General features: G+C 31.2%; 4 protein-coding genes and 3 long non-coding RNA genes across 9 annotated transcripts; 3 read left to right on the top strand and 4 right to left on the bottom strand.

The window, feature by feature from the left end:
• Nucleotides 1-18,844: 18,844 nt before the first annotated feature.
• Nucleotides 18,845-23,451, bottom strand: LOC148566463 (uncharacterized; the record flags this gene model as incomplete). The annotated part of the gene is made up of 1 exon (XM_088483672.1): nt 18,845-23,451. A coding segment is annotated over one exon (954 nt), but the record flags the coding sequence as incomplete, so codon positions are not given.
• Nucleotides 19,653-22,142, top strand: LOC107635786 (uncharacterized). Its single transcript, XM_016339352.1, has 2 exons — nt 19,653-20,180; nt 20,304-22,142. Exons 1-2 carry the CDS (start codon nt 19,653-19,655, stop codon nt 22,140-22,142), a joined length of 2,367 nt encoding a protein of 788 aa, XP_016194838.1.
• LOC148566462 (serine/threonine-protein phosphatase 7 long form homolog) lies at nt 23,315-24,752 on the bottom strand. Its single transcript, XM_088483504.1, has 3 exons — nt 23,976-24,752; nt 23,803-23,890; nt 23,315-23,718 (listed from the first exon to the last, which is right to left on the bottom strand). The coding sequence occupies exons 1-3, from the start codon at nt 24,530-24,532 to the stop codon at nt 23,452-23,454; spliced, it is 912 nt and encodes a 303-aa protein (XP_088339630.1). The 5' UTR covers nt 24,533-24,752; the 3' UTR covers nt 23,315-23,451.
• Nucleotides 24,753-24,879: 127 nt separating this feature from the next.
• Nucleotides 24,880-27,037, top strand: LOC148566461 (uncharacterized). Its single transcript, XR_015880772.1, has 2 exons — nt 24,880-25,328; nt 26,782-27,037. It is a non-coding gene; the product is annotated as an uncharacterized LOC148566461 (long non-coding RNA).
• Nucleotides 27,038-35,671: 8,634 nt separating this feature from the next.
• On the bottom strand, nt 35,672-38,944 carry LOC148566460 (uncharacterized). 2 transcript variants are annotated; one of them, XR_015880771.1, is made up of 3 exons: nt 38,340-38,944; nt 38,136-38,259; nt 35,672-38,055 (listed from the first exon to the last, which is right to left on the bottom strand). It is a non-coding gene; the product is annotated as an uncharacterized LOC148566460 (long non-coding RNA). The 2 variants fall into 2 exon arrangements; XR_015880770.1 differs by having other exon boundaries at nt 35,672-38,259; nt 38,340-38,921.
• A 7,082-nt stretch (nt 38,945-46,026) lies between these two features.
• On the top strand, nt 46,027-49,127 carry LOC107635787 (uncharacterized). Of its 2 annotated transcripts, XM_088483502.1 has the most exons (9): nt 46,027-46,476; nt 46,893-47,079; nt 47,250-47,383; nt 47,516-47,628; nt 47,718-47,970; nt 48,059-48,214; nt 48,310-48,389; nt 48,511-48,560; nt 48,641-49,127. In XM_088483502.1, exons 1-9 carry the CDS (start codon nt 46,105-46,107, stop codon nt 48,769-48,771), a joined length of 1,476 nt encoding a protein of 491 aa, XP_088339628.1. In that variant the 5' UTR covers nt 46,027-46,104; the 3' UTR covers nt 48,772-49,127. The 2 variants fall into 2 exon arrangements, with proteins under 2 accessions (XP_088339628.1, XP_088339629.1); XM_088483503.1 differs by lacking the exon at nt 48,310-48,389 and having other exon boundaries at nt 48,641-48,842.
• Nucleotides 49,128-49,522: 395 nt separating this feature from the next.
• Nucleotides 49,523-51,256, bottom strand: LOC107637487 (uncharacterized). Its single transcript, XR_015880773.1, has 3 exons — nt 50,778-51,256; nt 50,317-50,396; nt 49,523-49,951 (listed from the first exon to the last, which is right to left on the bottom strand). It is a non-coding gene; the product is annotated as an uncharacterized LOC107637487 (long non-coding RNA).
• Between the last annotated feature and the right edge of the window lie 15,863 nt (nt 51,257-67,119).

Below are 67,119 nucleotides of genomic sequence, written 5' to 3'. Positions count from 1 at the left end.
GACTCTAGTTCATTGAATATTTTCATAGCCACTTCTTTTTCTTCTGTCACTGGCATTGGTTTAGTGGTCAGTTCCCTTTGCATTCATCTCTTAACATTTTTTTACGGTTTCACCAATCGGATTTTTTTCCTCTTCTTTTGGTTTATAATTTGAATTTGTTAAAGAATATCAAATAAATATAATCCTAACTGAACCATCTGATATTTTTTTCGGGATTAGTTATGAAAATATTTCAACGCCAAACCCAGTTACACCCCGCCATGGCATGGAACTGGAAGCGATTACTAATTCATTGCCAACTGTTTCTATTGAATCGACTAACCTTTGGTTTCATATAATGACAGATAGGAATAGCAAGTGCCTTAGATACCTTTTGTGGCCAATCATAAGGAGCAGGACAGCATCACATGTTAGGCATACACACTCAGAAAGCCATGCTTGTTCTTATCATCTTATGCGTACCCATCTCTATTATTTGGGCAAACAAAAAATTCATTTTGATTTTATTTGGCCAAGATCACGAAATCTCCACAGAAGCAGAAAGATATGCTCAGTTAATCCTTCCATACCTTTTTGCCTCTAGTGTTCTTCAGTGTCAGACTAGATTTCTATAGACACAGTACATTGGAGTTCCAATAATGCTCAACTCTGGAGTAGCTACTGCACTAGATACTGCTTTGTGTTGGGCGTTATGTATAAATATATGGTAACGTGCTTCTTAATTCACTTTTTTTTTTGTAATTATCAGTGTTAAAATAATTGAAATCAAACTAATAAGATATAAATTACTAATAATAGTAATATTTTATTTTTTCTTTTTATTTTTTTTATTTCAGTTGTCACAAATCTTTCATTTTTATTAGTATTCGAAAACCTATTTTTTTATTATGCAATTTCAATCTAAATGTTGTGATTTTAATTTAATATTATATTTAAAATAAATTATTATTGATATTTATAGACACTAAACACATAAAACTCCAGAATTTCAAACTCCACACAAAAAAATTTAATAAAATACTAAATAAAACTATTTCTACAAATATAATTGGACCAAAAGAATAAAAAATTTAAATTTTATAAAATTCAATAATTACAGAAAATTCTATATTTAACAATAATAAAAAAAACATACAAGTGAAATTCAAATTTTAAAACACTATATTTTGTATAATTTTGATTTAATTCGATAATATTTGAAATTTTATTAAATTTTAATGATTGTTTTTAATTATGTCAACGAGTGAATTTTGAAAATTTTTTATTTCAAACGTTTTCTTAACAAAATATTTTTATTTTTATGTTCTCCCTTTCCCTCGTTAATTTTTTTCATTTTTTTCCTCCTGCATTGTAAATTTGGTTATTTATTTTCAATTATTAAATTGGTTATTTTCTATCATTGGATAAAAAAAATTACAAGACCGTTACTTCTTGATTTTTACTTTTTTTTTAATATGTTAGTGTTGCGTTTTTCAAAGCTCAGCAACTTTTTTTTGGTATTTACTTTTCCATTATATTCTCACGGTCAACTATTTCACCAATTTCCTTCTCCGCGCTAAGAAAGTCTCCTTTGTTTTAAAATAAATTAAAGGTATACTAAATATAAGATGTGTAAATAGAAGACTCTAATATTAATATAATTAGTTCAATAGAAATTATTCATATATTTATAATTAGTAACAAAAGAAAGAGAAAGAGAAACTATTCATAGAGAATAAAGAGAGATGTTTTTAGTAATATAAAGGAAGAGAGAGGATTTTATTATTACTGTGTATATTTCCTTTGCCTCAAGTACATGTATTTATAGGCACATAAAGTTTACGTTCAAACTTCTTCATTCTAAGAATTTATTTCCTTCAGCATAGGGAAAAAGTGCTTCTCATAAATGGTCATCCATCATCCTTATCTATCCATGTCACAACACTCCCCCTTGGATGACCATTTAGGATTATTGTCTCGTTAAAACCTTACTAAAGAAAAACCCAGTGGAAAAAAAACCTTAGTGAAGGAAAAAGAGTACAATATCCTTTAGTGATGGGGACTGCCTCATTAAAAACCTTGTCAAGAAAAACCCAATGGAAAAAAAACCTGACCAAGGGAAAAAGAGTACAGTCTCCCCCTCTTGTCGACATCATTTGATGTCTCAAAATCAGCGCATCCCAATCTCATGTACCAATCTTTCAAATGAGGATTTTGGGAGTGACTTTGTTAATAAATCTACCAGATTGTCACTTGAACGGATCTGTTGGATATCAATTGTCCCTTGATTTTGAAGATCATGAGTGAAGAAGAATTTGGGAGAAATATGTTTGTTCTATCGCCTTTGATGTATCCACCTTTAAGTTGAGCAATGCATGCTGTATTATCTTCAAACAGGACAGTTGGAGCTATCTTATGATCATCAGTCCACATGATGACAGAATATATTGGATCAAACTCCTGAGCCAAAAACACTCGCGACTTGCTTCATGAATCGCTAGTATTTCGGCATGATTAGAAGATGTTGCAGCAATCGTCTGTTTCGTGGACCTCCAAGAATAGTCGTTCCACCATATGTGAACAGGTATCCTGTTTGAGATCTCCCTTTATGTGGATCAGACAAGTATCCAACATCTGCATAGCCAACTAATTGTGACTTGGATCCAAAGGGATAAAACAATCCCATCAACCGTTCCATTAAGATATCGAAAAATTTGTTTGATTCCACTCCAATGTCTTCTGGTTGGAAAGGAACTATATCTTGCTAGTAAATTCACCGCAAATGATATGTCAGGTCGTGTATTATTAGCAAGATACATTAGCGCTCCAATGTCACTAAGATATGGTACTTCAGGACCAAGGATATCTTCATTCTCTTCTTTAGGACGGAATTAATCCTTTTCCACATCCAAAGATCTTACAATCATTGGGGTACTTAATGGATGTGACTTATCCATATAAAATCTTTTCAAAATCTTCTCTGTGTATGTTGTTTGATGAATAAAGATCCCTTTTTTATATGCTCGATCTGCAGGCCGAGACAAAATTTAGTCCTTCCAAGATCTTTCATCTCAAACTCTTCTTTTAGAGTTTTTATAATTGTTGGAATCTCTTCAGGAGTCCCAATGATATTTAAATCATCAACATACACAGCAATTATAATGAATCCAAATGCAGTTTTCTTTATGAAAACACACGGACATATATCATCATTCTTGAATCCATTTTTGGCCAAATATTCAGTAAGACGATTATACCACATTCGTCCAGATTGCTTTAGACCATATAAAGATCTTTGCAATTTGACTGAGTATAACCCTTGCGAATATTCATTGGATGGTTTAGATATCTTTAGTTCTTCAGGGACTTTCATATAGATATCCCGATCTAATGAGCCGTATAAATAGGCTGTTACCACATCCATTAAATGCATATGCAGTTTATGATATGCAGATAAACTGACCAAATAACGCAATGTTATCGCATCCACTACAGAGAAATACGTTTCTTCATAATCTATACCGGGCCTTTGTGAAAAACCTTGTGCTACAAGTCGGGCTTTATAGCGCACAACTTCATTTTTCTCATTTCGTTTTCTCACAAATACCCACTTGTATCCAACAGGTTTTACATCTTCTGGTGTACAGACTATAGGTCCAAAGACTTCACGTTTTGCAAGTGAGTCTAACTCAGCCTTCATGGCTTCTTTTCATTTTGGCCAATCATTCCTTTGTCGACATTCTTTGACTGATCTTGGCTCAAGATCCTTACATTCATGCATGATATTCAATGCCACATTATATGCAAATATTTCATTGACAATTATCTTATTTCGGTCCCATTTCTCTCCTTTAAAGACATAATTTATCGAGATCTCGTCATTTTCACAATTTTCAGGTACCTGAACTTCTTCTGGCGTTAACATTATATCAGAATTTTGGACAACTGCAGGTGTCTCTACTATGTCTTTTTCAACAGAAATTGTATTTACCTCTTTTCTTTTTCGAGGATTTTTATCTTTGGAACTGACAGGCCTACCACGCTTCTGGCGTGAATTTGCTTCAGTGGCTACTTGTCCTATTGGGACATCAATTCGAATTGGGGCATTTTCTGCCTTGCCACGCTTCTGGCGTGAATTTGCTTCAGTGGCTACTTGTCCTACTGGGACATCAATTCGAATTGGGGGCATTTTCCACTGGTATATAAGATTTGGTTATCCTCTTTGTATCGGAAAATACATCAGGCAATTCATTTGCTATTCTTTGCAAATGTATAATCTTTTGAACTTCTAGTTCACATTGCCCTGATCGAGGATCTAAATGCATCAACAATGATGCATTCCAGTTAAGTTCCTTTTCAGGAAGCTTATTCTCTCCCCCCCCTAATGTTGGAAATTTTGATTCATCAAAATGACAATCCGCAAACCGGGCTTTAAATACATCTCCAATTTGTATCTCAAGATACCTCACTATAGAGGGAGAATCATATCCAACATATATCCCCAATTTTCTTTGGGGTCCCATTTTGGTGCGATTAGGTGGTGCAATGGGAACATATATCGCACACCTAAATATTCTTAAATGGAAAATATTTGGCTGCTGGCCAAATGCTAATTGCATATGAGAGAACTGATGATAACTCGTTGGCCTCAAACTCATGTAAAATAGCATGCCCCAAACAGAGGTTGGGAGATTTGTTCTCATAAGTAAGGGTCTAGCAATTAATTGGAGGCGTTTAATAAGTGATTCTGCTAACCCATTTTGTGTGTGAACATAAGCTACTGGATGTTCAACACTTATTTCATTAGCCATACAATAAGCATCAAAAGCTTGGGAAGTAAATTCACCAGCATTATCAAGACGAATTGCTTTGATTGGATTTTCTGGAAATTGTGCTTTTAATCGAATAATTTGAGCCAGTAATCTTGCAAACGCCAGGTTGCGAGAAGATAATAAGCAACATGTGACCATCTCGAAGATGCGTCTATCAGGACCATAAAATATCTAAAAGATACACATGGTGGATGAATAGGTCCACATATATCACCTTGAATCCTTTCTAGGAATTCAGGGGACTCAAATCCAATCTTTACTGGTGATGGCCTTAAAATTAACTTTCCTTGAGAACATGCAGCACAACAAAATTCACTAGATTTAAGAATCTTCTGATTCTTTAGTGAATGTCCATGAGAGTTTTCAATAATTCTCCTCATCATGGTGGTTCCCGGATGACCCAATCTATCATGCCAAGTTATGAATTCATTTGGGCTAGTAAACTTTTGGTTTACAATTGCATGTGATTCAATTGTACTAATGTTGGTATAATACAATCCAGATAAAAGTGAGGGTAACTTTTCTAATATAACCTTCTTATTTGAATAATGAGTTGTGATACACAAATACTCATGATTTCCCTCATTCATTGTCTCAACATAATATCCATTTCGGCGAATATCTTTGAAACTCAACAAGTTCCTCAGGGACTTGGTAGATAATAGTGCATTATTTATTATAAATTTTGTTCCTCCAGGAAACAAAATTATAGCTCTTCCGGAGTGTTCTATCACATTGCTCGAGCCAATAATAGTATTAACATATTCATCTTTTGGCACAAGATGGGTAAAATATATATTACTTTTAAGAATAGTGTGTGAACTCGCACTATCAGCAAGGCAAATATCTTCAAAATATGTCCTTGCCATTTTTTTTCAAAAACAAATGATAATAATAATAATAATAAAATGAGTAGAAGTACATGCACAGTAAAATTATTCACATGAATACTTAACAAACACATACATATATCAAACTATTCCATCATTGATCAAATAGCCAATATTTCCTTCAGGATCCTCAAAGAAATTAGATACATTTTAATGAATGATGGAATTTTCATAATTTGAAACAAAATTTGTTTCCTTTCCTTTGTCATCTTTTTTCAAGGATACTTGATAAAGATCAACTAGGTGCCTTAGGGTACGACAGGTACGTGACCAATGGCCCTTTCCACCACAACGGAAGCATTTATCTTCAATTGATTTACTTTGCCCATTGTTTATTTCTTTATCCCACTTCTGGTGAGATCCTTTCTTATGAACATAATTTCTTTTCCTTTCATAACTTTTCTTGTTATCAAAATCTTGCCATTTACCTCTTTTGGGGTTATAATTTGCCGCATTTGCTTTAGGAAATGGGGCGGCGCCAGCTGGGCACGCTTCATGATTTCTTAAGAGTAACTCATTGTTGCGTTCAGCAACAAGAAAGCAAGAAATTAGCTCAAACAAAAATTTTAAATCCTTTTTCTCGATTGCTACTGCAAGAGCACATTCGAGGCATGGAAGGTTGATAAAGTTTTCTCTAACATATCGGGCTTGAGGAGGTATCACCGTCTTTTGATGATTGTACCTTTCTTCAAGGTCTTTCCAAATATCTGCAGGATCTTTTAATGTGGGATATTCATTTTTCAATCATACGTCAAGATGACGACGAAAGAAAATTATGGCTTTGGCTATATTCTTCTTTTAGTTATTGACTTTATTTTTTCATTTTATAATTTTGTATATACGCTCAAATTATGTGACTTATTTTTTAAAATAAAGATGGTTCTATTTGACAAATATTATTTTAAATAATTTTATTGAAGTTAAAAATTAAAAGAAAGATAATAAAAAAATTATATTATAATTTGATTATTTTTTATTTGTACTTAATTTTTTAATTATTTTTTATTAATTTTAATGAATTTTATTTTTCAAAAAAAAAAGAGTCAAGCGGACTTGGCCCACCAATCCGCCATAAATCAGGACGAGCTAGCATTTTAAATTCACTTTAGTTGGCGGAGCGGGCCGGCCCGCCCCGTTTATGATGTGGACCGGCCCGCTTTGCCACCCCTAATAAAACTCACCAAAATATAAACTTAACCTATTGTGTTACACCACACTCTTCATAAGCTCTATCATCTGAGACTGACTGTTCTTCCTTATAAATTTTTTAACTCCACAACTTATGTAAGAACATATAAATTAGTCCATGGAAGGAGAATATCATAATAATACCCGAGTCTCTGTTGAGCCTCATGTATCCAAGAAAAATAAGTCAAGTTCAGTGATTAAAGAAGTGAGAAAGCAAATATGTCTGACAGGACCTTTAATTATGGTAAATCTTCTTAATTTTGCCATTGAACTTATCTCCATAATGTTTGTGGGTCATGTCAGCAAGTTGTCTCTTTCCAGTGTTTTCATGGCCACTTCTTTTTTTTCTCTCACTGGCATTGGTTTAGTGGTCAGTTCCCTTTGTATTCATCTCTTAACATTTTTTTACGGTTTCACCAATCGAATTTTTCTCCTCTTCTTTTGGTTTATAATTTGAATTTGTTAAAGAATATCAAATAAATATAATCCGAACTGAACCATCCGATATTTTATTCGGGGTTAGTTATGAAAATATTTCAACACCAAACCCAGTTACACCCCGCCATGGCATGAAACTGGAAGCGATTACTAATTCATTGCCAACTGTTTCTATTGAATCGACTAACCTTTGGTTTCATATAATGACTGGTGGGAATAGCAAGTGCCTTAGATACCTTTTGTGGCCAATCATATGGAGCAGGATAGCATCGCATGTTAAGCATACACACTCAGAGAGCCATGCTTGTTCTTATCATCTTATGCATACCCATCTCTATTATTTGGGCAAACACAAAATCTATTTTGATTTTATTTGGCCAAGATCACGAAATCTCCACAGAAGCAGGAAGATATGCTCAATTAATCATTCCATACCTTTTTGCCTCTAGTGTTCTTCAGTGCTAGACTAGATTTCTACACACAGAACATTGGAGTTCCAATGATGCTCAGCTCTTGGATAGCTACTGCACTGCATGCTGCTTTGTGTTGGGCGTTAGTGTTAAAATATGACTTAGGGCGTAAAGGAGCTACCATATCAAATTGTATATTGTATTGGGTGAATGTGTTGATAATTGCGTTATACATCAAGTTTTTTCCAAAATGTTCAAAAACTTGGACTGGGTTTTCAGTGGAGGCATTCCATAACATTCCTTCTTTTTCAAAAACTTGCGTTAGTTGTTGCTTGTGTTTATTCCTTCTGCTGTTATGGTTTGATAAGTTTCTACTAACTGTTACTTTTTTCACCGTTATGCTGTTCGAGATCCTCTACTAATGAGTTTTTGTTTGGTTCTCATTGTGCTAAATAGCTTGGAACTGTGGTCGTTTGAATTGATGGTTCTCCTATCTGATCGTCTTCCAAATCCAGAGTTGCAAACCTCAGTGCTTATTAAATAAAGAAATTGCCAGAATAATGTAGAGGAAATGAAGAAAGACTACATGCTACAACATGGCGAGGAGAGAATTGCCAGATTAATGTAGCCTATTAAATGTCGATGCAAATGCCAAAGATTATTATATTTGTTGTTATACTGATGCATAGTGCATTAGAACCATTGCTGCGTTTGTAATTTTTTTTAAAAAAAAAATTGTATTCAGTTAGAACAAGAATAAAAGAACTTCCAAAATAAGTTTTGATGATTGTTGAAGGAATTAAAGTCAAGAATTGAGGTTATTTGAGGGAAAATAGATAAATGGAATGTTATTCGTGTTGGTTCTTTTATTTAAAGGTTTCCAAATTCTTTTATGACACTCCATGACTTGAATAATCCAAACAGAGTTATTATCTCATCCATTAACTTAAATAAATATGCTTTCTTGTTTTCCATGTTTTTATGTTAACCGCATCTTAAACTAGTAATCACCTTTGGCTTGTTTTCCATGTTTTTGTGTTAACAAAAATGTTCTTTTCCATGGTTATTTTTTCTTTCATTTTGAATTGTATATTGGTGTTCAGAAAGTAATGGGTCAGAAATTTTCATATGACAAGATTAATAGTGACCATAAATCATATGATCGGTATGAACAGGATGAAGAAAAATAGAAAGAAGTTAACAGGAAGTATATGAATGAGGACGACACCTTGGTGCATACTTGTGAATGTGACAAATAGTGTCAAAGCCAACTCCAAAAGTTGCAAAAGGTGTTGGTTAAAATCGGCTAATGAAGAAAATTGGCTAATGAAGAAAAAAAGTTAAGGGACTGTAAATACTAAACTAAAATCCTGTAAAGATTAGGTTGATATGGTAGCCACTATTTTATACTTGCTAATTTTGACCTGTAAATGATATAAATTTTTTAAGAGTATCCTTCCCTCTTGCTTATCTTATTTTTTTAATAATTATTCTTTTGTCTCTTAATTCTTATGTTATTTCAAGGCTTAATAAATTAGACCCAAACATGATTTACTGAAAATTTGTCACCTATGATAAAAATTTTTAAAACTTAGTTGCACACTGATTTAAAATGAACCATCAAGCATATAAATATATTTTCTTTTTTTTTTAAGTAACTGATTATGTATTGAAAATTTCTTAACATGTTTGTTCTCAAGTGCACTCTTATTTTCTCAAAATTATCACTCTCATACCTGTGGATAAACTTCATGGATCTTAGTTAAAAAAAAAAGAGGTCTTATATTACATCTCTAGAATATGAACTATTTTAATATAGTTAATCTTTCTTTTCTTTTTAGATAATTCGATCAAAGTTCAATACATGTAATCATATAAAGTTACAAAGTACAACATCAATCATAAAATAAAGTAAAACAATTATTACACTAGGATATTACTCCAGTTTTTAAGAATCAATATGAACCTTCTCCTACTACTTCAATGCCTAGAGTATTTTCTAATCACTTTCAATTTTAGACAACTAACATAGTAAAAGCCATCCTGTATTAGTTTCAAATTCATAAAGCAATTATGAATAAACTTATTTTCCAAGACCAATTTACTTGAATACTCTAGAGATTTATATTTAGAATATAATTATCTAGAGTAAATGTTCATTCCGGTTCCTAACCATTTGCTCGATGGACTTCCCACCACCTAAAAAATCTAAACACCCAAATCGGTCCCTATCTACTTTGATATATATACGTTTCAGTCCCTATCTACTTTGAGTAAATGCCCTTTTCGGTCCCTAACCAGGGACTGGAACGTACATATATCAAAGTAGATAGGGACCAATTTGGGTGTTTAGATTTCTTATGGGATGAGAAGTTCATCGGGCAAATGGTTAGGGACCGAAAAGGGCATTTACTCAATTATCTATTGTTGGTTCAATAATCACTCTTGCTTTCATCTTGCACTATAAAGATGCAAAACTTCTTTCCTGCAAACAAAAGAACAAACAAAGGAGGGTAAGATGAAGTCCAATGCAGTAAAGTAATATTTAGCTCATTCACTAGATAAATGAATTCAAAATGAGAAAGCACTAACGGATAAATAAATTTAGTTATATAATTCAGATTGTGAGACTATTCTTATTACACCGTGAATCACTTTTTTTGCTTCAGTACTTTAAAACCAAAAAATCCTAAAAATCACAGCATGTCACAAATGAAGTCACAAATGAAGCACAAAAAGAAAATAATCATGGAAAAAATCAGAAGTACAAGTTCCGAAATACAAACAAGAAACAAAGTGCTATTCAGTACTTTCTTACAATTAGAGAATATAGGAATTGCAACCTAGCTTCTTCATGCACTTCATCATAATAGACACAAGTTTATAACAAGGAACACCATCTTACACCATATTGAAGGTAAAATATTAACATCATTCTCGTTTTACTAACATCTAAATTTTGACAAATTTTACAAACAACTTAGGTCTCTTGCTACAATTCACACCTCATTTTTAAGATTTTTTTCAAACCAGTATTCCTAGAACATTTGTATTATATCAAATACTACCAAACATTATCGAAACTTTAGACGCCAGTTAAAATGTTGCATGATAAATTTCATGTTCCGGATATAAGGGTGGATGCTTCACAGACTAAGTGAAAGCCATGAAATGCATTCCTCATAAATGCTTACCATCTTATGCTATTGTTAACTAAAGAGAAACAATTTTAAATAGTTCATCAATTTTTACTGGTCAGAAACATTTGTTCATGGCTACTAAAAAATTATTGCAAAATCCATTGAAGAATTTCACTTTTGTTACGGTTAACTGGACAAGCATTGTCTATTTACATAGATCATTGCATAGATAAAAATACTGAGTTAGGTACAAATTATACTTGCATCGAGTCTCAAATTTATCATGAAATTCTACTAGAACAAGAGCATCCAAATTCACATGATTTTCATAGAAAAGACAATAAAATAAAATAAAACCTTACAAGAGTAGTTCGCAAAGGCAGAGGTGCGAGAGAAGGACTGAGACCAGAGTTAGTAGTGAGGAAGAAGAACAAAACGGTAATATATAAAAAGAGAACGGGGGGAGGAGGAATGCTAAAAATGATTGTCTCATCTGGGGAAGGGTGAAGAATGAATGATAAACCCTAGCAGAGGTAACTGATTCATCTCTTAGAAATTTTGATTAAACGACAAAGAAAATGTGTAAAAAATAAAAAATATAGAGGCAAATTTTAATTATTGGTTTTCCAAAAACAAAAAAGGGGTCTAATTTATAAATATTTTTATGTTAGTTAACCTTACTCCTACATAAAAGTGGGAGTAACAAATCTGTGGCCTATTTTAAGGCTTAGTTTGGTAAAATTTTTACTTTTTAAAAGTAGCTTGTAGAAGTTAATTTTTAAAAGATTGCTTTTTAAAAGTTGTAACATTTATGTTTGGTAAATCAAATTAAAAATAGTTTTTAATAAATACAAGTAACAACAATTACATTTGATAAAATAGCTTTTAAAATTTAAAAATACTATAATAGACATAAATGCAAGCGTTAAATTTAAAAATTAGCTAACATATGAGGTTATATTAGACTTTTAAATTTTGAAAAACACAAGTAAACTTTGAAAAGTTCTATCTTATAACTTAATTTGGTAAAGTTTTTACTTTTTAGAAATAGCTTATAAAAGTTAATTTTTAAAAAATAGTTTTTTAAAAGTTGTAGTTTGGTAAAGCTTTTACTTTTCAAAAGTAGCTTATAAAAGTTAACTTTTAAAAGATGGCTTTTTACTTAGGACAGTGCTACGGTGATGAAAGAAAAAATTTTCCTTTCATGCTGAAGCAACGTGGAGTACATGGTTGTTGGACGTGTGTAAAGTTGTTCCCCAAGAAACAACAAGTCTGACCGAAGCAGAGATAGCAGGCTTTAACGTGTAAAACTGATTAATAAGATAAGTACTACATTACGTTAATTAATGTGGTTAAATGTTTGGGCTATTTTTATTTCAAGCCCAATAAAATTTTTTGAAGCTGGGTTATTCATTCAACAAGAATAAATTGGGATGCTGTATCCCTCTCTGGGCTTAGTCCCAATAATAATAATAATAATAATAATAATAATAATATTAATAAGTGAAAGAAGTGTTGGAGCCTTGGAAGAACTAGGATAACCCAGACGCCGTAAAGAAGTGGGTCTTGTGTTGTGCGTTACATTTTGGTTAATCAAATGCATATCCTAAGAGATTTTTTTTATTTATAAAAAAAAGTATTATTTTTTTTAACATGATTTCCGAACTTTAATTCTCCAAATACGATTTTTTTTTTTTGGCATTTAAGTAAGTTCGCCGAACCCCCGGCAAACTCTATAAAAATTGGCAAATTCGCCTAATCTGCGGCAAACTCTATAAATTTTATATAGTTCGCCTAATTCCGCGGCGAACTCTGTTTTAAGTTTTTTTAATTCCGTTTTTTAATCCATTATCACCATCTCCAGATAATATATACATCTACAAACAGTATATAAGAATACACAAAAATATACGGACAACAAGCATGACTTCTTCAAGGATTTTTTTAATTATAAATTAAAAAAATAACTCATACTTAACAATGGCAACTATTGTTATCGTCTCTAAAAATACGTAGATACTTTTTCATCATTCCTAATTGGTTTAATAAACATCTACTTACATTTTAATTGAAACAATTCTTTCTTTAAATCAAAGTTATGATTTTCTAATTCTTTTAAATTCTTAAATCTTATCAATTTTCAAATTATCAAAATTACACATTCTAAATTCTATTTATAATTTTCCTGACTAAGTTTTTTTTGTTATATATTTTCTTTTCTTTTCTTTTTTTTGGAATTGGGTTATATATTTTTCTTCCTAAGTTACCAATTACTAGCGACTACCATTGTATTTTTGTTTTCTACTTTTATAATTATCAATCTTTTTCACCAAAAATTTTTTTCTCTATCCAACTCACAAAAACTTTAACTCATAATTTTAATGACCGAAAAACCTAACCAAAAAGCTCATCCCACATCATAACAAAACTCATATACTGGGCTTACACCAAAAACCCCAACATCATAATCATCATCATTAGGGATGAATAACTCTAACCAAATAAATTTCCTTCTCTAACACGGCTGCATATTCTCTGACTCTACACAGCTTATGTCTCCATTTCAGAAACAACGTTACACGTTTCGCAAATATAGCTCATTCACGTCGTTTCAACAGCCGAAGAAAAATAACCTCTTCATCATGGTAGCATTGGCCTCATGCTATTGCTATGGCTAAAAAAGGCCAATGTGAATTGTGGTGCTTTCTGGTGTCACCAGCAATATTTTTACTTAATGTTATCCATTTAGAGTCTATTAATATTAATTCATTTCTTCCGTTGATGTAGCAAGTCTCTAGGCGTGTTATGTCTAACCATTTTCACTTTCTTTAGTAATCAGAAAATACGGTAAGGATGTATATATCTCATTAGAATGGCTTCTTACAAGAGGAAAGGAGAACTATTTTCGGAATCTACTTCTGAGTCAACTCTTGTAAAACTGGGCTAGGGTTACCAGTGATATTTGGTGTTGCCCTTTTTATTGATGAGGGGGTTGTCTACCCCTTTGATTGCTGCTGTGGGAATAGCAGGTCGGTACTCATGCAGAAACTTTAGATCAGTATTCTGCTGCAGTGATGTCATCCACTTGGATATGACAAGACTTTATTGAAAAAGCACCGGGAAGGTTTTTTCTATTGTCAGCCCTTCGATTGAATAGTTTTAGCAGTTGTGTGAATTGTGGACCCCTTGAGTGTGCTGACTGCCTCTTAGTTGCTGTTGTTCTCGGTTGGGTTTCTGAGTTCTGGACCCCTTGTTAATAGTTGCGTGGTAAGTTCTTTCTTTTCGCCGGCATGCTGTTTATAAAATTGAAAAAGGAACGGTAAACTTAACATTCATATATAGAGAACTCATCTATTTAGACTCATGATTCATCCGAAGTGGGGAGTAATTGGGTTTGGTGTTGAAATATTTTCATACTAACACCGAACAAAATATTGGGTTTGGTGTTGAAATATTTTCATACTAACACCGAACAAAATATTGGATGGCTCAGTTCGGATTATATTTATTTGATATTTTTTAATAAATTCAAATTATAAAGGAAAAGAAGAGGAGAAAAATTCGATTAAGAGATATAAAAAGAATTGACTACTAAACCAATGCCACTGACACAAGAAAAGGAGGTGGCCATGCAAACGCCAAAGAGAGCTAACTCTTACATGACCCACAAACATTATGGAAATAAGTTCAATGGCGAAATTAAGAAGATTCACCATAATTAAAGGTCCTGCCAGACATATTTGTTTTCGCACTTCTTTAACCATTGATTTTAACTTATTTTGCTTGGATACATTAGGCTCAACAGAGACACGGGTATTATTCTTGTATTCTCCCTCCATGGACTAATTTATATATTCTTACGTAAGTTGTGGAATTAAGAAGTTTATAAGAAAGAACAAGTTAGTCTCAGATGATAGAACTTATGAAGAATGTGTTGTAACACAATAGATTAGGTTTATATTTAGTTGAGTTTTATGGAGACATAAAAAATGGTGGCTAAGGATGACATTAGGTTAATCCCGTGTTTAAAATAAAAATTTTTTCAAAATCTATTCTTTTTTTTTATCAAACATAGAATTGAGACTCGAATTAAATTAAATAAATTATATATACATATTGTGTTTTAAAATTTGAATTTCATTTGGATGCTTTTTTTATTGTTAAATAAAATTTTTTTTGTAATTATTGAATTTTATAATATTTAAAAAATTTTATTCTTTTGACCCAATTATATTTGTAGAAATATTTTTATTTAGTATTTTGTTGAATTTTTTGTGCAAAATTTAAAGTTCGAGAGTTTTATGTGTTTTAGTGCCTATAAAGGTATAAATGTCAATAATAGTCTATTTTAAATATAATATTGAAATAAAATCACAATATTTAGATTGAAATTGCATAATAAAAAAGAAAATTAGTTTTTAAGAATACTAATAAAGTGAAAGAGTTGTGACAAATAAAATTTAAAAAAAAAGATATAAATAGAAAAAATAATGTATTATTATTATTGGCAAATTTTCTCTTATTAATTTGATTTCAATTATTTTTACACTGATAATTACAAAAAAAAAAAACGAATTAAAAAACACGTTAGCATATATTTAAACATAATACATTAATTTTCAGTCTCGGTAATTTTAATTTTATGTAATTTTTTTTAAAGAAATAAACAAACCAAAATGAAATAAATGACAATTCAATTATTTTAAAAAAGCATTAATTAAATTTTATTAATTAAAAATTTGACTATTAAATATAAAAACGGTGATCAAATTCAGAATCTTAAAACCGGTTTTGATGAGTTACTCACAAAAGTTAAGCACATTTTGCATCTTCTCACATTGCGAAATATTTTTACAATTTGCACCTATAAAGTTAAAATAATTTGTATTTTTATGTGCATGTTTTAGTGTTTGTAAGATCATATCATGCAATATTTTTTAACACATTCTCATTTTTTTAATAATATTAAATATATATATATATATATATATATAATAAAAAATACTTAATTTTAATATGTTTTTTACAAATATGATTCAAAAAATCACATTTTATACTTAAAATTTAGTGATTACATCAAATAATTTTTTTTTACAATCTTTTTGTTAATAAAAAATATTTTAAAAAAATAAAAAATTATTGAGATTGAATTTTGGTTTAATTTTTTAATATATTTTTTAAATAATTATCTAATTATTTTTGTTGAGCTTTTTAAAAATTAAGGACAATTTTAGTAGTTTATTTTAATATTTTTAATTAGAAAAAAAAGTTATGTATCCAATAAAAATCATCTACTAAATTAATTATCAATGTTTGCGTAACTCATTTTCAATTTATATCCTGTATGCAAAGAGGATGGGATTGCGCATCCATGAAGTGTAGGGTGAAATTTGCATATCCAATTTCTAATTCAATTTCAATTGAAGGCGTAGAAAAGGCCATCATAGAATAAAAATAAGAGTTTGAAACAGCCATCGGATAGGGATAAGTTAGTGAGTGAAGTCATACGGTCAAATATGATTAGATTAGATATTTAGATGAGATGACACTTGAGAAAAGAGGCATTTTCCTGTTTTGTCTGATGTATTTATTTTTAAAAAAATGTGAAATAAATGAAAAAAAATGACGGTAAAATTTTTATTATACTAAAATTGTCGCTAAAAGCACAATCAGCAATCCTAGATAATAAATTGGCCAGTTGATAAGCAAAGTTAGAACAATTTCAAATTTTCAATACAATCTATAACATGATATAAACTGACATCTTGAATCATCTCAAGACATGTCTTATACCCATACAAAAAAAAGTGAATTCAAGCATTTAATTGACATTTGTTTGATCTCAAAGCCAAATAAATACTTAGTTGTGATGAACCAAGTACAGAAAATTGTCAACAACACAAAAAGATCATTTATAAATAAATTACACAATACTACATATAAGTGATACAATAATATAAAAAGAGAAGGTGGTGAAGAGTTAAACGATTGAAGGCAATAGGTTTGACCGTTTGAGTGAGAGATTATTAAAAGAAAGTAAATTCTATCATGTAGAGTATGATTTTTTTTTTATATGTGTAAAATAATGTTGGCACTACTAAAAATTAATAAGTGTCTCTTTCAAGAGATTATTTTTGTCAAAAACAATAAAAATGACAGCTTGTGCAGGTGTTGTTCAACTTTCATCACCTGAAAAAATTGAGATTAACAATAGATAATTATCATAATGACACTGAGTAAAATTAAAGTTAACGATGGAATGTTATCGGGTGTTGAACTTAGTTATTGATGAGCCTTGGATGTTTTTGCAAGAAGGCTTTAAAAACAATAGAAAAAGAATTTTTGAAAATTTATTGTGTGGGCTTAGTATTTAGTTTTGAAATTTTTGAAAGTAAGATTAAAGTTGCAATAGAGTTTAGGTCTCAAATTACATATTAGAGGCCATAAACCCTATTGCAACTTTAATCTTAATGCCCCCACAATAAAATTCTGAAAAGCCTCTTTCTATTGTCTTCAAAGCTTTCTTGCAAAAATATCCAAGACCCATTAATGACTAAGTCCAACATCCAATAATAGTCCATCATTAAATTTAATCTCACTCAGTGTTATTATGATAATTATCCATTATTAATCTCAATTCATTCACGTGATGAAAATTGAACAATGCCCAGTACAAATTGTTATTTCTACTGTTTTTGACAGAAATAATCTCTTAAAAGAGACACTTATCAATTTTTAGTAATACTAACATAATTCTACACATATAAAAAAAATCACGCTCAATAGAATTCACCTTAAAAGAAAATATTGGAAAATGCAGCGAAAAATTCCAATGGACAAACAATGCTTGCTTTCTATTACTCTTCAAGAAAACAAAAAAGGAAACTTTTTCTAAATGTTTTCTCTTTCCGCTTTATGAAAAACCTATATAATAATAATTATATTATTTCTATTAAGTAATTGTTCCTGAAAAAAAAAAAGGAAAGTGCCAGATATAATATAAGTACTAAAATAATATTGCAAAGTATTTTTTTAGTAAAAAATAAAGATTATTGTTTATAATGGGTTTACCTAATGATAAAGATGTAATTGTCGTTAGATAAAATGGATAGTTTAGAATCGTTAAATAATTTGATAAATTTAATTAAATTATGATCTAATAATTTTTAATTATTAATTTCACATCAAAACAACTATATGAATTTTTACTTTAATTAACTATTCATATCGTGGTCCAATAAATAAAGTTAGGCTCAACAAGACAAAAGATTTACTAGGAAGAAAAATCTTGATAGACTTCCAAGATAAAAGGAATAATTATCTATAAAAAAAAATAGAATTACTCTAACAAAGGTGGTTAATAGCTCTATTATAAATACACTGAACCCAGGTATAACTCACGTCTACTCTACTAAAAATCTGCTTAAAATCCTTACTAATTTAAGCATCTGAATCTCTTGCTCACGTTCAGATCCAAATCAATGTTTCAGGTAACCCTCGAAACACTAACATATGTCTTAAATACTTTAATTTAATTTAATAATTATTAGTAAAAGAATTTTAAATACTTTAATTTAATGATTATAAAATAAATACATTAAAAATTTAAATTAGTATATTTTTAATAAAAATTTTAATTTATAAATTTAACATGTTTAAAAATATATGTTAATTAAAATCTATAATAAAAAATAAATAAAAACATGATATGTAATAGAGAAAAATAAAAAATTGCTATTTTTGCCATTTTTTATCATTATCATTTTTAAATTACATCATTAATTCTTATCTCACATCTTTAATAGTATAAAAAAATAATCTACAAAAAAAATAGATAAATAATTTCTAATCATTAAGTCAATTATAAATAGTTGTAATTAATAATTATTAATTTTATATTTTAAAAAAATAAAATATAAATAATTATTAATTAATAATAATTTAAAAAATTAAGAGTAATTACCCAATTCAGTTCCTAAAAATTTTAAAAGCGGACATTTTAGTCCCCAAGAAAAATTAATACACAGATTAATCCCATCATTTTCTTCCGTTAGACATATCAGTCCCCAGTCTATTTTCCAGCGTGACTCATCAATGAAAATTGCTGACTTGGCACGTTAACTCGCGCACGTAGCCGTTAAGTGTTCACGTGTGCAAAGAGGACAGAACAGTCCCTGGGCTTGTTACGCCCAATTCTCACCCCTTCTTTCCCTCTATTACTCCATATGTCTTTATCCTCTCTAAAAGACATGAAACCCCATAATTCACTCTCGATTTTACATAAAAATTCAGGCAATTTACTTATTTAAATAAAATGGCAGAATCCTTTACCTAAATGTACAAAACGGATTGTTGTTACCTGCATGTGCAAAAACTCATTTTTATGTAATCCGTGGCAACCCACCACGGTTTCCAAACGTGCATAAACCGTGGCAGGTCCCAACGGTTTAGGGGCAAAAACTATTGAGTGTAAACCGTGGTAAGTCACCACGGTTTATGAGAAAAATGTGCTGGTCATAAACCCTTGTGGGTTACAACGGTTTATGTAGGATAAATAATGGTCAGAAAACCTTGTAGGTTCCCACGGTTTACAATTACGGGAACTCTATATATATGTGGGTGATTCAAGATCCATAAGAGATCATTCTCATAATGGCTAGTGAGGAAGAGAGTTTTCTTGCCTTAGTGCATTGCTCTGGGAAAATAAAAAAAAGCAAAAGCCATGGTGTGAAGTTTACCGACAGAGAACCACTGAGTATTTTTATCCGTTCGTCGATGAGTTTGTCAGATTTGAAGAACAGCATCTTGGAGAAGCTTGGCGTGTTGGGTAGCAAGTGGGTGAAGAAACTATTCTACAAGATTCCCATGGCGGTTGTCTCGACCGGTGTTCATTTTGAAACCTTTGCGGTTAAGGCTGATGAAGATATTAGGGTTTTGTTCTACTGTGTAAGGAGTTTTCTGGAGATCAAAATTCATGAGTTGTTCGCGAAGTTGGAGGTTGGTGTCGACAGTTCTGGGGCATCCGCTCCAGTTCCTAGCCCAACTGCCGCGGGTGGTGCATCTAGTTCGATGCATGCGGTCAGACCGTATCTTCCGCCGGTTCAATCACCTTCGTTTGCAGCTGATTTAAACCGAACGGAGGTTGTTGGTTCTGTACCTTTGGAGAATGCAGCAGTCATTGAGCCTCCCCACGTTGTGGGCACCGGTGGTGGCCTGGTACCTTATATCGAAGACTTTGGTGGACCTGATCAAGTAGAGAATGCAATGCGTGACGATGAGTCTGACCAGGAGCCTGTTGATATCGTAGGTGACAGCAACGATGACACAGGTGGCGATCCACATGCGCAGCATCGGCCTTCAAGTTCTGGTTCTCATTAATACCCTCCACACTTCTCCACACTAAACTTGGATGCTCTTGGTCAACAGGAAGACGGTGGTAACACAGTAGGGGGATCTTCTACAGAATTTCAGATTGGGCAATCATTTCAGAGTAAAGATGAAGCTGTGCTGAGTGTCAAGGACTATAGCATCCGGCGAGGTGTTGAGTACAGAGTCATCGAATCAGATCATTTGAAGTATCATGGAAAATGCAAGGAATTCGGCAAGGGTTGTAGTTGGTTGATTCGTGTAGCGCTTCGTGCACGAAAGGGCACTTGGGAGGTTAGGAGGTACAACGGGCCACACACATGCCTCGCAACTTCTATTTCAAGTGATCACCGTCAGCTGGATTACCACGTTATCTGTTCGAGGATTCTTCCTATGGTTAGGGCAGATGCTGCGGTTACGGTAAAGGTACTTCAACAAGCGACAGAAGCCGATTACGGTTTCAGGCCTAGTTACAGGAAGGTTTGGATGGCTAAGCAGAAGGCAGTGGCACAAATATATGGAGATTGGGAGGAGTCTTACGCGGAGTTGCCACGTTGGATGCTAGGGGTCCAGGCGACAATGCCGGGAACAATCACGGTGCTGAAGACGTCTCCTGTTCGGATTGGTGGTGGGGTTGATGAGTCGACGGTGTACTTTCACCGGCTTTTCTGGACATTTCCACTCTGTATCGAGGCATTCCGGCATTGCAAGCCCCTCGTCAGTATTGATGGTACCCACTTGTATGGGAAGTATGGAGGGACGCTGCTGTTGGCGATAGCTCAGGACAGGAACTCAAACATCCTCCCGATAGCATTTGCCCTTGTGGAGGGCGAAAATGCAGAGTCGTGGTCATTCTTCTTGTCCAATCTCCGAGAGCATGTGACTCCTCAGGAGGGTATCCTTGTTATCTCTGACAGGCATAATGGGATCAAGGCAGTGCTTGAGGCACCTGAGACTGGGTGGCTGCCTCCTCGGGCTTTCCGGGCCTACTGTATTCGGCATGTGGCTGCGAATTTTGCCCTAACGTTCAAAGGTAAGGACTCAAGGAGGATGTTGGTGAATGCTGCGTACGCAAAGACTGAGGCTGAGTTTTACTACTGGTTTGACATCATGCGGACTGAGAATCCAGCAATGTGTGACTGGGCCAACTGGATGGAGTATGACAAATGGACCCAACATGAGGATGCTGGTCGACGGTTCGGGCACATGACCACAAACATCAATGAATGTGTGAACTCCGTGCTAAAGGGGACTCGCAACCTGCCGGTTACATCGTTGGTTAAGTCAACCTATGGGAGGCTTGCTCAACTCTTTGTGCTACGGGGACAGACAGCAGAGGCACAACTTGGATCTGGGCATGAATTCTGTCAGGCATTGGTCAAGGCTATTGATCGGAACCTAAGAGACTCTAGGTGCTTCACTGTGACATTATACGACAGGCATCAGTCCGAGTACACCGTCGCGGAGACAACACCAACCGGGAGCTTCTCGCTGGGTAGCTATAGAGTTTCCCTTAAAGATCACCGATGCGACTGTGGCCACTTTCAGGCGCTGCATTATCCTTGTTGCCACGCCATTGCGTGTTGCGCCTACTTCCGGCTTAACTGGGCGTCATATGTTCACGAGGTGTATCGTATGAGTGAGGTGTTCAACGTTTACAAGCAGGGGTTTCTCCCACCTATCCCTGAAGGACTATGGCCTCCATATGCTGGGCCTACCATCATTCCTGACCCCAATATGCGGCGTGCAAAGGAAGGTCGTCCAAAGGCTACCAGGATCCGTGGAAGTATGGATCAGTCTCAGTCGAACCAGCCGAAGCGTTGTGGGCTATGTCGTCAGCCTGGGCATACGCGGAGGAACTGTCACCAGCGAAGACAAAGTGGTGGAGGGGATGCGTAGATCTCATGTCGTGTAAAATGCCGTCTATGCTGTTTTAGTTGTTTCAGGGTCTAGATAATCTTAGTAACGTATGGTTGGTTAAGTCTGTGACTGTCAACATGTTTCTTTAATGCAAAAATTTCTTATGAATAAATTCCTGCTATTTTACCTGTTTGATTAAACCACTTTGGTATCGTTCATATTGTGCATTATAAAATAAACCGTAGAACTACATATAAAAGAAGCTGAAACCGGTTAAACTGCTTGGTCAAAAGAAAATTAACATTTAACATAAGTCTGAAAGCCATAAGTACATACTAGCATGCTAAATACATGAACTAACAAAGGTCCTACCGGACGGGAACATATAACAAAACTAATCAGAATCCTCAATGGTGTCACTGTCATCATCGTCGAACTGGCCAAGCAGGTGACCTCCGGTGCCACACAAAGGAGGACGCCTCACCCGCCTCGGTCTGTGATCTGCCGCTGCTGCTGAGGGCTGTGCGGGAACCGCGCTGAAAGCAGAGGCATGTGTCCCTCCTAACGCAAACCATGGGTCAGACGGAGATACTGCAGGCTCGTTGAGGTCAACTGGCAACTGAGCCTGAACATCGTCACTCGGTGGCTGCTGATCAGCAAACTGGACATGCTCCTCAGGCATCTGTGGCCTATAATGGGTATCATCATCATCCCTAAGCATGTCTGCTATGTCCCTGTAGAACTCGGACTCAGTAACGGGATCATCAATGTCCATCCCGACAGCCGCGGTAGTAAACTCAGCGAAAGCATGTGGGGTCACGTTCCCAAACAGCTGAGAGCTAGTACCCACGTCGAACGTCGGCTGATCCATAGCTGATGCTGATCCAATTACCTCCTCAACGGGCACGTGATGAGTGCCGTCACCCTGCTCGGATGGTCCTCCGTCACGCGCACCTCGACGGTTAGGCCGCGCAGGTGGCCGTCTGCCTCTACGTCGAGGAACACGGTAGTCCACTGCATCCCCAGGCTCAGCTGCAGGAACGTCCTCCTCCAAACGGTCGGCAAACTCCCTCCACTCGCGATCGGTGGTCCGGGTCCCTACACGGCGACGCCGATCGACTCGTCTGTTATCTGGTCTGTCATAAACGTGCTCTCTAGGAGGTGCCTGGGACGACCCTCTGTGACGCGCCTCCTCAGTCAAGACAATCGGCCTCGGATCCTGAAATGCTACATCTGGGGATAGGAACCTGTGCGCCACATGGCACCACCACTCCAGGTACTCTGCTGATGGTCCGGGGTCGAGGACTCGATCGACCCATATGAATGACTGAAGCCTGTTCTCCCAATGCTAGTGCCACTCCTGATAATACGTGGGAAACCACCGGTCCCCACCCCTATCATCCTTCGCATGTAGCCAATCTATGTTCAGAACTAGCTGTGGGAGATGCTGAACACCGCTGAACTGGGGTAGAACCCTATCGACCTGGTGCCACTCGATCACAGCAAAATATATCAGGCTAGTGACGGCCGTCCATAGCCTTCGGTGCTCGTCAGCTAGTATCTCCGGATGAATAACAGCAGCAACATCAACAGAAGAATAAGGCTCCCACACAAACTGTATCAAAACAGTAAGAGTTTCATGAGACAATGACATTTAAGAAAAACTAGTTCTAGTATCAGCAATAAATAAATGACTCACATCGTGGACACGCAGTCGATCCAGTGCAAGGCGTGCGGAAACTAATCTCTGTGCCCCTGCATCGTTCCTCGGCACAAACTCAGCCCACCTACAATTTTAATTGAAATGATGTCAAAACAAAGAATAACAGATGCTGTTTTTACAATTTATGAACGGAAAATACTAAACCCTACCTGGAAGCAAGAGGAAACCCGAACCGGTCAAAACCAGTGGGCCTGAGAGTGGGAAACCTCCAGAAAATCCAAGACTGTAATAGCTGTAGCGGCCCAGCCAAGTTAACGACGTTCCTGTTTGTACCACGACAAAGACACCTATACAACCAGGCCAGTGCAGCCGAGCCCCAGCTATATCTGCCCAAGTCGTCCAATGATGCCAAATAAGGCAACCAGCGAAGGTGGACCCGGTTTGCGTTCTTGTCCGCAAACAGCTGAGACGACAACAGCATCAGGATATAAGCACGTGCGTATACACGCACGGTCTCATCAGTAGCATCTGCAAGGAGAACCCGGAACCTCTCGTGGAACCATGTGTAGCACACTGTCATCTGCTTGAGTTTACTCTGTGGAGGTAACTCCCCGAACAACTCCCGGAACCACACCCATGCTGGCCTACCGTGTTCCATCAGATTCTCAAACTCAGTCAAGTACCCACTAACGGGCGCACCATCAATCGGCAAACCCAGCTGATACGCGACATCCTGTAAAGTAATGGTGCACTCACCAAACGGCATGTGGAACGTGTGCGTCTCCGGACGCCACCGCTAAATAAATGCGCTAAGGAGAGACTCATCAACCCAGAACCACTGACTGTTTAGCCTAGCCAGATGATACAAGCCCGCAGTCTCCAGATACTGTATAATCCGGTCATGTAAGGGCATATTCTGCTGCCTCCTAATGGCGCTAATAACCCTACTAGGCTGCAAAACATGGGTAACAAAATCCCTTAACAAACAACCATTACAAACAACCAATGTTCTGAAAACCGGTTCGAACCGGCCGGTCGAACCGGTTGAACCGCAAACCGATGAGAAATACGATTCGGTTATATGCTAAAACCGAAAAAAATGAAAACCGTTGTTGAACCGCTAAACCGGCCGGTAACCGGTCAGTCGAACCGAACCGGGACCCGGCCGGTTTTTTTCACTTTGCCCAAAAACTCTCAAAACGCGTCGTTTAGCACTCAGTAACCCCAACCTTACCCGTTACCAACCCTAACTCACTCCAACACTCTCTCCAACGGCGCAGCAACAGACCCTCCCTCGTCCTTCCCATCACCCTCGAGCTAACCGTTCCTCTCAACGTCGGCGAGCTCAGTCCCTCCTTTTCGTTCAGCCGCCGGACTACTCCTGACGCCGTCGCTGGTTGGAGCTTCGAAGCTCACTCAGTCCCTCACTCAGCTAACGTTTCAGACTCTCAGCAGTGGAAGCATAGTCGCCGGGTTCGTCTCCTGCCTCCGTCGCGAAGCTTTGTTCCACCGTCGCCAGCTCTCCGTTTCCAGCGCCGTCATCCTTCCTTGCATTTGAATCTGTAATTGAGCCTCTGTTTGATTTTGATTCTGATCTGTTTTTATTCTGAACTTTTTTATTCTGATTGTTGGTTTGATTCTGATTTATTTTTATTCTTCCGTCGTCCTCCCTATTGTTGATTCTGATTTGTTCTTTGGTTGGGTTGTTAATTTTATTTTTTTTACTTTGAACTTTTTGTTCTGGTTTTTTTATTAGTTGCCAAATCAGAAGGTACAATTTAGTATTACTGTTATGGCTGATTTGGATTTGCTGAGGAAGATTCAAGATTTATTATCCCTCTCTTGAGTTGAATGAAGTTTTTGTCAAAGTTAAAAGAATGTATCTGAGCAATTGCAACATGCATTGTTACTATTACACACAGCAATTTGATGATTTGTTTGATCTTTGTTGCCTGTGTTGGTATGTGTTGATGGCCTGGAGTTTTGAGCTATTTGTTAGATATGAGTTTAGATTGTGATAAATTTTGATAATTGTTATGTTTTGAGAAAGTTTAGCTCAGTGATTACGATGAGCTTAATTGCAGAAGAGGTCTTGCTACTTTGTTGAATTTTGAGGTATACATACTTGCTTCTCTCGCTGTCTTTGTCTGTCTCTCCTTCTGCAACCATTGTCTCTTTTATAGTGATATCTGATATGTGGTCAAATTGCTTCTCTTTAATATCATGGTTACTAAAATTCAATTAATCTTTCCCCTAATCTGATGAGAACTCGATCAACCAAATTGGATTTTAATAGAACAGTTACATAAATATAAAGACATAGAATTGAAACTGAAATTGAAATTTATAATCAGACATGGAATTACAATCGACAGATTTGAAAAAGAAATAATAAACGGGGATACTTATCCCCTTATATAACCTACATGCTTGTTACATATACTTAGAGAAATAATATCCGAGGATACTTATATAACCTACATGCTTGTTACATAGATCTAGAGAAACTTACAGTATATGCTTAATCGAACTAAACAGCCCTAATAAAATCTATGACAAAGAAGGGGTTTTAACTTTTAACAAGAGTAATTGTAGTGAGAACATGTATGTAGTGAAGCTATGCGAACTCTGATTCAAGTAATTCAACCGTGAACTGAAATGGTGATATAGTGATATAGTTTTTTTTGTGAACTGTGAAGTGTGAACTGATATAGTGATATAGTGATTGAATAAATAATTGAATATTGTTCTTGCTATTTTAATTTCAAGTTTTGATTGATCTTATTAACTTGTTAATTTGATAAATTATTGTTTTGGTGTTGTTCTTGACCTTTTGACTTTTATATTGTGTTTTGCTGTTGTTGATTTAATAAATTGTTCATTGAGTGGAAGATGAAAATTTGCCATGATAAACCTACTCTTGCCATGTTAAACCTGTCATGTTAAACCTACTCAATTCATTTCATTATTGGCATTCATAACAAGGCCTCTCATCTCCTCTGGTTGTTCTGTTAGGCATATCCACAAACAAGTCTCGCAAGCCACAAGGGTTTACATAAGTGAGGGATTAATGTAGCAAAACTGCAGCAAGTTATAGCGGATTTTGATGATTGATGATAAACTTAGATGTTGTCATTTTATGTTTGGTTGGTTGTTTTTGTTATTTGATTTTTGAGTATGTATTTGAATGAGATTATAACATTTTGGTTTATGTAGTACTTTTAATTTGGATGATATTTTAAAATTTATATTAGACTATAATTATGTTTTAGTGTGTTTATTTATATTTTATTTATTATTTTATTATAAAACGGTTTTTTCGGTTCAACCACGGTCAAACCGGTTGAACCTATAAACCAGTAAACCAATAACTAAAACGGTTCGATGACCGGTTCGGTTTTCAGAACCTTGCAAACAACACCAAACATAATTTTGGTAAAAATTAGTAGAATCGTCACATTAAATTCATTGATTCTCTTATTGTGTAATAAACAATGAAGCTACGAATACTATGCACTCATGATAACAATATAAATAAAGAAAAAAAATATTTCTCAATAAAATATTAACATTTATAATAAAATATTTTACAAAAATACTATTAACCAGAATAACAAAATAAATAAGCATAATAAAATATGCATTACTATCAATACCGATAATAATATTAACATTTACGTAGACAATATTAATAAACGCCTCACATTTTGATTGACAGTAACCATAATAATATCAACATTTATATAAATAACATTAATCAGAATAACAATACAAATAAACATAATAAAATATTTTTACTAACAATATTCCTAATAATATCAATTGTTATATTAGTATGAATCTTAATAACAATAATAATAACAATAATAGTAACTAACCTCTTCGTCGATATATCTTGCCACGTGAGCGACGCCATTTAGTCGGTACAAGCGATCCTCACCCTCCATTGACTCCACCACCCACTCCTCCTTCACACCTCCAAAGTTTTCCCAAATCCTCTCAACACAACAACACCTTCCTTTTTTTTGTGCTGTCCCAAATGATCCGTCCCAGCCTTCAGCGGATTACTTATATAGCTACACACACATAAACCGCGGTGGGTTACCAGGTTTTATATGCAATCCACTTTCCTCATAAACCGTGGTGACTTACCACGGTTTATGAATGCCATGCCTCCTTCGTAAACCGTGGTGACTTACCACGGTTTACACTCAATAGTTTTTGCCCATAAACCGCTGGGACCTGCCACGGTTTATGCACGTTTGGAAACCGTGGTGGGTTGCCACGGATTACATAGAAATGGGTTTTTGCACATGCAGGTAACAACAATCAGTTTTGCACATTTAGGTAAAGGATTTTGCTATTCTATTTATTTAAGTAAATTGCCCTAAAAATCCTGTACCCCTGTAACTTCATCTCTCACATCACCCTATCACCGTCAACATTAGAACTTCGTTCAACATCGTCACAACCGTCAATTACTTCCATTGTCTTCGAATCTCACAAAGCGTTGCGATGGATGCCACGATAGCAACGAGGTTTTCACTGAATACTCATCACATTTGCAACAGGTGAGTACATAATCTTTGTTAGGATAATTTATAGGATACAATGATACTTTACTTGATTAATCCATTAATTTTATTGGATGATTAGGGTTTAATAATGGTAAAAACTTGTGAATTATAATAATGTTTAGTCTGTATAGGTTTATTTTTGTTAGAATAATACATCATGTTCAATAATGGTATATTTGAGTTTGTAATTTTAATTTTGTTAATGCTAGTCTATTTTAATTCTATTGTTAGATGGAATATTTTGTGGTTCCTATTTTTTACCATGGAGATCACTCTGTGCGAAATAATAAGGGTGTGCTACTATATATTGATGGAAAAGTAGACAAATTTCTTGAAATGGACATCGACTTGCTATGTTTCTTTGATTTGAAAACTCTATTCAAAGGGTTGGGGTATCATGATTACAAAGCTATGTATTGGTTTTATTCTTCTGCCTCTGAGCTTGAGTCTAGATTACATCCCATTGAAGGAGATGCTCAAATTAATGAGTTACGTATGTATAAAGAGAAGAACAAAGAGAGTCCAGAATTTGAGTTATACTTTGATCATCCAATAATGTTAGCTCCACTTGAGAATGAAGACCTTAATTTTGAGTGTGATCAATCTAATAGTAGTGAAGATGGGTGTGTGGTAATAAGAAAGAAGATTGTTGGGTGTGAAGAAAAAACAGACCATAAAGGAGATATATGGAAGAAGAAGACAAACAAGGATATTAAAAGTAGGACTCTAACTACAAAGAAGAATCAATTGAGTAGCAAGAAGGCTAGTGTTCCAACATATGGGAGGAATAAAGATGGATCTATTGTTGCTGGCCCAAGTGGTGTTGCTAGGCTTAGTGCTACTGCTAGGCCAATTGGTTATGGGTCAATTGGTGTTGGGCCAAGTGGTTCTGCAAGGCCTAGTGTTGCTGGTGGGACAAGTGAGGCTGGTAGGCCTAGTAGTACTACAACAAGATCTGCTAAGCCTGGTGTTGGAGTTCATGGCATTAATGTTAATGAAGAGGATGAAAAGGATGAAGAGTGTGAAGAGGAGATAGAAGAACCTGCATTTAACTACGAGTCAGAGATATTATTAACTCCTGAGAGTTCTGAGGATGAGCGGGAGAGATATAAATTTTCACAGTTCAATGAAGGGGATGGATTTGGTGAAGTTTATTTTGAATTGGGGATGGAATTTCCAACTATCAAAACGTTCAAGAATGCTTTAAAGGACCATGTGATATATGAAGGGAGAAAGATAAGATACATAAAGAATGACCAAAGGAGAGTTAGGTGTGACTATGAGTATGATGTTGTGAGGATTAAGAAACCTAGAAAATCAAAGAATCAAAAAGAAGAAAATATGGAGGATGCAAATGGAAAGGATAAAAATGAGCAGAATGAAATTGAGGAGAATGTTAATGTGGAGAACAAGACTACTGAAGGAGGTGATGCTAGTGAAAACGTTAATGGAGATGCCCAAACTAATAAAGAAAGTGATGCTGTCCAATCCAACAATAGGACAGAAACTACTGATGTTGTGAATGAAAATGGAGCAGAAAATGGGTCCAATAGTGGGATTGCTAGTGGTTCACCTTGTCCATGGCTTATATATTGTGCATGGAATACTCAATTGAAGAGTTACCAGATAAAGACCTATACCCCCGAACACACTTGTGCTAGAGAATTCAGCAGCAACATGGCAAGTCAGAAATGGGTGGCAAAGAAGCTCGAAAATAAAACTATAATAGAAGGAGGGACGTCGAGTTCACGGTAGAGGAGTGGATAAATTCTCAAAAAAAAACCCCAAGAGTTGGGGTGGAGCTAGGAAGAAGCAACTTTACAGAGCCTAAGGACCTTAGACTCAATGTCGATGAACAATGTGGTCAACAGATTCTTGACTAATTTTTTTTTCACCAAAGAGGCTGACCAAGCTAAGGACTGATGTTCACACCTTCAAGCAACAAGAGGGTATAATTTACATCTTTTTTTTAAATCTTTTTCTTTAAAAAAATAGATGTTTTTCATATTATAAATAAACAAAAAAAATACTTTTATATTGTTATACCCAAACATAATTGATAGATAAAAATATCTTTTTGCATGAGATACCCAAACATAAAATTATTTTACTTTTTCATAAGGTCTTTTAAAAAAAGATAATTCAAAAAAGATCTTTTCTTAGAACCTCATCCAAACAAATACTATAGTGTATCTATGTGTTGAGAAGAAGAACAATAAATTCAAAATAGTTGACTAATAGTTTTTTTTTTTCTGTTGGGACTACAACTTATGAAGCAAAAGATATATATATTTCACATGCTAGCATTTTTGGTTCCTTTTTATTTTGTCTGACTCTTCTTGTCCTCCTTTTTTATTCTTATTTTTTATGTTCTTTTTTACTGAACCAATTATTTGTACTTACACAATAGAAGACAGGATAGGGAAACTATAATATGACTTTCTTAGAAGCATATCTAAAATAATATATCTACAATTTTAAAATTCTATTCTCTATCTCTTATAATTGTTTATTTATATTTTTTGTTTTAATTGTTAAGATATTTTGAAGATTCTATTCTTTGTAAATTATGATTGTTTAGTTATATTTTTAATTATTTTTTAATTATAACATTTATTCCTGTTTTCTTTTTCATTTTTTAAGATATTTTAAAGATTCTATTCTTTGTACATTATGATTGTTTAATTATATTTCTTGTTTTAATTATTTTTTAATTATAACATTTATTCCTATTTTCTTTTTCATTTTTTAAGAAAGCTTTTCTTTATCTTTTCATTTTTTGGACTTGGAACCAGTAATTCTTTCTACCAGTATTTTTTTAGAAAGCACAGAATTTTACAATGAGTAAGCCTCCTCCCCAATACCTTTCGTGTGCTACATGTTATCCAAAATGCAAGTAACTTTGTTTCTGTTTTCGTTTTGAGTTATTACGTCGCTCCCTACATGATTTTGCTTGTAATAAATTGTTGAGTTTAACTCGTATGTTACTCTCTCATCTCATAATTGTGATAAATTGTTATCGGTTCTCTTGACACATAGCCCTTTTTTATTAGTTTTTTTTAGTTTTATGTCTTTATTTATTGTTTATTTATTTGTTTGTGCTATTTCATTAAATTAGACATTGATAAGAGCTAGATATTTTCAAAATTGTTAACCTATAAAATTGTTAAGTAAAAAATTTTAACTATCTTAACCAAGATTGTGAGAACCGGACCGATCATTAAACCGATCAAGTGATTGATTCAGTGATTTAATGGTTCAACCAAGGTCGAACCATAGTTGAACCGGTTTAATTAATAAACTTATGTTTGGTAACGATGTTAGAATTTTATGCACTTTTATATATAAAATTTGCAGCCAAAATTAAGTTTGCAGTCAAAATAATCACAATGAAACTTTTCTATGGCAAGCATCATTAACCCTTAAAATTAAAGATGACAAATTTCTCATTCTAACACAAGTATAATAAGCTATGTTCTTTAATTGTGATTGCAATGCAACAACAAACCATTATGTCCCAATGTCATACATAACATCAAGGTAATACATGTAAAAAGAATGAATAAATAAACAAAAGGAGTTAAGCTCAAAACATGAGTAAGCCCTTCAAATAATCAAAGTTTATTTGGTCCGTCGAATATGCATTTGACATCAAATTGATTATCAATTTATATATTACTAAATTGGTCAAATTAGTTCCAAAGATATATAAGACATTTAATTGTCTTTTCACTATTAATCTGTTATATTTCTCCATAAAATTAAATCACAAAAACATAAATTGGTTCTTGATGAACAGAAAATTGATTATTAAAGGACCATTTTTTATGCTGTTGTCACAAATGAAATATAAGGATTTAAAATAATAGAACAAAAAGTAGCAGAAGCAATACTTTGAACAGAAACTGAATTTTAATTCAATTCTCTAGCAACAACTTGATACATCATATGCATTGTATGGCTCTGTATAAGAAAAGAACTAACTGAGAAAATATTTGTCTCGGATTATATCAATTCATACAGCATTCAAAATCCAGAATTATATTAAGCAAAAGTTAATGTAGCATTCAAAATCCAGAGTCCCAAAATTGTATCAATTCTATATAGCATTCAAAATCCAGAATCCAAAATTGAACTTATATCAAATTTATATTAAGCAAATTCAGAATTACAGAATAATTAACCAGAGGTCAGAACAAAACACCAACAATCTAGCTCTGTTAACAACAATGAACAACGAAGAAAATTAACTCAGAAAATAACTAATTAATCCAGAAAAAAATCAACCATCAACATAATTAAATCTAGAAAAATAGTAATTAACTCCCAAAAATAAATTGAAGAAGCAGTTGAGGGATGGAGGCTTACCAACGGTGACCGTGACTGAGCTACGAGAAAGAGAGAGGGAGAACAGAGACAAAGCAGAAAAATGTTGACGAGAAGCAAACGTGCATGAGCGACAGTGGCGAGGGTTGACATGCGTTCTGGAGCTTGAAGGTGGCTGCAGCTCTTGATAGGATTTCCTTCGTGTGTGAGAGAGAACCGAGAGAGATTTGCTTTCTTTGTTTTTTTCCCTTAATATATAGTGTAGCGAACCGAAATGCTAAAAAATCTAGACAGTTCAAACGATTCATCGGTTAATCATCGATTCGTCTGATTTTTTCTGGTTTTTTACAAATCGGTTTCTAGCATCAATTAGACCAGCTAAATGACCGATTTTCAGTTTTCAGAACCTTGATGTTAACTACTACTATATAATGAATTAGTTCCAAATATTTTTAAAATTATCACATAAATTTAATTGAGACCGAAAAAAAAAATTCTTCTTACAAATTTTCTTAAAATATTTCTCAAAATTTTGAAATTATAACTTTTTAAAAAATAGCATTTTAAATAGTAATATAATTAATAAGTTAAAAAAACTGGCTATTTGAAAATCTTGAAAGGAAAAAAAATGCCAAGGTCCAATATATTAAGTGTAAAAAATAAAAAATTAGTTAGAGTTAGATTAATTTATCTAATATTTTTCAAAAACGAAAATAGCAAATACAAAATGTTATGGGAATGCATACATGTGGTTATTGAAAGTTCATCATCTTATCTTCTTAATTATATTTATATTATATGCCTCTATTTCACATTAACGCATGCCATGATAATGTGCATATAATAAACATGAGTGAAAGAGGGAGAATCTTTTTTAATTAGTGATCACAACTAATTCCTTTTTTTTTTAGTTTTTTTGTTAACGTGACCGCAACCCATTTAATTTCACCATTATTATCGTTTCTTTCTTTGTATAAATTATTATATCATGCAAATTTGAAGTTAATCTAAAGCTTTAACATTAATATTATTATTAGGGGTGGGCATGGTTTGAATTTTCAAAAATTTAAATTGCATTCATTTTAGAATCAATTTTATGGTTCATAAAATAAAACTAGAATCGGATTAAAAAGAAAAACTAATTCTAAACTGAAAAAATAAAAACCAATTTCAAATCGGTTTTGATATTTAAATCCAGTTTTTATATATAAATCGGTTTTTTATTTGGTTTTTTAATATTCAAATTTAAAATTCGATTTTTTAACCAAAAATTTAGTTTTAAAACTAGTATTTAAAAATCCAATTTTCAAATTATAATTTTTTTAATAAAAAATTAATACTAAAGTCTTTTTAAACTATATATGTTCATTACAACTAAAATTTATTTTTTATAAATCTAATAACAATAATTAATTTATATAATATTTAATCATTTTCAAAACATTAAAAGGATATCATCAAAAAATCTCCCTAAGAAAACAACCCTTAAACATCAACCTTTACAGGTCACTAGAACTTTTTTTTCTTCATCAAAAATTTGACAAATTCACATATGGTCTCTTTCAAGATGAGTTTTTATTTTTATTTTTTTCAATTTTTTACAATTCTAAAGACGAACTTGCTTAATAATTGATTAAGTGGGTGTTGATCATCAAAATCACCATTTGAAAATTAGCAAATACGTTTCTAATTTTCTTTTTTTTTTTTCTACTTTTGTTGAAAATAACACCATCAATATCTTGTGATGTTAACTAATGTTAACAATTGAATGAATTGGACTTAACAATTGAATATTGATTAGACTATTCAACCAATCTTGCTGTAATTAGTAATGATTTATCCTCATGCAAACAAGCTTAGTTGGCTACCAAATGAAAACAATTAAACTCCAATCCTAACTAACACGTTCTCATTCACTCATTTTGTTGAACAATTAGAACGCGCACCGCCAAACATTAGAAAAAATAATAACAAGCATATTTCCTTCATCAACAATTTATTTCATGTAAAATTTCACTAATTTGTGCAAAAGAAAAATTACAATTTATATATGCTGATCTAAAAATCCTCGTCCTCCTCAAACTTGAACATAAACACGGGCGACCATCATCACTTTTATTCTGATTGTTATTCTTATTATTGTAAGAGTAGTTATAGTTATTGTAGTAGTGTTGGCATATTTTTTTCACCAATTCAGTCTTAGATTAGGATTTTTTTTTTAATTTTAGATTTTAATTTAGATATGAATTTAAATTTAGATTTAAATTGTTTAAATGATTTGGATTAAAAAACCAAATTAAAAAAGAGATTCAATTTGGTTTGAATTTTTTTGTATTTAAAATTTTTTTTTAAATAATTTAATTTAGATTTGATTTAAAATCCAAAATCTAGATTTTTTTGCCCAGCCCTAATTATTATATTGAAAGGCATAATAGATTTTAATTTTAGAAGGGCATATGAAGCAAAATATGAACATTGGTAAATGCAAAAAAAAAGAGCATGGAAAAGAAGCATTGTTCTACTACAATTTATTTTTAAAAAAAAATTATTTATCATTTAACTTTTTTGTTTGCTGGTTAGTATCATTTCCTTCCTAAAAATTCCTCTATTTAATTTGTACGCATTTAAAAGATAAATAAAAAAAAGAAAAAGATTTATAATCATATAATTATATAAGTTTTAGCCACTTTTCTTCAATTCTTGCACCATCTTTCACTTTTTCTATATATCTTTTATTTTCATTAGACACTTCATCTTTTATTTTATAAGAAAAAAAAATATTAGAATCTTCAAAATGCATGTATTACTATATAATGTAATTGTTTTTTACAATTTTAAATGCCATCACAGGTTTACTGTAACACCCTAACTATCAAAATGTCACGCTTCCGGCTGCGCTACTCTGATAGTTCGGGTATTACGATGACTTTTAAAATATTTAATACTAAAATATGAGCCTGTTTAAAAAAATTAAACCGTATAACCGCTCAAGAGGCTTCTTATCTGATAACATACAACCACATTTACAAAACAAACCATAATACTTACAAAAGATACATATACATATATCTACATATTATTAATATTACAAGCATTACATAATCAAAATCCTATCCCTCTTGTGAAGACTTGCAAAATTAAAGGCGAGCGAAACATAAAACTAAGATAATACAAAATAATGTCGAATAAACAGAAAATAAATATAACTCTCCTGAAACTCCGTCGCCCATATCTTGAAAAGGGAAAAACCTGTAGGGGAGTGAGAACATCGTCCTCGAAAGGGTTCTCACTATAGGGTTACAGAATTGCTATAATAAGATACAAAAATAAAACCGTTTTTAATGTATAGTGATTAATAACCGCCTTATGCTTCTTTTCAAAACCAAAGATTTAATATTCAAAATCCGAAATCCTTTCTAAAAGGGAAAGCTGTTAATTTCTCAGAAATCCAAAAGCTCTTTTTTTTTAAGTTTTTCCCTAGACAGCATGAATGACCAAACTGTTCCAAGCATAGGTTCATTAAGTCTATGCTGAACCAGTTTGGTTTTTCATACTTTTCTAAACCGAAAACACAACCAAACACAGCACTCAGCCCATCTCATAATCAACCACGGCCCTAGGCCCAAGCAGCTCAATCAATAACCAATTCATCACAATCCAACCAATTCTCAGCCACAAACACAAGTAAGAAGGTTCAAACATAATCAAGCAGTTATATCAAGTAGAGCAATTAGCAATTAACATAACTATTCACATAGGCAAACCAATTATAATATGCATACCCAAACAATGTCATATAAATGCATATGATGCATACCTGTCCTATTGGCCATGAACTCACGCGTCGGTTATGTTGCCAGACCCGACTTGGATAAGCGGGATTCAACCACCATCCTTATCCGTAGGTTCCACAAGCAAGCGGGACTAAATCACCATCCTTGCCCGGAACACGCAAGCGGGATTTAAACCACCGTCCTTGCCAAATAATTTATCAATATGTGAGCGGGACAAAACCACCATCCTCACTGCAGGCGGGACAAAACCACCATCCCTGCATAACGGTTTATGCACTGAGCAAGCGGGACTATACCACCATCCTTGCCAGGCCTCATCATATTCTCAATAACATCCACAGTCAATCAGACTCAAAATCTTATTTCAAAAATTATTCTTGACCCGCTTTCAAATCACAAACGTATTCAGTTCACATCTTGCCAAGAACCACTTTTCTTAAGTAAATTTTCTTTTCAAAACTTTCAAACAACTTCATAACCAAGCCAGATTCAAAATCTCTTCTGAAATACTCAAAATCACTCATTTTCAAATCATTCGCTCCATCCCTTTGAAATCAAGAGTTATTAATCAACAACCTTGGCAAGGACTCAAGACTTTAGGGAAGAATAACCTGCCTCATTTCTTAAACTCTTCAGAAATTCTCGGAATCATAGTTGCTTAAGTTGAGATAAATTAAAGTAAAGATTTAAAATCAAAACCAAAGTATGTAAGCCAAGAGTTCTAAACCAGTTTCAAAATCAAAATTATTTAAGTGAAAAAAAAAACCAATTTCTTTTCATTCTTAAATCAGAAACTCTCCCAAAAGCTCAGAATTGTTTAGTCGAACTTAAAGTCGAACTTAAAGAATACTTTAAGAGCAACACGAAATTAATTAATCAAGTTCAATTCTTTCAAATTCCGCTAAACTCACCCAAAGGTACTTCTTTAACCAAACTTCAAAACATAGGCCCCTTCATATTTAAATCAATCGGGAAACATAAACTTTTATTAAACAGTTTAAGCTCAAAACACCAATTTCTTAATAAATCAAGAACCAATTCGTAGAACCTCTCAAGTCCAAATCTTTTTCTAAATCACATTTTAAAACAAAATCTAGATTTTTATGAAAATTCGGCAGCATATCCCCTAAAACTTGGACTTTGCCACCCTTTTGGGTCCCAACCAAACCAATCCTCAACTCCTTTCCAAAGGATTCAAGACCAAATCAGTTTCCAATAAACAAAACTCAGAACTTTAAATATCAAAAATCATTTCAAGCCAAACCAATCAGAAATCTCAATTTCAATAAAATTAGACATTATCTCAGTCAAGCAGACAACCATATTCATCTAAGATAAACCAAACAATGCATAGGACTTGCATAATCACCAGAAAAGCATTTTGCTCGTCATATCAATTTATAACAATTCCACTTTAAAATAAATTAGTTTTATAAAAACCCCTACCTCGGTAAGCGAAACCATAATCCAAACATGTCAACTGAACTCTTTTCTCTCAGCCCAGAATCAACAGCAACCAAAACCTCAGCTCCGCTTACTTTCTCAATAGCAGAACAGCCTCAATCGTGACATACAAACTCAATTTCTAATTCCTAAAAACATTAATATCGTGAAAATCTTAAAACCCATAACGAAAAACTAACGATGAGGGTTCGAAATAGAGTACACTTACGGTGACAGCAGAACTGAGCAGCCGCAATCCCGAACTGACTCGGCGGGAGCTTCGACAACGGCTAGAAACTCCAGTGGTTCAACGGCAACCTAAAAATTCGACATGCAAATCTCGGAGCTCGACCCTACGGTAACCAAGATCTCAGAATCTCTAGCCAAACATAACAGAATATTGATTTCAAAGGTTCCGGAACGAAATGCTTACCAAGACGATCAAGGTTCCACTGGCGGTCACCAGCAACGGCGGTTATGGCGGCGGTGACGTCAGCGGACAGCCTAACGGCGACAGAAGTCACACCGGTGCGAATCAGAGGCACGAATGGCGGCGATGGTGTCCACGACGATGGCATAGCGGCGGCGCTGGTTCTTCCCAGCTCGTCGGGGTTCAGGCTCGGTCTTTCCTCTCTCATCTGAGCTCGACGGCGACACGGGCTTCAGGGAACGGCGACGTCGACCTCTCCTCGCGCGGCCCTCTCCCTGGGTTTTGGTCTTCCTCCGTGACGGCGTGCAGCAGAACGCGATAATCGGTTCGGCGGCAGCAGGCAGCGATGCCATGGTGGCTGGGTAGTGACGTGACGACGGCTGGGCGGTGAATTCGGTGGCGGATCGGCGGCAGGGCGCAGCTCTCCGTCGCTCTCTCCCTCTTTTCCCCCTTCTCCCTTACCGTAGCTCCCCTCTCCTCTCATCCCTTTCTTTCGTTTCTCTCTCTTTTTTTTTCTTTGTTTTGAGTGTTGGTGAGCTGGGTAGTGAGTTGTGTGGGCTAACCGTGGGTGTGGGGTGAGGTGAGTGTAGTTTAGTTAGGGTTAGGATAGAAAATTAGGTTTAGGTATTTTTTTTATAGTGATTATCATGCCTATAAAGTATTTACTAAAATTAAAGTTATATTTTTTTAATATTTTAGTAATATTTTTTATAACAGTGAATTTTAATATTCCATCATAGATTTGCTCACTACCAACCGTGGACTTGCAACACCACAAATTGCCATCAACAGGAAATCAAAGGTATTGTTATTTTTTATATGTTTGGAAAATCATTTGAAGGTTAACGTAGTTATCAGATTTATAAATTTACAAGTTTAATTGAATATAAGGTTTTCTCAATTTATAAAGAAAAACTAATTATATTTGTATATATCTTGCAAGTGTTTTTTGTATTTGAAATGATGACCTATAATTATATATGAAAATATTTATATTTATATCTTATATCTTACTGTAATTATTGTAGCTAACTATTAAATATGAATATTTCAGGAAATTGATCATCATGGACGTATTATGCTAACTGATTATGCTGATTATGACCCTAGTCCCACTCTAATAAATAAAACTAAATTGGCTGCACCAATACCTTATGGAACTCCTCTCAAGCCACAACGAAAACCTCCATCTCCTAATCTTCCTAGTATTGGAGTTACCAACTAAATATTATCATAAGCTATGTCGATAATTATCATCTAGGAGTTGTTTTGGAAAAACTTTATGTAATTTATATTTGGAATAATCTATCTTAGTTAATAGGGTATTCTACTTTTCTTATTTTCGTACTTGTGTTGTGGGAAAACGTTGTAGCTTTTGATATCTTATAATAAAATTATAATATCTATGTACTTGTTATTACATTTGATTTGTGTTTATCTAACTTCTTCAATAATGATCCTTAACTTTTTTTTTTAATTTTTTTTATTAGATATTGATATTTGTCATTACTAATTTGCCTTCAACTTCTCAAATTAAGCATTATTTATTATCATTATTATTATTATTATTATTATTATTATTATTATTATAATTATTATTATTATTATTATTATTATTATTATAAAGCATGCATTTTTAAAAGTTCAATATAGAATATTGAAAGCCATAATAATATTTTTAATTAATAAATAATGATGTGAAAAAACAAATATTCAGTACTATATATATCTATTATCTATTGGTGCTTGTTTTGATACGTTAATTAATTTATATACGTACCAAATTAATATGATATAAAAAATAAATAAATATAAAATTATCAAGTAGCGTAATAATCATTTATTTTTTATTTGTATTTGAAAAATTTATTAAATTGTTATAAAGATTAAATACTCTTATAAAAAGACTAATATATTTTTATAATTATTTTTTAAAAGATTAAATAATTCGTTTTATTGTTTTGATTTAAAAAAAAGTTTACAATGAAAATAATTATAATTAAATAATCTTAATCTATTAACCTTAAAAATAAATAAAATTGAGTTTAGCAAGGTACAGTATCTCTACATATCTAAACTCTAATAATTCAAAGGTAGTGCTATGGTGCTGAAACTAATATTTTTCAGCAGGTGCTGAAATGAGCTGGCCACGCTATATAATGAACGCGTGTTGTTGTTGGTGTGACAGGGGAAGCTGTTGGTGTGACAAGAGGAAATCAGGAAGTAAGTGGAAACATCAGAATACAGTAATTAGTCCGTATGGTGTCGGATAAATAAACAAAAAAAATTGTATAAAGCGAGGTGGTTATAGATTGTTAATTTTTATTACAATTGGGTTTTTCCTTTTTTTTTGTTACTTTTTTGGGAAGTAGGTAGACTACTAGAATGGGCTTACATTGTGTAGGAATTAGGAATGATCCAATATTTTGAAAATAAACATTTTAATACTAATACATTAACTAATACTCCTACATAAATTAATTAGCTTAGTTCATAAATTCAAGGAAAAAAAAAACTTACTTCATAAATTCTTATTTAATAATAAATGGTTAAATTGTTATCAAATAAACTAAATATTTTATTTTTCAAAATATCAACTGAAATAATATATTTACAAATCAAATTTTTAATTTTTTTAATATTATAAAATATTTTTTTACTAATTTAAATTGGTTATCCTCTAATACACATTGAATCAACCTGTTAACAATGATTTAATACAGTTAATTGAATAATAACATTCTCACTCATTTAACGAAGCACAATTTAATTAATTTTATTTTAAATTATAAAATTATTTTTTTAAGTTCTTATTTTTAAATCATTTAATTCATACTCATTTTTTTAAATTTTAAATTAATATTTATTAATTTTAAAATTATAAGACAATTTTTTTTCCAAAAACCAAATATACATCACTAGCAATATAAACACATTGTATGACTATGTTTATTTTTATATTGCGTACTTACTGCATATTACTAGTTTTAAATATTTATTTTTTATTTAATTAAATAAAAAATAAAACATAACAAATAGACATCACTAACAATACAAGCACATTGTATGGCTGCGTTTATTTTCATATTGCACTTCCATTACACTATACACACTAAATGTGTTTGAAGGATTACGAGGACAACGTCAACGTGAATGGCTTGTAAGTATATATGCCATATGCTCCTCTTTTTAACACCTTGATATTTATATAGTTGTAGTATTAATTATAAGAACAAAATTTAGAAATTTGATGAAAATTATAAATTGGACTAGACAACATAGTTATTATTAAATAAGAATTTATGAAGTAAGTTTTTTTTTTTCCTTGAATTTATGAACTAAGCTAATTAATTTATGTAGGAGTATTAGTTAATGTATTAGTATTAAAATGTTTATTTTCAAAATATTGGATCATTCCTAATTCCTACACAATGTAAGCCCAGTCTAGTAGTCTATCTACTTACCAAAAAAGTAACAAAAAAAAAAAGGAAAAACCCAATTGTAATAAAAATTAACAATCTATAACTACCTCACTTTATACAAATTTTTTTATTTAATTACCCGACACCATCATGACTATCGTGACTAATTACTGTATTCTGATGTTTTCACTTACTTCCTGATTTTCCCTTGTCACACCAACAGCTTCTCCTGTCACACCAATAGCAACATGCGTTCATTATATAGTGTGGCCAGCTCATTTCAGCACCTATTGAAAAATATTAGTTTCAACACTATAGCACTGCCCATAATTCAATTATTAATTTTTAATAGTCTTTTTCACGCCTCTGGTAGCTCTTTAAGCTAGTGTTTTGGACTTAGTGCTTGTAACACATTCCTTCACAATATTTTGTGTTAAAATAAAAATAAATGCACACAGTCTAATAATAAATCCCTTAATAGTAAAAAACTGTATCCATATTTTTAGCCTTAGCTCAATTTTTATATTCTCGCCAAACTATAATGAAGATCAATATCATTCTTAAGGTTAATTGCACTACTGATATTAGAAGCAACAAGGCACACCAAATATGAATAATTCGTCCATGGTTAAGGGATTTATTCTGAGACCATTTCTGTATTTGAACCGCCGTTGACCGGTCAAACTCATTGATACAAATTATGTGCCAAAAACCGGTTATTCAATTGCAAAATGTGAAAATGATAGGTTAAACCTGGAATAGCTACACACTCTTTCTTAACTTGTCTATTTTTAATTATACACTTATTAAAGTAAATACTAAATTTTGTTAAATATTTACAAATAAAAAAAAAACAAAAATATTTTTTATTGAAATAAAAATAATATTTAATTAATCAAAATACATATATATATAAACTTTTTTTTACATGTAATTTCTCAAAGTTTTTTAAACCGAAACACATACTAAATACAATTATATATGAAAAAAAATTATTTATGTTTTTTTAAATAATGATAACGTCACTCCTAAATTAATAATACTATTTTTTAATTATATTTTTTATTTTCTTTTAAAATTACTTTCAATCTTTATTTGTTATATCAACATCCTCATATTTATTTTTGTTAGATTCATAAGGACTGTGAAAAATTTTATAAAAAAAATAAAAATATATGATTAAAAAAGAATACTATTATTTCAATCTTTATTTGTTATATGAACATCCTCATATTTATTTTTGTTAGATTTATAACGAATGTGAATAATTTTATAAAAAAATAAAAATATATAATTAAAAAAGAATATTATTATGAATCTAGAAGTGATATATTATGAATTTTTTCACTTTAATATTTATGTTCTAATATATTATATTATATTATATTATATATATATATATATTATAGCTGTGTGAAATAAATATTACGTACTTTAATTCTGTTTACAATTAGATCAGACCATCTTTAAATTTTGTTAGTTGATGACCATGTACAATTTTTTTATTCTAAATTAATGTATCAAAATGATATTATTTGTAATCTTAAATCTATTTTAAGTATAGATTAACAATACAATGTAATAAAATTGTGGGTCCATATGAATAATTATTAGTAATCTCAAAACTCTATACATATTATACTCATTACTCACAACTACTAATGATAACCTAATATGCTAATAAAAATGATTAAGGATACGGGATATATATTTATTATAAACTATGTAAAAGTTGACCCTTATTAAATAAGGGAGAATAATATGGTTACTGAAATTAATCCTTAGGTAGCCACCGACCCAATTATCCTTATTAATATGGTTATTAAAATTAAGCATTTATTAAAGTTGACCCTTACTAAATAAGGGAGAATAATATGGTTATTAAAATTAAGCATTTATTATAAACTATGCAAAAGTTAGTTGATCCTTGTTAAATGAGAGAGAATAATATGGTTACTAAAATTAAAGGATAAAGTATATATATATATGGAGAGTTTTATTGTGGGTCTCACTTTTTGTATTTGTATCATGTAGTATATATACTAAATAGCATTTTCGTATTTTTAATTATGCCCTTGTTAAAGTAAATACTAAATTTTATTAAATATTTACAAATTAAAAGAAAAAACAAAAAAAAATTTATTATTCATAAAATTTTTTAGTGAAATAAAAATAATATTTAATTAATAAAAATAAACATGTATACAATTTTTTTTACATGTAGTTTCTCAAAATTTCTTAAACCCGCATACTAAATACAATTATATATGAAAGAAAAAAAAGATAATTTATATATTTTTTAAATAATGATAACATCATTTTTAAATTAATAATACTATTTTTTTAATTATATATATATTTTTTAAGTTATTTTTAATCTTTATTTATTATATCAACATCCTCATTTATTTTTGTTAGATTTATAAAGACGGTGAATAATTTTGTAAAAATATAAAAATATATAATTAAAAAAAATAATGTTATGAATCTAGAAGTGACATTATGAATTTTTTTTAATATTTATGTTCTAAAATAAATATAAACATAGTATATATATATATATATATACTCTGTAAATTTTATACACACACGTATACAAATGCGTGAAATAAGTATTACTTATACTCTGTAAATTAAACCATCTTTAATTAAATCTTGTTGCTTGACTATGTAAAATTTTTTTTATTTTAAATTAATGTATCGTTCATAATTTTAAACTTTTTTCAAATATAGATTAACAAAATTGTGAGTTGATAGTCATAAAAAAAAAATTGAGCTGATATGAATAATTATTAGTAACCTCAAAATTTTATACATATTGTACTCAGAACTACTAGTAATAACATAATATGCTAATAAAATTGAAGTTAATGATACAGTATATATATTTATTATAAATTATCCAAAAATTGACCCTTATTAAATAAAAAATAATATAATTACTAAAATTAAGAGATAAAGTACATATATATACTATAATTTAAGAGGGGTATGTAATAAATTACAAAATTTTTTATGAATATACCAATAATATAAATATTCTTGTTCTGGTTCGAAGAATTATACACACCATTGTTAACAATATAATAAATTTAATTATTATTTTTATAACATTCTGCATCTTTGATCTGATTCACACTATTTCACCGTGTGAATTGAAATATGCTTTGTGCATAAGAGAATTGAATGTATGTAGAAGCAAGTATAAATAGTAAATACTAATTAAAAGAAAAACTTGAAAATTTTAATATTCTTGCTTATGATAATTTAATTTTTGATAACTAATCTGATTAGATTGATTGACTTTATTCTTAATTGAGATATCATAAAATTGTTAAGTAAAAAAATTTAACTACCTTAACTACTATATAATAAATTAATTTCAAATATTTTTAAAATTATCACATAAATTTAATTGAGACTGAAAATAAAATTCTACTTACAAATTTTCTTAAAATATTTCTCAAAATTTTGAAATGATAACTTTTTAAAAAATAATATTTTAAATAGTAATATAATTAATTAGTTAAAAAATTGGCTATTTGAAGATCTTAAAAGAAAAAAATGCCAAAAGTCCAATATATTAATTGTAAAACATAAAAAATTAGTTAACGTTAGATTAATTTATCTAATATTTTTCAAAAATGAAAACAGTAAACACAAAATATTATGAAAATGCATACATGATTATTGAAGGTTCATCATCTTATTTTTTTAATTATATATTCATATTCATATGCCTCTATTTCACATTATCGCATGGCATGACATACATGATAATGTGCATATAATAAATATGATAATTAGTGACCATAACTAATTTTTTTTTTGCTAACGTGACTGCAATTAATTTAATTCCACTATTATTATCGTTTCTTTCTTTGTATAAATTAATATATCAAGTAAATTTGAAGTTAATCTAAAACTTCAGTATTAATATTATTATACTGAAAGAAATAATAAATTTTAATTATAGAGAAGCATATGAAGTAAAATATGAAAATTTAAATGCAAAAAAGAAACATGAAAATAAAGCATTATTCTACTATAATTTATTTAAAAAAAAAAAACATTTATCATTTAACTTCCTTACTAACTGGTTAGTACGTATCATTTCTTTCTTTAAGTACCCCTCTATTTAATTTCAGCACATTTAAAAGATAGGCAAAAAAAGGAAAGAAAGAAAGGGATTTATAACCATATTCTTAAGAGCTCCTCTATATAAGTTTGAGAAATTCTCTTCACTTCTCGCACATCACCATCTCTCAGTCTTCTATACATCTTCTATTTTCATTAGGCTCTTCATCCTTATTTTATAAGGAAAAAAAATTATTAGGATTTTCAAAATGTACTCATTAGTATCGAAATGGTTTTTTTTAATCATCTTCTTAGACATATCAATAATTTGTGTTTTAGGATTTAGATTTCCTAGACTAGGAATAATTTCACAAAATACTAAAATGCAGTATCATGACAATAGTATTATTAACATATCTTATTACACTCAAAGATTAGACCATTTTAATTATAAACCCGAAAGTTCTATCACATTTAAACAAAGATATGTGATAGATTTTAAAAATTGGGGTGGTTCTAAATCGGGAGCACCGATTTTTGTATGGTTTAACGGCGAAACTTCTTTAGAAGACGGAATTGACGCGGCTGGAATTCTTAAAGACAACGCTCTTCGTTTCAAAGCTCTTCTTTTATACATTGAGGTAATAATTAATTATGATTTTTTAGAGAACATGCTTGGGTCTTCTGTAATCCACAGTGAAAATTTTTTTCTTTTTTATTTAATTTTCAAAATCATTTCGTAGATAACATGAAAAATGTAATTAAGAACGTCCTAAAAAGGGTACATTTATGGTAGGATTGATTTTTTCACTCAGCTTTATTACATCAAAACATAAAATCGCATGCCTTAATTATGTGGCCAATATAATCTAAGTAAATATATCTTAATAATTTCTATCTACGATTAAAATAATGTAAATGAAATAAATATATAATTTCTGTTTTCATATTTAATTTATTTATGTTAATACACATTTTATATTGTTATTATTTATATCATATACTAATCAATTAAGAGATTAACTGAATGTTATATTATTATTATTATCATTGACAGCATAGGTACTATGGAAAATCATTTCCATTTGGCTCAAGTGAAGAAGCTTTGAAAAATGCAAGTACTATGGGATATTTAAATTCAGCGCAAGCATTAGCAGATTATGCTGCTATTCTTTTAGACATTAGAAAAACTCTCAATGCTCATGACTCTCCTATCATTGTTTATGGAGGTTCTTACGGTGGATGTAAGTCATATTATATATTATTAATTTTACATAAAAAGTTTTAAGCATCATAAAATATGTAAACAGTATATATATAAAAGAAGACCATAAAAATATTTTTGAATTTTGTTATGTATACATTATACATATGATTAATATTTATTTATTTATTTATTTTGTTTATCTACTAGTGCTTGCAGCGTGGTTTCGGCTAAAATATCCTCATATTGCATATGGTGCTTTAGCTTCATCTGCCCCGATTCTCTATTTTGACGGTGTTGCCCCAAAACATGGATATTATTATATTGTATCCAAAGATTTTAGGGTAATACATTATATATATGTCATTATTTATAAATTTATATATTAGTTATTAAAATAATGTGTATTTTGATAAAAAAAAATTAATAGTAAATTCTAAAAGATAAATAATTTAATTTACTCTTTTGGTATGTAGGAAATAAGTAAGAGCTGTTATTATACTATTCAAAAGTCTTGGAACGAGATTGACGAAATAGCCAAGAGACCTCATGGCCTCTCAGTTCTAAGCAAAAGGTTTAAGATTTGCAAGTAAGTCAAATATATATATTTTTTGTTCCATATTATTATTATTATTATTATTATTATTATTAACCTATTATATACTACATTAATTCTAGAAAATTGAAAAATGTTGAAGTTCTGAAGAAGCATTTAAAGAATATATATTCCATCGGAGCTCAGTACAATCAACCATCAGTTGAGAGCATATGTCACGCCATTGATGAAGCAGCCAACAAAACGGATGAAATTGGTCAGATATTTCAAGCTTTTGCAATTTTTAATCACCAATCAAATTTTTCATGCTATGACATAGAAGGAAGTGATAATTTAATTGAACAATCTCAAGATGGCAATGCATGGGATTGGCAGGTAAAAAAAAAAATCCTACTCCTTTTTTCTTGGTTTATATATATAATATCTAATTAACTAATAGAAAATTAATTAATTTAATAAACAGACTTGTAGCGAGATCATTGTTCCAATTAGTATTGACGAAGATGCTTCAATGTTTCAACCAAGACCTTTTAATATGGAAAATTATCTCGATTCATGCGAGCAACAATATAGTGTAATTCCACTGCCTCATTGGATAATAACATATTATGGCGGTCAGGTATCTAAATAATAATTCTTTTAATTTTTTTATAAATTATTTTCACCAAATAATTAATTATTAATTATCGTTAATTTTTATTTTATATAACACAGGATATAAAATTAGTCTTCAAAAGATTTGCCAGTAATATAATTTTTTCCAATGGATTAAAATATCCATATAGCTCAGGCGGGTAAGACATTTTAATATAAATAACTGTTTGTTTATTAAATATATAAAAAAATAATAAATATGAAATTAATTATAATTAAATGATAAATATTTAATAATATTATGTACACTATGTATTGCAGGGTATTGGAGAGTTTGTCACCCAGTCTGATTGCTCTTACCACGGTCAATGGTATTAATATATCAATCATAATTTTTTTTTTTTTTACAATAAATAAACAATTTTAGTTATTTTTATTATTGTTACTGCAGGTACTCACTGCTTGGACATCCTTCCAGCACAACAAAATGATCCTAAGTGGTTGATCAATCAAAGACACGTTGAAATAAATATCATTGCAAGCTGGATTGCAGAATACCAAGCTGATAGATTAATTTGTTAATAATGGGTAATATATAGTTTTTTTTTTTTTTGGTGGTTTCTTTCTTTGTATATATTAAAAGGCAAAGCAAGTTCCGCATAATAGTAATAATCATTAAGTCATTATTAGTGTATAAATTAAAGAAAAAGGCAAAGCAAGTTCTGCATAATAGTAAAACAATCACCGCAAGGATAACCAAAACCATAAAACTAAAAATCAAGCAGAGTAATATAGCAAACAATTGAAACAAATCTAAGAAAATTCCACATATAAATTCAGGAAGCTTTCAGGAATAGAGTTAAAAAGAACATTTTTTTTATTTCAACAGGGCCTACAGCCCAAAGTTAAAATGAACAATATATATATATAAAACTACTAGTTAAGACACCATCGCCATGGAATGTGCCTCTAGGAGAGCAACAAAATTGGAGGAAAACAGAAAAAAAAATAAAAGAAATTTCTACCCTAGATTTTTTCCCCCCCATATATAACTTGTTATACAAGTTATAGCCTCTATTAATTTCAAACAAATATAGAGATGTGATTGAAGAAAGGAAAAAAAGAATTGCGATGCTAACTATAACATGCTCAATGTACAAAGTAAAAAGCTACACTCACTCTCGGGCTTTTTGAAACTGTTGATCAAGTGAATCTATTAAAGTTACCCAAGACCTCCAAAACTTTTGACACCACTCTTTGATTGAGGCTGGCATCACCAAGGGGGGAAATAGTTATAAAATATTCAAATTTAAAGAAAAAATAACTAATTAATTAATAGAAACAATTATTTGTATAACCACAATAAGCATTTTACTTTATCAAAATTACAATGCATATTACTTTTTGCATTGCAGTAAAAAATAGTAAACAAAATCAGTCATTGCAAAAACACCAAAGTAGTGTCATATTCAAAAGAAAGAAGCTGAACTACTAACTTTAGACCAAAAGCTTTAAAGTTGATTGTTCATACATAATTACCATACTTATAATCTGGGGAAAAAAATACCTAAAGTTCATCTTGGGCCCATGCATACTTCTCATAAGATCCCCAACCCCAAGCATGAAGCATAGCTTCTTTTACTTATTCTCTTCTCTTGATGTCAACTGGATCATCTACGATCTCTTTACTAGACTTGGTAGTTTTCCTCCTTGAGGCAATTTCCCCAAATTTACCACCATGGGAATTATTTAGCTCTTCCAACTGAAACAAGACCAATTGCTTACTTCCCGAAATAGCATATTATTAGAATTGAAAAACATTTCTCATGACAAAATATTATATTAACCGAATAAGAAACCTGTGCTGTATACAAACAGATTCAAAAAAAAGTGTAAATAATATCAAAAGATGAGGATTTAGATTTATATGAGATTGAATAGAGAACGAGAATTTAAACTATGGATTTCAATCAGTTTGATGCAGGACTGATGCGGACAACACCAAACATATATGGTCATTTTGTTAGTTGTGTTTGTTTCTTGTGATTGCAACATACAATGAATCGTTTTAGTGAACTAAAGACTAAAACAAATGTACAAAAAGTTAGGGGCTTTACATCTTCTTACCAGATTTTGTATATCAGTAATTTCTTTCCGTAACTCCTCAACTTCTACCTGCATTTCACAGAACAATTCTGCAAAATGAACTTATGCAAAAACGAAAAGGATTTCAGCTTCCCTTAAAAAGAAATTTGAATAGGAAATGAAAACAAAGTTCTACTTCAAAATCATCTACATGAATGAACCATCCTAGTTGTGCCTACCTCTAATTAGTAATTACAGCATTCTCAAGTCTCAACCTAGTAACAACTTGGTTGTTTAGCAGGAATTAAAAACAGTAGTTCCATATAATTCAGCTCCAACGTTTCCTTCAGAGTTAATCTACAGTCTAATTCCAACAAATTAACGACTATGCAACTAATTAAAGCCTCAATTGAGCAGATCCCTACAGAATCTTTGACTAATTACTAAGCTGAAAACCAATTCACAATTATAAATAATTCTGAGGGTTAGGGTTTACAGCGTACAAGGAAGAGGGAAGGAGCACCGACGGAGGGAGCGAGGATGGAGGGTTTGCGAGAGAGGGAGCGCCGAGGAGGGAGGCCTTGCCAGAGAGAGTGACGGTCGAGGGAAGGTCAGGGGAGGCGGAATGAGCGAGCACAGACGGAAGGTGGATGGAGGGAGTGCCGGCAGAGGCATTGCGAGGGAGGAGAGAGCGCGAGCGGCGGCGATGAGAGGAGTTAGTGTGTAAAGGTTTCTCCAAGATTTTGAGGGCATACTTGTGAGTCTCAATTTAGTCTTTCAGATTTCAATTGTCTCTATTTAGTCTCTGTTTATAAACGTGCCTCATATTAGTCTTCGAGACTATTTTTAGTATAAAAAATTAATAGAGGGCTGTTGTAGACTATCACATGTTACGCTAAAACTTGTAAAATGATGCAGTTTTAGTTTTGACATTTAAATAGCTAAAAAACGACATTGTATTACTTATTTTGTTAGGTAAAATTTTAATAAACACCATTTAAGATGTTATTTTTAGGTTATTTGAGTGCCAAAATCAAAACGACATCATTTTACAAAGTTTAGTGTGGCATCTGCCTGTCACGTTCCGTTAACATTTGTACATTAAAAATTGTTTCAAGGACTAACATGAGTTACGTTCACAAAGTTTGGAACTAAATAGAGGCAATTAAAACTTTAAGGATTAAATTGAGATTCGCGTATAAGTTCAGGAACCAAATTGAGTATTATCTCTTTTTTGTTTAAGTCAATTTTTTATAGGATGCTATTTTTAAAAGATATTTGTATTATAGTTATATTTTTTTTCTTAAGGCATCATTTTTAATAATGGTCCTTTTTATTTGACCACCACTAATGATTTAAAAAAAAAACATATTATAAAATAATCCCCTAAAAATAATCGTGTTATAATTTGATAATTTCTTTAACGGAAATTTTTATTGTCTAAAAATAATAATATCAGAGTCAACATATCCTTTCTTTATATATAAAGGTCGCGTTATCTTTTGTAAAATTAGATAGAAATAAATTGGATTCTGTTTTTACTTTAATTCCATCCTAATATATAATTATATAAGAGTATAAGACATCACAAATTTTACATCCAAGCTAAGGGTCATAACATCTTATTAAATTTTAGAAATTTTATAATTGAATATTTTATTTTATTATTATATTAGGTATACACCAAAATTTGTCACAAAAAATCAATTATTAGTATTAGTATACAAATACATAATACAAGATTCGGTGACTAATTTTTAGTAAATATATAGCATTTTTATTTATTTCATACCATCTATAAATCACAAGCCGCAGATAAGCATTCATAATAATGGTATGCATATACTAGCCTAATAATTTTGATTTTTCACCATCTATATTATTGTGGCGTTCTTGTTTTGTGCTTGAATTATTATTGTCTAACCCTATACACACACAATTTCCATTCACACACGTAGGAACTTTCGGATGACAAATAAATATAAAAGGTATACAATCATTACGACAATCTCTTTGAGGCACCACCTTTCTTGGTATTTTTCGGAGACCAAACCCTACAAAGAGATTAAAAAAAAAAAGATAATCATTACTAATATAGTTTGATTATCATAAACAATTTATAATATTTTAATGAACACATACATTGAGGAAGAAGAAAAAAAATAAATGTGCCTGGATTGGTTTTAAAAGGTTTTCATTAGAAATTAATATTATTTTTAATAGATGATGTTTTAAATAAATATTTTATTAAATTCCGTTATATATTTTTTTGAAAAAATTCACATTTTTAGTTTGACTAAAAGTGTCATTTTTTGTTCTAATTAAAAACATCATTGTTTAAAAGCCGTATGTAAATTTTCTAAAATTTATAGAAAAATATATTTTTAGAGGAAAAAAAAAAAGAAAAAAAAAGTACAAATATGTTATATCAACTAAAATTGAGTTAGTTTAAACATGTACTGCTAGAATAGACTCTTTTTTGTGGACTATATTTTAGCTTTTGATATTTAAGTAACATAATTAAAATTTATATTAAGGGAGACCATGGCAATTATAAACAAGATTAATTAGTTTTTGATAATACAATAATTTAGATATCAAAAGAAAATATGAGATGAAAAAGAAAATACCATTGGTGACTACTAAAGCGAGAAGGATCATTACAAATGCTATCTTTGTTGCAATCTTCACCATGACTTCTAATTTTTTGGATTTAAAAATACGGTCTAAGTTAAAGTCACAAGCAAAATATTTTCTTTTGATCTTCACCATCAAGGCCTTGTCATGCATATTTATTGAATTGGATTAATGTCGAAAGTTAATAATAACTTATAATATATTCATAAAATACTTAGTTTTGGATCTTTTTTAATTAATTCTTTCTATTCTTAGTTTGTGACAAACAAATTAAAGTTGACCATATTCTCTCATTATGTGTACATATAAATAAAGTGATAATTACTTGAAAATTGAAAAACTAGTTAATAATAATAATAATAATAATAATAATAATAATAATAATAATAACTACTTTAGATTTGATTTATTTGTAATATTCTTTAGGTAAAAAGAAATATAATTGGTAAAATATCTTTTGATAGACTAAAATCTTAATTAACCAAGAGAAAAGTCAATGGTGTAATGTTGACTAAAATAAAATCATAATTTTTTCAATTTGATTACTTTACTTACATAGTTTTTTTTTTAAAGGCACCAAGATGGCTAGGGGATTTGGTAAAAATATAATGCATGATCTCAAATTTGTTGGTAATTAATTATGATTTATTTATGCAGTTATAATTAATTGTTGGTTTAGATCAATTTTTTCTAAAAAAAAATGCAGTAGGTAAAATATCTCTTGATATATTAGAATTAAATGTTAATTAATTAAGAAAATAATCAATGACGTAATGTTGACGAGAATAAAATAATCAAACTTTATCAACCTACCTTATTTAAATATTATGTTTTTTTTAGAAAAGGGTCAAGAGGATTAGAGGGTTTGGTAATAATATAATTCAAGATCTCAAATTTGTTAGTAATAAATTGTGACTAATTTGTTCATCAGTTGTAATTAAGTACTAATTTGGATTATTTTTTTTTTAACAAAAAGTTGGTTAGTTTAACTAAAGGTATCTTATTTTGTTCTGATTAAAATAATCATTTTTTAAAAATCGTATGTACATTTTCTAAAATTTATATAGAAGTATCTTTTTAGAGGCAAAAAAAGAAAGTATAAACACATGTTATATTATATTTTAAGGGAGACGATCACAGTTGTAAACAAGATTAATTGATCTTTGGTAATACAATAATTTAGATATCGAAAGAAAAAAAAAGATAAAAAAAAATACCATTGGTGGCTACTAAAGCAAGAAGAATCATCACAAATGTTATCTTTGTTGCAATCTTCATCATGTCTTCTAATTTTTGGATTTAAAAATACAGCCTAAATTGAAGTCACGAACAAAATATTTTCTCTTTTGATGACTTTCATTAAGGTCTTCTCACGTATATTTATAGAGTTGGATTAAGGTCGAAAGTTAATAATAATTTATAATATGTTCATAAAATACTAAATTCTGTATTTTTTTAATTTCTTCTATTCTTAGTTTGTGACAACCAAAGTTGACCATGTATGCATATAAATAAAGTGATAATTACTTGAAAATTAAAAAACTATTTAATAATAATAATAATAATGATGATAATGATGATGAAAAACATTAAGGAAGAAAGAGAAAAGAACGAGAAACATTAAGGAAGAAAGAGAGAAAATGAAAAAGCTCCGGGTTCATGAATCTTTGAAACTTGGTGCATCAAATAAAAATTTTACTCTAGTTAATAATCTCTTTCTCTCATCTTCTTCTTTATTCTCATATACCAATATCATCAAAATAAATTGAAGTACAATCTCTCTTTCTTCTCTTCAAGAATTCGACCATAGTATTTGATCTTTGTCAATTTCATTATACATGATGAATATGAATAATAATTTTACACTACAAAAAACCGGTAACATTTGTAACCGAAAAAAATTATTATAAAATATCTAAATTTTGAAACAAAAAGAATTTATAACAAAAAAAATTGTTATAGAACTGTTGTAGTATGTTTCGTTATAAAAAATTTTGTAACAAAAAATAAAACTGTTATAATATAAAGTAATATTTTATAACAATTTTTTTAATACAAATACTAAAATTTGTTACAAAAGTGGTAATAATTTTTTATCTTTACAATGTTTTTCGTAATAATATAAATTTTTCTATCATAAAATTTGTTACAAAATATAACTTGATTTTGTAATATTTTTTTTAAATATAAATTATACACATAATTTATCAAATTATTATTTTTTAATTAATTAATATATTAACTATAATTTATTGAGTAAGTCAATATTTATATAATACATAATAACATAGATAATTGAAACATGCTTCATTTAACTAAGATTGTTTTAAAACAAAAAACATTAGTGTTTACATTGATTAATTCTACAAGTTCAACCAAAAGTTAAAAGTCTAACATAGATTAGTGTCTCTATAAATAAAAATATTCTTAAGTCCTTAAACTAGCATGTTGTCACCATTTTAGCACTCCTATAAATGTGAAAAACCAAAACAAAAATTAGAAATAAGATATAACACTAATTACAATTTTTCTCATTCACTTTTATTCGAAATTTTTAGAAAAATTTTGGCAGAACTTCCCCTAAAATTTGAATATTTTCACTGTCTACGATTCTATCAAAATAACCAATTCATCACTTATTTCTCAGTCAATACACAACCAAATTTATCAAACTAAATAATAGGACATTTGTCATTTCTCAACCATGACACAATTAAAATTTAATAACTAGATCCATATACAATTAAACCTAGACTAATAATATATCAATCATCTACGAATATGTATTAAAACTATAAGTAATTTTACATGTACCTTTAATTGTCTAACCACTTTCATTGTCAAAGCACGCTATCAAAGAACATCACATAAAAAAAAGTCGGAGGAAAAACCATTTCCAATTTACAAAGTGTTGTCGTAATCTAAATTTTAAGTTTGTTTAGAACATCCATCTTCAATTCCTTGAAACAAAGCTTTCCAAAAAAAAAAAAATACCTAGTTGTATTAACAGTTCACAAACTTCTTTGGGTATAAGCTTACAAATTGCAAGTGGTAGCAATCGTTCTAATAGGATATGGCAATCATGGCTCTTCAAGCCATAAATTTTGCAATCTTCAACATACACACCAACCAATATTTGATAAATATGAATAAGGAATCTTGAGTTCTTTCAAGAATTGACAAAGTTGTTTTATTTTTCTTACTCTCCTTTTTAGTCTTTGACAATGTATATTTGGCTATCGACATCACAAAGTTGTTGTCCACTCTATGAGGATGAAGGTCTTTCTTGACACCCATAAGTTGAAGATCAAGTTGTGCATTAAGATTTTTTTTTGTTTTTCCATCTAAATTTAATAGCGTGCCCAGAATATTATCGAAGACGTTCTTCTCTATATGCATTTTATCTAAATTTTGACGCAACAATAATGTCTTTCAATAAGGCAACTCAAAGAAAATGTTTTTCTTGTTCCAATTTTTAGTTATACGTTGTCATGCTCAAACTTCTTTCTCTTCTTAGTATGGTTTCCAAACTCTGTTTGTTTAAAAGTCTTGTATTCTTCTAAGACACTTAGGTGCTTCACCAAGTTCCTTGATATTGTCAAAATAACTCTTGTTTTTTTGCCATGGATGATCATGTGGCAAATATCGGCGATGACCCATGTAGCAATGCTTGTGTCCATGTTTTAGCCTTTTAGAACTAGTTTCTCTGTGGAAATATACACATGCTAGTGCACCTTTGGTGCTCCAACCAGATAACATGGCATAAGCTGAATAATAGTTTATTATCCATAAAACTGCAGCAAACAACTGAAAATTCCGTTTTTGAACCATATCAAATGTTTCAACACAATCTTCCCACAATTCTTTCAACTCTTCAATTAACGATTGTAAGTATACATCAATAGAATTGTCGGCGGATTTAGGGCCTGTAATAAGTAAGGATAACATTCAATTTGAATGTTTCAAAACCATCCATGGAGGATAGTTATATGAAATAAGAACAACTGGCCAAATACTATATGAAATGTTCATATTGCCAAATGGATTGAAATTTGAATCCATCACTAGCAACTCCAAGCCTGATATTTCTATCATCACATGCAAATTGTAACACCCTACCACACAAAGCTTTACGCTTAAGTCGTAAAACAAAGGTGATGTGGTATTACGACCTCTAAAATAAAATAAGTACATATAATAGCAGAAGAGTTATAATATGCTAGGAGCCTTGAAGGATAGGGAAAATAAAAATCGCGAGATAAAAGCGCAACGCTCAAGGAACGAGTTAACTTGCATGCTAAGAAAACTGTAACTGTCAAACATAAGATAACAGAAGTAGGAATAGAGTGCCAAAGATACAAAATATCAAGCTCCTAACTCAGCCTGCGAAGTCAAGACTGGCCGGAGAATATTTACACATATATATACATACATATCCAAAACCCAAAAGTACATATACACAATCCTGCCTCTCCATAAACCTCTAAGAGGATTAAAAAGAATAAGTCATGCGGAGAGAAAACTAAGTACATATATATACATCATAGCATAACAAAATATCCCAGTAACCACTCCGCTTCAAGAGTCCAGACGCCTAACGAGATGCCTCTCGACCTGCATCTGAAAATTAACAACATAGTATGGAATGAGAACCGGAGGTTCTCAGTATGGTAAAGGTGCCACACACATAATATATAAGGTCCTGGGAATGCCAGAGGCAATCCTAGAACGCCGACACTCAGATTGTAGAGCTTAAAGTATTAAACAGAAGCCATAAAAGGTGGTTTCCTAGAAATATTTAATCCTAACTTAACTTAACCTTAAATCTAAGTCCTATACTGCCATTCCTCCATACCTCCAATTCCATCATGCATTTTCACAGACAAATAAACAGATAAAGGCAAACACAAGAAAGTTACAACTACTGCAGGTAACAAATACACATTTAGCATGGCAAATACAGATAGGCACACCCAATTAGAGCACAAGCAAGTAATTCAAGTAATATGCATATGATGCATGCCTGTCCTATGGCTGATGAGGCTCATCTGTCGGTTATCCAGCCAACCCGACAAGTCTGAATTGTCCTTAGACTGTCCCCCGACGTGCATCCCCAAGAGTCTATGCATAGATTTTTCTCAAATAATCAATATTGCTCAATGGGGGTAACATTCCCGGGAATTTATATAGTGCCCGGTCACACTTACGTCGTAGGGTCAACAGAGTATCGAGTTTTCAACCTGGTACACGTGGTGGCAAGCCACGGCACTTAATCCAGGGAATCTCGTATCTCAGATTATTCAAATTCATAAGCCATATAAATAATTCAATTATAATTCATCAACATCCACATCATTCCCAATTGCATCTCATTCATCATCATACATTAAACATATTCAATCCTTATCCTTCATTATATCACCTCCCATTCCATCCATCAATAGTTTCAATTCAAAACATAATTCATTCTTTTCTAAGAATCAAACTTCAAACTTAAAACATACTCACTATCTTAATAACTCAAAATCAAACCATATAACCTTTAAATCTAAATCTCTTTTAAATAATCATCTAAATAAAATCTCTAAATTTTTATAAAATTTCGGCAGCATCTCCTCTAAAACTCGGACTTTGCCACCCTTTTCGGGTCCAAACCTGCTTTCTTTTCAATTCAACATACCCTTCCTCATCATCATAACAATCATCACAATAAATCTACTTCAAATCAACAATTAAACTCATACAATATTCAAATCCAACAACCAAAATTCAACTAAGGATCATAGTTCACAAATCCTAGGCTTTTAACACAAAATACCTCATTATCACAACAACCTCCACAATAGTTATACCTCAAATCAATAATTCACCAAATCATTAGTTAATCAACAATAACATTCAACCATAATTCTCTCCAAATTAACATAACAACATTCACCATCCAAAATTAAAAACTAATTATCCAATAAACTTCAACCAAATATATTCATCGATAAATTACTAAACATTAAACATACACCTGCATTCCAACTTATCCAATGGTCATCTAGCCTAAGTTTTCACAGAATATTATATATTAAATGCAAGAAACCTAAACCATACCTTAGCCGATTTCCACGTAACGACCAAAGCTATTTATTCAAAACCAAAACAGCCCCTCAAAACTCAACTAATCCGCTTCCTCTAAGTTCCAGTATTCACAATTTCAAGCTCCAATTATTTATTTTCAACCTAATACACATTCATAATACATATATACCCAATTTAATACTCAAAGCTCAAATTTAATGAAATTAAAATAGAATTATCATATCCTCACCTTACCCAAGCTTCACATAAGCAAGAGTGAACGTTTCTCTCAAGCTAATTGGATCCTAAAACATCAGAAATCAAAGAAATTCAATATTCCCACTTAAAATTCGAAAATTGGGGGAAGATGAAGCTGAGAGTGAAATAGCAAGTTACCTATGAAATTGTTCCGGTAGAAATGTAGAGCTCGACGCGGTGAACGCGTGGCCGCAAACGGTGCGGCGATCGGAGCTCGAACGGAGGAGTTACGGGAAATTGAATTTCACGTAAACAAATTTCTCTTCTTCTCCTCCCTGGGAGGCTTGCTGCGTCGCTGAGGGAAATGAAGAGAAAATGAGCCCGTGGCTCTTTTTAATGGGCTGGTCCGGTTGAACCGACAGCCCGGTTCGGGTCCGGTTCAACCGGTTCGGTCCTTTCGGTCCATTCTTGGACCGTTTTCTTCAAAATTAGTGTCAAAATTCTCGTTTCGATGAGCTCTACCCTATTTTGATATAATATTCGCATTTCTAATCCTCCTTATTAAAAAATAATTTATTAACTAATTATCTACTAATTTAACCGGGGTTTACACAAATCCTTCGTGTTCGTCATCAAATTTCTTCCATGCTATAGAATCTGCTGGGTGTTTTAGAACTCTTTCATTAAACTGCTTCTCTTTATGCGATCTTATTGCTAGTGTTGTTTCTTCACACATGAAGATCCTTTGGAGCCTAGGTTTCAACAAAAAGTATCTTAGTATCTTCTGGGGCACCTTCTTATGAGAGTCATCATTTTCATTCCCCTTTTCTTTCACCCATCCAGATTTCTTGTACTTTAGACATTCATTAAGATCAGCATATGCTTGTCTCCAAAACAAAATGCAATCATTCACACAAGCATCTATCTTCTCGTATTCTAATTCCAAATCTCGAATCACTTGTCGAACATCGTAAAATAACGTAGGACATGTATTTTTCTTTGGAAATATGCTTTTTAGAAAGAGCAACAAAGCACCAACTGAATTGTTGCTTCATCCATAGCAATATTTCATTTGAAAAAACTTAACAATGAAAGATCATCTCAAAATTCCACTGTCTAGATACATGCTTTGCTTAGCATCCTTCATTAGCCTCTGGAACTTTTTTGCCCCCTCGTGAGGTTCTTCTGCTCTATTATCATCTACGTTGACAGTAAAATCTCTCGACGTCTTTCCTAGTGTTTTTTCTCTAAAGATGTTATACAACATCTCATAAGTGACAGAATCATCCTCCCTTTCACAATCAATCTCATTTAAATCAAACACATCTATAGTTGATGTATCTTGAAGACTTTCACCATGATGTACCCATGTTTTGTATGAAATCACTATCCGCCAATGATGCACATGATGATAACTTCATTTCTAAGTTTGAGAGAAGAAATTATTGCATTTGGAAGAAGAACAACGTATTTGATTTTTCACACCAGGTTGAGAGAAGACAATATCTAGAAATAGTTCATCGAGGCACTTCCTAAACTCAAGGTACACTATCAAAATTAATCCAATATTTTTGGTAGTTGACCATTGGACTAATTTTTATAGGAGATAAGAACGGATGAGAGAAGGATGTAAAGAAAGATTGGAAAAAAGAGCAGGGAGACAACCTAGCATCACAACGACTACCACTTTTAAAACGATCTATCTAAACTAAATTTCGAGGCGTCTATAATTCCCCATACAAACTATTCTAATTCAATACATTGTAAAAAAATAAAAAATTAATAATAAAATTGAATTAATATTTCTGTGTTAATAAGGATAATGTAGTTACCACAAGACAATAAGACACTCAATTCACAAACACAAAAATATAAGAAAAAAAAGAATCAAAATAATAGAACAAAGAAGCAAAAAAACAAAAAACAAAATCAACTTCCCAAATAACCAAAAATAAGATTATCAAACAGATTACACAATAATATTTTCATAGACAACAAGAATATCAGCAGAATCAAAAATTAGATTATCAAAGAACAATATATGCAACAATATTCAAATAACATACATTTACTTTCAGCAGAGCAGAAATCAGCAACCAAGCGATGCTCAGCAACTAGGGAATGACAACGCCTTGCACCACTCGTGGAGGAAGAACAGCTGAGATGAACCAAACCAGCAGAGGCAGAGGACGATGCAAGACGAGTAGAGGAGTAGAAACAGTGACCACGAATTGCAACGATGCAGAAACTAGCGACAATGCAGAGGAGACGAAGACTACTACGACCACAATGCACAGGAGCCGACGACCACGCACAGGAGACGACGATGCACACTAGACCACGATGACGCACACAACACGATGACGACGCACATGAGACGATGACGGTGCAGAAGATGACGGCGGAGGAGATGGAGACGAGGCATTCAAAGGAAGCTATGCGGGTACTTCTTCTTCCAGCAGGAGCTCCATTGTTCAATGGAGTGGAGGCATAGAGATGGTCGAGAGAGGAGTGACGGTGAGGAAGTTAGGATTTTTATTGTTTTACTTTGCCTTTTACATTTAACTATTGTTATTTATGTTTAACAATGCAGTTAAATTCTTTTAAGTTTCACAAATTAATTTTTAGTTAACATTTAAAACTTGACTATTAATAAAAATTATATATTAATTTTTTAAGAGAATATAAAATAATATCTACAACTTTTAAAAATTAATTATGTAATCTTTAATTTTTTTACTAAAAAAATTAATAAATACAAACAATATTTAAAAAATTTATATTTTTGAAACAAAATAAAATTATCCTAAAAAAATTATATAAACAATTTTTTTTACCCTTAAAGATTTCAAAATTTTGAAAAAAAAATTTAGTTACAAAAAATACTTGCATTTTGTGACAAACAAATAATTTGTTACAAATAATATTTAATTTTGTGTTAAATTAATTTTTCATTACAAAGTATTTTGAATGTTTGCAACTACTTTATCTTTTGTTATAAAATATTATAAAATTTTGTAACAAAATACTGGTTTATTACAAAAACTAACATAATTTGTAATAAAAATATCAGGTTATTACAAAATATTAACATGGTTTGTAACAACTCGTATTGTTATTACAAAACATTATTATTCTGTAACAATCACCAATTATTGTTACAAAAAAAAATCTTTTTGTAATAATTTTGAATTTGACACAAAATTTTTGTTACAAATGCTCTATTTTCTTGTAGTGATTAGGTCGAAAAGAATAGACCTAAATCAACACCTAATCCTATCCGCAACTCAACCTACTCCGATCTTAATCTAATCTATTGCGGGTCGGATTGAATATTTGTGCCACTAATATCATGCCATATGACACTTACTGTAACACATCATCATCTAATTAATGGAAGAATTGATTTCATTTTTATATATTTATAGTTTTAATATGACTTACAAAATCTTTTTATGACTAATTTAAAAAATGACGTAATTTTTAAAAATGGATTTGAGTATTACCTGGATCTAGGAGAGAGCAATTACATTGTAATAAGTATCATAAAGAATTACTAGTAAATAGAAATATAATACTTAGCACAAAAAGAACAACCATTTTCGATGAGAGTTTTGTAGACTAATTATTCAATATATATTTGTGGTGATTAAGATGGTTCCTACCTTATCAAATAAATAAACAACTTTTTTATGACAACTTTCATCCAAATCCAACGAGGACTTATGAATCATATATGTAACTTTTACTAAGTGGGGCATGATGAATGAGTAAGATAATTGTGCAGCTTAAACCAAATAAATAACTAATGTAGACATTGATCAAAGTAATATAAGTATCTTAATTATTTAACGAAAAAATCATCTTCATCTCACAAGCTCAAAAAGAATTTTGCTCAAAGTCCTTTAACTAAATCAATTTATTCTTAATGATAAGGGTATACAAATTCTTGTTACTTTCACTTTCTTTAATTTTTTTGTATTATGTTATTTTTTTTTAAAGATGTTTATACTATAGGAAAAATTTTAAATGTATCGAAAATACCGGTATTCCAATTATTTTAACCGTTGATTTTAATTAATATATATTATATATATTTTTTATAATTCAGATCAACGATAAAAACAACTAGAACACTAATGTTTTTATTACACTTAAAATTTTTTCTATACTATATTTTTTTTTCAATGGTCCATTTTCATTTGACCACTACCAGTATATATTTTTTTTTTAAATAAACATACTATCAAATAATCCCCACAAAAATAATTATCGTTACAATTTGATGATTTCTTTAACGAAAATTCTTATTGTCTAAAAATAATAATGTCAGGGGATCGGAGTATCCTTTTTTATATGTAAAAGTCGTGTTGTCTTCCGTAAAATTAGATAAAAACTAGATTCAATTTTTACTCTAATTCCATCCTAATATATAATTATATAAGACATCACACATTTTACATCCAAAAATAATAACATTATTAAATTTAGAAATTTTATTATTGAATTTGTTATTTTATTATTATACTAGCTATATACTAAAATCTGTCATATAAAGGCCACAAGCCGCACATACGCATTCATAACGGTACCCATATACTAACCTAATAGTTTTTATTTTTAATCGTGGCGTTCTTGTTTTGTGGTTGAATTATTATTGTCTAACCCTGTACACACACAAAATCCATTCACACACGTAGGAATTTTCGGATGACAAAGAAATATAAAATTTACACAATCACCAGGACAATCTCTTTCAGGCACCACCTTTCTTGATATTTTTGGGAGACCAAACCCTACGGAGAGATTAAAAAAAAGAATCATTATTTCTAATATAATTTGATTATCATAAACAATTTACAATATTTTAACGAACACATACAGAGAGGAAGAAGAAAAAATTAACAATAATACGCGTAACATTAATACGTGTGCATATAAATAAAGTGATAATTATTGAAAATTGAAAAACTATTTGATAATAATAATAATAATAATAATAATAATAATAATAACTACTGAAGATTTGATTTATTTGTAACATTCTTTAGGTAAAAAGAAATATAATAGGTAAAATATCTTTTGATAGACTAAAACCTTAATTAATTAAGAAAAAGTCAATAACGTAATATTCACTAGAATAAAATCATAAAAAGTTTCAATTTGATTACTTTACTTAAATAGTTTTTTTTTTTTTGGAAGGGCCCAAAATGGCTAGGGAATTTGGTAACAATATAATGCAGGATCTCAAATTTGTTGGTAATCAATTATGATTTATTTATGCAGTTATAATTAATTGTTAGTTTAGATCAATTTTTTCTAAAAAAATGTAGTGGGTAAAATATCTTTTGATATACTAGAATTAAATGTTAATTAATCAAGAGAATAGTAGTCAATGACGTAATGTTGATGAGAATAAAATAATCAAACTTTTCAATCTACCTACCTTACTTACATATTATGTTTTTTTAAGAAAAGCGTAAAGAGGATTAGAGGGTTTGGTAATAATATAATACAGGATCTCAAATTTGTTAATAATAAATTGTGACTAATTTGTTCATCAATTGTAATTTAGAAAAGTCTAGGGATCAGCAACTTTGTTAAATTCTGGCCAGCATGTAACCAGCAAAGAAAAGTAAGCAATTGGATGAAATCTCACACAAATCTCACACCATTAAAATCATCATTGATGGCTATTTGATGGCTACAAATCACAAAAGTTGTTGCCCCCTAGCATTCCTCCTAATTAAAATCATCATTTTTTAAAAGTCATATGTAAATTTTCTAAAATTTATATAAAGTTATTTTTCTAGACGAAAAAAAAAAGTATAAACAAATGTTATATTATATCAACCAAAATTTATTAGTAAGTTTATTGTGGATTCCATTTTGACTTTTGATATTGAAGTAACGTAATTAAAAATTATGCTAAGGGAGGTTGTAAACAAGATTAATTGGTCTTTGGTAATACAATAATTTAGATATTGAAAGAAAAAAAATACAAGATAAAAAGAAAAATACTTACCATTGGTGACTACTAAAGCAAGAAGAATCATCACAAATGTTATCTTTGTTGCAATTTTCATCATGTCTTCTAATTTTTGGATTTAAAAGTACAGGCTAGGTTGAAGTCACAAATAAAATATTTTCTCTTTTAATGGTTTCTATTGAGGACTTCTCACGCATATTTATAAAGTTGGATCAAGGTCGAAAGTTAATAATAACTTATAATATGTTCATAAAATACTAAATTTTGGATTTTTTTTAATTCTTTCTATTCTTAGTTTCTGACAACCAAAGTTGACCATGGATGCATATAAATAAAGTGATAATTACTTGAAAGTTGAAAAACTATTTAATAATAATAATAATATAATAATAATAATAATAATAATGAGAAACATTAAAGAAGAAAGAGAAAAAATGAAACATTAAGGAAGAAAGAGAAAAAATGAAAAAGCTCCGTATTCATTAATCTTTGAAGCTTGATGCATCAAATTTCAAAGCTCAAATAAAAATTTTACTCTAGTTAATCTCTTTCTCTCATCTTCCTCTTTATTCTCATACCAACATCATCAAAATAAATTGAACTACAATCTCTCTTTCTTCTCTTCAAGAATTCGACCATAGTATTTGATTTTTGTCAATTTCATTATACATGAATAATACTTTTACATTACAAACAAAAAAAAAGTATTTGTAACTAAAAAAATTGTTATAAAAAATTTGAATTTTAAAATAAAAGAAATTTATAACAAAAAAATTTATTATAAAATTGTTATAGTACGTCCCGTTACAAAAAATTAAACTGTTATAATATAAAGTAATTTTTGTAACAAATATTTTTAATAAAAAACTGAAATTTGTTACAAAAGTGGTAACAAATTTTTACTTTTATAATGTTTTTCATAACAATATAAATTTTTCTATCATAAAATTTTGTTACAAAATATAACTTGATTTTATAATAATTTTTTTAAATACAAGTTACACACATAATTTACTAAATTATTATTTTTTTAATTAATTGATATATTAACTAATTTACTGAGCAAGTCAATATTTGCATAATACATAATAACATAGATAATTGAAACATGCTTCATTTAACTAAAATTGTTTTAAAACAAAATAACATTAGCGTCTATATTGATTGTAAACTCCGCTAAAAACGGTAAATAACTAGTCAATAAATCGAATATTAATTAGAAAAATTAAGGATGCAAAACCAATATTAAAATAAGATAGAGCTCTTCAAAACAAGAAGTTTGATACCAATTTCAAAAAATTTGGTCCGAAATTGGACTGGATTGGCCGAACCGATTGAACTGGGCCCAAACCGGACCCGTAGGCCCAACCGGACCCATCATTTAAATGAGCTAAAGCTCATTTTCTCCCTCATTTGGCATGCAGAACGCTGGAGGCTCAGCAAGCAAGGGAGGAGCGTTTGAAGCTTCCAAACCCTTAGTGAAATTTTATTTCTCGATAACTTTTGATCCGGAGCTCCCATTGACGATCTGTTTGCAGCCACGCGACCGCAGCGTCGAGCTCTACAAAGCCCGGTACATTGTAAGGTAAGAAATCCACATTTCCTTCTTCGATTTTCTCTGTTTTAGTTTCGAAAATTTATGAGCACCTATGTTGAAAATTGTTTAATTTGGTGTTCTAGGTTCGATTTAGCTTGCGAAACTTATTGGGCTTGAGTTACTACGCATATGGGTGTGGTAAGGATCACCTAAACCCTAGCTAATTTTTATTTCTTGATGAAAAATCTGAATATATATATAAATTAGGGGTGAATTGAGTCATATATATGCATTGAAATTGAAAAGTGAGTATTTGGAGGTTTATTGGTGATCAAGGCTTAGTTTGTGGCTGGTTTATTTGAGCTTGGAGGGGCTGGGTTCTAGCTTGTGAGGCTGCCTTGGATAGAATAAAGTG

The sequence above is a fragment of the Arachis ipaensis genome, chromosome B4 (genome assembly GCF_059453495.1).
Source record: "Arachis ipaensis isolate K30076 ecotype BB chromosome B4, ASM5945349v1, whole genome shotgun sequence".
Classification (NCBI taxonomy): domain Eukaryota; kingdom Viridiplantae; phylum Streptophyta; class Magnoliopsida; order Fabales; family Fabaceae; genus Arachis; species Arachis ipaensis.
Note: the sequence above shows the minus strand (reverse complement) of the source record. Positions and strands in the feature narration are given on the sequence as shown.

Coding starts and splice junctions, on each gene's coding strand:
- LOC107635786 (XM_016339352.1), top strand. CDS start 19,653: ATGAGTTTGTCAGATTTGAAGAACAGCATCTTGGAGAAGCTTGGCGTG. Junction 20,181..20,303: donor ACCAGGAGCCTGTTGATATC/GTAGGTGACAGC, acceptor CTTGGTCAACAG/GAAGACGGTGGTAACACAGT.
- LOC148566462 (XM_088483504.1), bottom strand. CDS start 24,532: ATGCCGTTTGGTGAGTGCACCATTACTTTACAGGATGTCGCGTATCAG. Junction 23,891..23,975: donor GGGTTTCCTCTTGCTTCCAG/GTAGGGTTTAGT, acceptor TTAAAATTGTAG/GTGGGCTGAGTTTGTGCCGA. Junction 23,719..23,802: donor ATCGACTGCGTGTCCACGAT/GTGAGTCATTTA, acceptor GTTTTGATACAG/TTTGTGTGGGAGCCTTATTC.
- LOC107635787 (XM_088483502.1), top strand. CDS start 46,105: ATGTACTCATTAGTATCGAAATGGTTTTTTTTAATCATCTTCTTAGAC. Junction 47,629..47,717: donor AAAAGGTTTAAGATTTGCAA/GTAAGTCAAATA, acceptor CATTAATTCTAG/AAAATTGAAAAATGTTGAAG. Junction 47,971..48,058: donor GCAATGCATGGGATTGGCAG/GTAAAAAAAAAA, acceptor TTTAATAAACAG/ACTTGTAGCGAGATCATTGT.